The sequence below is a fragment of the Vigna unguiculata genome, chromosome 2 (assembly GCF_037176805.1).
Source record: "Vigna unguiculata cultivar grain cowpea cultivar isolate G323 ecotype 2 chromosome 2, ASM3717680v1, whole genome shotgun sequence".
NCBI lineage: Eukaryota > Viridiplantae > Streptophyta > Magnoliopsida > Fabales > Fabaceae > Vigna > Vigna unguiculata.
The window spans coordinates 20,448,000-20,501,895 of NC_140793.1; the positions used below are offsets into that span (position 1 = coordinate 20,448,000).

At 36.0% G+C, this 53,896-nt stretch overlaps 2 protein-coding genes and 1 pseudogene across 4 annotated transcripts; 2 read left to right on the plus strand and 1 right to left on the minus strand.

Annotated features, from left to right (window-relative positions):
- Positions 1–5,688: 5,688 nt before the first annotated feature.
- LOC114173945 (ethylene-responsive transcription factor ERF118-like) lies at positions 5,689–8,178 on the minus strand. Of its 3 annotated transcripts, none has more exons than XM_028058641.2 (3): positions 7,982–8,178; positions 7,439–7,650; positions 5,689–7,334 (listed from the first exon to the last, which is right to left on the minus strand). In XM_028058641.2, the coding sequence occupies exon 3, from the start codon at positions 7,121–7,123 to the stop codon at positions 6,032–6,034; it is 1,092 nt and encodes a 363-aa protein (XP_027914442.1). In that variant the 5' UTR covers positions 7,124–7,334; positions 7,439–7,650; positions 7,982–8,178; the 3' UTR covers positions 5,689–6,031. The 3 variants fall into 3 exon arrangements, with proteins under 3 accessions (XP_027914442.1, XP_027914443.1, XP_085524518.1); XM_028058642.2 differs by having other exon boundaries at positions 7,932–8,166; XM_085668392.1 differs by lacking the exon at positions 7,982–8,178 and having other exon boundaries at positions 7,439–7,860.
- Positions 8,179–25,778: 17,600 nt separating this feature from the next.
- LOC146888416 (uncharacterized) lies at positions 25,779–26,414 on the plus strand. The gene has a single exon (XM_085670094.1). The coding sequence runs from the start codon at positions 25,779–25,781 to the stop codon at positions 26,412–26,414; it is 636 nt and encodes a 211-aa protein (XP_085526220.1).
- A 1,938-nt stretch (positions 26,415–28,352) lies between these two features.
- Positions 28,353–30,084, plus strand: LOC146888417 (uncharacterized; annotated as a pseudogene).
- Positions 30,085–53,896: the final 23,812 nt, after the last annotated feature.

Sequence of the window (53,896 nt, forward strand, 5' to 3'; positions counted from 1 at the left end):
AACAAATAACATTAGTTTCTTGTTTTGGAGTGGATAGTTATACATGTTATAGGAAGGAAGATGTGATACAAGAATCTTTATTCAACTTCTCACAATTTAAAGCCTTGTTTATTTTAGGCTTAATTATCATTTTGGTCCCCTAATTTGTTGGGTTGGTTCATTTTGGTCCCCTTATTATTTTTAGGTTCAATTTGATCCTCTAATTCTTTAAAAGGTTCAATTTGGTGCCTACCGTTAAGTCAACTTTAACACCGTCTCCGTACATGCCACGTGTCATTTTGTGGAATTTTCAATTTTTTTTTATTTTTCTTTTTTATTTTTTTAAATTTTCTTTTTAAAAAAATTAAACTGCCACGTGTCACCTTATGGTTGTAACACGTGTAATCTTATGGTTGTGACACGTGGCAGGTCACGATTGTGCCACGTGTCAAACTAACATTGGTTGTTTTCAATTTAGTCCCTCTTTTTACAATTTTGATTCAATTTAGTCCCCCAATTTTTTAAAATGATTTAATTTTGTCCTCTCCAATTTGAGACCAAATTAATAATTAAGCTTAATTACAATTTATACATTCATGTTTAAATAATTTTTTACCATTTGTACATCAAATCACTCCCTAAATACTCATGTTATTTCATTTGTTATATTTTCCACTTGTAATTTTTTACACTTGAAAGTTTCTATACATGTAAAAAAAAATAATAATTTGAATAGTTAGATGGAGTAATTTAATCTATAAATATAATAAAAATTATTTTAATATGTATATATAAGTTGTAATTAAGCTTAATTACTAATTTGGTATCAAATTAGAGAGGACAAAATTGAATCATCTTAAAAAATTGGGGGACTAAATTGAATCAAAATTGTAAATAGAGGGACTAAATTGAAAACAACAAATGTTAGCTTGACACGTGGCACAATCGTGACCTGCCACGTGGCAGTACATTTTTTAAATAAAAAATCTCAAAGTAACACGTGTCACAACCATAAGATGACACGTGTCACAACCATAAGGTGACACGTGGCAGTTTAAATTTTTTTAAAAAAAAATTAAAAAATTAAAAATAAAATTAAAAATAAAAATAAAAAAAAAATTGAAAATTCCACAAAATGACACGTGGCATGTACGGAGACAGTGTTAAAGTTGACTTAACGGCAGGGACCAAATTGAACCTTTTAAAGAATTAGAGGACCAAATTGAACCTAAAAATAATAAGGGGACCAAAGTGAACCAACCCAATAAATTAGGGGACCAAAATGATAATTAAACCTTTATTTTATTATATGATTAGTGAAAGAGAAATGAGTTTTATGTTTAATACTACAACCCTTAGAGTCCATTATCTCAAATATTCTTACCACATGCACCCATACATAAAGTGTCACACTCATCAAGAGCAACATGCTATCACTACATAAGAATATATATTTTTATTAATCCATACATATACATGAGTCATATATATATATATATATATATATATATATATATATATATATATATATATATATATATATATATATATATATATATATATATATGGACGTGGATATAGATTAAAATATTCGTTTAGTCCTAATTTTTTTTAAAAGATTAAATTAAGTTTTTTTAATTAAATTTGTATAAACAGCGTTAAAGACGTGTCACATATTAGTTCACAGTATTTTTTAAAATTATTTTATTATTTTTTCTGTTTTTTTACTTTTTTGTTCACTAGTCAAGTCTGAGTCATGCCACGTGACAATGACAGGGTTACTTGAATCAACTTTTCTCGCTTAAGCAACCTTACTTCCTTCAATTGAGAAAAACTTCTTTAGTTGAGTGATATAATACCACTTAAATGGTATAACTCTAAAAAGCATAATTGGTTTTCTCTCTCTTGCTTAAACACCCGATTCACATTTGAACACTCATCCCTTGAGTATCCTTGTAATGCTTGAACGATTTGTATCACCAATAAGTTTCAAAAGTATAACTTATCCTACGTCTCCGATGTTTGAGAAACTATGTCATTGCTTGAGCGCAAATATGTAATGGCATACTACCACATGATTTGGAAACCCATGCACCATGATCATGGCTCATGCTTGAACATCATTTGATCCAAAGGAGTCATGAGTGAGCTTAATTTGTTTCCCACACACACACACCCCTTCCCAATTTTTATTTTGATATATATACATTAATACGTACATTATTTTATATATTTAGTACTTTCAAAATTTTAATATATCAATCTTGGTCCGTGCAAAATATTTCTTGAAGATTCATCACTACAAAGGAGAGGGAGTTTCATTAACTTTTTTGTTATTCAAGCTACGAGTTATTGTTTGAGCTACACTTTATCGTTTAGTGTTTATGTTATCATTCGAGTGATAATGAGGATATATGTAACTATTACACATTGTTTAGATATCACTTGAGTTGAATGTTATCGCTTGAATGATACCAATCTTAAATCACGGAAAATACAAGTTATAAATATCAATTATATTAGGATTAAATCACTCCAAAACTTCAACTAGATTGATAATAATATTCATAATAGTCTCCTACTTTTCTTTATCTAAAATTTAGAGACAAAGATATACAATTCTATTTCCACATGCTCGTTAATCCAACAACAACCATTTGCGCTAAAATGCTAACAAATAACTCTCTTTATATCATACTTTATTTTTTTCAGTTTCAAAAAATCCTATTCAACTATTGATATGTCTTTAAATATCAAATTTTGTGCCAACAATATTTCCCTTTACAAAATACCTAAAGAAAAAAAAAAAAGAAGATGAAATCCTTTACCATGAAGGATCTATTGACTTGGATCAAGAACTTGATTAACAAGATTTGATGTTTGCCGTGTTACCTCCTCAAATATGTAATCTGACAATACAAACGTATCTTAATTATTCCCTAAACTTAAAAAAAAAAAAGTTTAATAAACTATAATTCTTATAAAATAAAGAATCAGCATCCTGTTTATACACTTCTATTATTTTATTCAATAAAAAATTTTACACCAAAAATTAGCAAATTTGTTTTCTTCGGAAAGTAAATTTGTTCAAAATTATAAGATAATATTGTAACATTTTTTTCAGAAATATCTTTATTTATAGTTAGTTATTACAGCAATAAATCTTGCACAAAAGTTACGTTATTACAAATTTTAGAAGAAATTGTTGGATTTTTAAGGTATTTTATAATTTATAGAGTTTTATTTATTTTTTCTTTATTTACTTTATTACATAGTATGAGTATTCATATTTTGTATAAATGAATAATTAAAAATTGTTAATAATAAAACTTAATTTAATACATCGATAATTTAACTTTAAAATTCAACTAATTTATTTGTGGGTGTACAATAAATTAAAATAACTGCAGTTCTATAACGGACAAAATATCCCATTAGTAATACACTTTTCATTCATGAATAAATAGTCTAAAAGAAAAAAATAAAAATAAAATGTATCATTTTTATTATTTAGATATATCATTTATACCTACTAATATTAAGGTTTATTTAATTTTTAAGTTTATAATAAATTTTAGAATTTTTAATTGGATTTTTATTATTTTTTATTGATTTGTCAAAAAATTTATATTTTTTTATTAATCATTGTTGTTTAGTTTTTCATTTAATTGAGTGACATGTCTATTATCATATTTTGTCAATCTTGTTCATTTGTCTTTTGTGTTCAGAGACGTGAGGTTTAGTGGTTAATAAATATTATATTGTTATTCATGTAAAACGGTACATGATCTTTCTTGTTCTCAATAAAATTATATTAGATAATGACGTAGCCATGCTTTGTAAGGATGTATAATAAATTATTTAAGAGTAGAAGTGTATAACTAAAATGATCTAAAGTATTTTATTATTTAAGTATTAAACTTACAAATACAAAAATTAATTATTCAAATTTCATTTGAGAAAAACCATCGTCTCTCTAAAATATTTTATGTTTACATTTTTCTTTTCTCTTTAGATTTCTTGAGATGGTTTTGGAAAGTTTTGTATGCATGCGAGTTAGAGGTCTCAAATGAGGTCTTCAAAAAAAAAAATGAATTTTTATTATTCTAGGATTATAAGGACGTGTACAAATTATTGATTAGAGTCTTCTATATACAGGTTTAGTTTTCAATTAATTAAAAACATGAGAATTTTATGCAAAGATAAGATTGTGTGTTGTTTAAATATATCCAAATTATTTAAGTCTTTAAGTTTAATATTTTAGTAGTAAAATTCAATTAATTAAAAACATGAGAATTTTGGTTGTTGCATTAGTAAAGTTTTCTCTAAGCAACTAAAATTTGCTCGTCATATAAATTGTCTTTGGTCGTGGCTGAATGAGCATAATAGTGGTTGGGTGAATTATAATATGATTAATTTGCGAGGCAAGTCAAGTAAAAACGCATCGAAGAGTGTTTTCTATCCTTTGAAACAAAAAAACATGATTGGTAATGTTTTTTATTGTCAATTTTTTATTTTTTTATCTTTCACTATATTATTACATTTGATTTATATGTTATATTTAAATATTATTATAATATAATGGATAATTACTCGTAAAAAAATTAACTAGAATTTGTAATTTAGTCAATTGATTTACCAGAACAAAATATAAAAAAATAAACGTTTCTTTAACTGCAGTACTATTAAAAAAAAAAAAAACTCTTACCTGACTCGAACAGTCAAAATATACCTCATATTGTAGTCAACAGAACTTTACGGAAGAAGAGAAAAACTAAAAAAATTAAAAATTAAAAATATTATATAAGGAATTGTCAATATGTCTAAATATATGTTTCTCAAAATATGATTTTTAAATGATACAAAACTAACTTTCTGAAGTATTTTTTTTTGTTGATAATTTTGAATTGAGAAATGAATATATAAAACGTTAAAATAAATAAACTCCAATTTAGCTTCATTGATATAATAATAAATAAAAAAATTGATGAGTGGAAAAAACATCCACTTCTTTAAATTGAAAACTCAAAATTAAAACGAAAAGTTCTATTGAATCGGACATTTCACTGATTCGGACTTTCAATGAATTATAAATAATCAAATAATTATAAGCATTGGATGAAGAGTATAAGCATCGATATTAAGTGAATGTTTTAATGTGACTCAAGGATACTTTTTACGACAAAATTTACTAAGTGATTGTTTTAATGTGATGATACTTTTTACGAGAAAATTTACTTGAGATGATTTACAAGATTGCTGTGTATTTCGTACACGTGGATCCATCATAATTTGTGAAAAATAGCGAAGAAAAAAAATTAAATGTAAAATGAGGAAAAAAAAGAATAAATTTGAAATACTTATTCGGCAAACTTTTGATTTACTATATATCTAATATTTGAATTTTTAAAACAATTATATTTATTAGAATTTTCTTTAAGAAACAATTTATTTTTATTTTTGAACCAATTACTTTCAACAAAAACGCATATATTTTACAAAATTAAAAATATACATCTAAAAGCAGTTTTGACATTTCTCTGAACAAAAGGCATTTCAACCCTCACTCGTTCAATCAAATCAATCATACGCTATAAATAATTTTCTAATCAAATTTTACTTTTTATCCACTTTCTCTTCAAATGACTTCATCACAACCAAAGAAAGAATAAGATGGTGGGTATCCAGAGAAATTTAGTGGAATGAGTATGAACAGAAGATACCAAAACCTTTAAATTGTGAAGAAAGAGATAATAAATTTGTGAACAACGGAAAAGTCTTCTACACACTCATAGAACTCATGATTATAGTCTATGGAGAACACCCTTGGACGGCTCTAATAGCACAAGAAAACCCAAGGCAATTCTCCCTTTGCCTCTCTCATACATATTCTATCTCTCTAAACAAACAAATAAATTAAAACTCAACTAACAAAACAACTACCCGGGACCAGATTTAATCCTGAGATCTCACAAAAACTACAACATAGCACAAAACTTGAAATGTAGTACTACTCTATTCGACAGAGGTTGTTCCTCTATAGCTGCAAAACTTATACGCAAGGTATATTAAGGGGTTCTTCGATCCAACCAGCAAACTCATCAGCACAAATGTCATCAAAATCGTAATCAGGAAGCTCACTAGGCTCACCCTCATCAAACCCATAAATCTGAATGTCTTCCAAGCCAGCAAGATCATCATCAAATCCATGCTCCAAACTGTCTAATGCAAACCAATCAAATTCAAACTCAGATGGAGCAGCACCATTGCCAGCAACCACAGATTGGGGTGGCACACTCAGCATACTCAAATCAGGAATATCTAGCTCAGCAAATTCAGTTTCAACACCTTCAGCCTCCAAACCTTTAGTCTCAACAACTTCATTGCATGAAACTTTACCACTCACAGTCAAATCGGAAGCAGAGGTATCCAACTCAAGCACAGAATATGGTGATGTGTGTGACAGGATACTACTATCTGAGTAGTCGATAGTATTAGTAGCAGACTTGGAGTCTGTTGCAGATTCTGCTGCACCAGAAGAAACACTGTAGTTGGAGTTGTTCTTCTCTGAGGCAGCCACAGTTACAACAGATGCAACAACGTTGTTGTTGCTGTTGTTGTTGATGATGATGTTGTTGTTGCTGCTCCTCTCACCAGACAAAGCCTTGGCCATGGCTTCAAATTCAAGCCTTTTGGTCTCATAGGCCTGAGAAGCCTCTTCTGCAGTGTTGTAAGTGCCCAACCAGACACGCGCACCCTTGAAAGGATCGCGAATTTCTGCAGCCCATTTGCCCCATTTCCTCATCCGAACACCTTTGTATTTGCCGCAAGATTGCCTCCTCACAGAGGGAGTTTTGGCCAAAACCCTCTTCTTGTTCAGTTCCTCATTGTTGGAACTCTCGGTGCTGGTTTCAGCTGCAATGACAGAGTTAACTGGAAGTGATGGAAGAGCAATCTCCACCATAGTTCTCTTCACCTTCCTACCCTTCCGAAAATGCTCCTCTTCATCCGATGATGAATCGGTAGCATCAGGATCGTCACAAATGATGCGCAGTTTCCTCGTCATTTTGGAGTCATGAAATGGATTTCGCTTCTGCTTCAGTTTCTTCATCGTTTTAGCCGATTGATTAAGACCCTCCAGCATGGTGAAAATTTGGGTCAAAACCCCTAAAACCCCTCAAATACCCAGAAAATTGCTTACCGAAACAAAAACAAAATTTTAATTAAACAAAACAAAAAGAAAAGCCTCAAAATTTCACGAATATCAGGTGAGATCCACTCTCAGAAGGAGGAAGAAACTAGAGAACTTTTTTATCTGAAAGCCTTCATAACAAACTACAACTCCATGACATGTCCTGCAAAACAAAACAAACGAAAACACAACCACAAGAAAAACCTCAAACTCCAACACAACGTTAAATCCAAAGCATCAACAACAAAAAGCACAAACCCCACATACCGTTTTGGCCTCAAACTCATCGAAACAGCAGTGTTGAACACTAGCCAGAGTAGCATGCAGCAAACACAAGCATAACCAAACCCGAGCTGCAACAGAGCTCCAATCACTACTTCCAAATAAAACCAAGAAGACATATAAATCTCCTGCTCTTCCTCCTTCAGTGGATTCCTCACAGAAATCCCAGAAAAAAAAAAAAAACACCACTCTCCCCTCTGACCAAAAAGAGAGAAACTTTTAGCGATAGAGTTACACAGTATATATAGAAACAAAACACAGGACAGTATTATTAGATGAAAAGATTATAAATCTATGGCCAAGATTTTTTCTGCCCCAAAATACATTTTTTACAACCAATCTCTCACCTATGTCTGAGTTAACAGAAAAAACAAAAGAAAAAAAAGCGGCGACCTTGGCACACGGATTAAAACAGACACAGACGCGGATCTCTATAAAACATTAGACAACCCAGTTGCATATTAAAAAGTATCACTACCTTGTTTATGCCACGAGAATCTTTAAGACTTTTCTGAGGGTAAAATTTACCTGGTTTTGTTTGTAATTGTATGTTTGTGTGTATTATTCAGAATTCACTGTTGTGGTGGCTGGCACCCAACCCCTTTTTTCTCTGCCCTGTCGCTTTCTCCTTGAGGTTTCTCACTCTCTCTTCACTCTGCTTATTCTCTCTCCTCTGTTTTTTCTACTGTTTCATATACCACTCACACAGTCACCCTTTTCATTTTTTTTTTCGTCATTCCTTTGTGTGAATGATGAATGTGTGTTCTCTCTGAACCTCTTCTGTAGATTTTTATGTTAATGTTTTTTTGAAGACATATTTGCCAACTATTTATTACAAAATAAATATGTTCCTTTTCTAACTGTTATATTTCTAAAGACATGCGTGTATGGTATTGATTTTTCATTTAGCATTTTTGTCTCCTAAAATAATAAAATAAAGTAACTAACGGTTTATATTTCAACACATATTTGTCAATATTCACATTTCTTTTAAAGAAATTATTAAATGACAGCTGTGCAATTTACTTCTACTAAATATTTCACCATATAATACCTTTATACATAACATAATTTTAACTTACCCAACTCTTAAATTAAACATATAATATCTTAACTACTGAATTAAATTTTAAATTAGTAATAGTTTACATCATTCATATTTTAGTATATTCTCAAAATTATATAATTTGTAATTTATATATTCATACATACATATAATATGAAAAATAACTTTTAAATCTAATTATGAATTTTAAAAGATTTTTTTTAATTAAAATTTATTCAATAATGAAATAATTTTTGCGTAAGTTACATTTTTAATTCATTCTTCCTCACATTTTCTTTATTACGAGTAAAAATTTATTAAAAAAATGGTCAACGTTGAAGTTTTATTTCTTATTTAGCGATACTTTGATTTACGGGTAAGTATAAAAAAATTGTTATTTTTAATAAGTTGTAGTTATTAAGAAAGAAAACATGTGTTTGGAAGATAGCATTCCTAACATTTCTCTCAATAATCAATATTATTTGTTTTATTTTCTTAATGTAAATTAATTATTTTTAAGCATAATAATTTCGTTGAACGGGTTGCAATTCACCTTGATTTTTGTAAGATGTGTTAACAAAAACGCGTTTTAATTATTATTTTGTCTTGTAAAATGAGTAATTTGTTTTAATATGTTTGATTGAGCGTTATATGATAATGAAAATTGACGTTATTCTTGAAAAAGTTATACATTGTATTATGAGGAACGCACGCTATTTATTTCTTTACTGTGTATCCAAACACGCCCTTAAAGAAGAGATTTTGTTTTTCAAGAATGTACTTTTATTATTATTTTAAATGCACTTCTATATAATCAATTAGAGAAATAATTATACATAAGTTACTTAATTAACTTTCAAACGTTAATTTTTTTTTCTAACTAAATGTATGTTATCTTCAAACATTGATGGGATTGGTTTTGAAAATTGAATTTGATTTAGTAATCGTGATTACAAAATATTGTTAAATTAGTTTAACTATAAATGTATATATTGAAAAGTACTAGTTTATAATCCTATTTGCATTTAAACTTTAATTTGGAACCAATTTCATCATTTCAAAATAAAATATCTGTTAAACATATAAGAGGGATGATGTCAAATAAATTTTAATTTTTTTTTCTAAAATTGTAAATTAATCTTATAATAAATGTTTCAGAATGGTTTATGTTTTCACTTTATTTTCATTTTAATATCTTTTAAAATATTTTTTTTATTTTTTTTATTGAAAATAAGAAAGAGTGAAGATATTACACTAAAATTATTTTTAAAATATTATATTCATTGATTTTGTTAATAATTGTATAATATCTTTATGTTGCAGTCACCGTAAAACAGAGATGCTATATAAATTTTGTAAAGTGGATTAAGACTTCCTTTAATCAATAGGTTTGCAACAATATTAACTATAAAATGTACTAAACTTTTATAATAAACAATTATATGACAAAAATTTTATACTAAATTAGATTATTTATTGACTTCACCTAAATAAAACTTTATTCACGTACTCTTCTTTTATTATGTTCTTAATTAAGTTATTTAGTGACAACTAAAGTTACAATAATTTTTCCCTTAGATCATTTATGATCGCTGATCCCATTCAATATCTTTTTTTTTTTTTTTAATTTATGTCCTGAATAACTTTATTTACCACACACCCACACCCACACACACAGACACACAGACACATACACACACATATATATATATATATATATATATATATATATATATATATATATTTGTAGTTAGGTTGGCATAGTAAAGTTTATTTAATATATGTTATTATATGAAAAATATTTCAAAAAAAAAAACATGAGTATGGGAAACTAAACCAAACTCATGTAAAAGAAAAACAAAGAAAATTCCCTCCAAAAAAAATTACACCAAGCAAAATATTCGGTGTTTATACTTATTGTAAAAAACAATTCCAAATTGACAAAATTAGGAAACGAACTAAATCAATTAAACTAAAGCCTCGTATCATTAACATTAGTGAGTTGATAAACACATTCATTCCCTTTTATGGAAGATGTAAGATATTTTGAATTGCACATCTTCAAAACTTTTCTTGCATTTTCTTCATCTATCTTTGACACAATAAGGAATAATAATAGGAGAAGAAAAATCTTGACACAACAAAGAAAAAATCACATTCTAGCCAAACATACTTAGAACCAACCTTACAAGAAAGCTTAATGACCATAATGGCTTTCGTGATCTCAACATATAAGATTTGTGAACACCTAAAAAAGAAGTGTAGTTCCCAACATACTCAGTATAAAATACCTCTAAAGATACCATCACAAACTATATATATTTGACAACCTTTAGTAACACTATTAATGTTGACTTTAACCCAATTCACGTAAGGCATTTGCCAAATGACTTCAATTGTAAAAGAGCCTTTCCTAGGTCTAGTGGTAATCCAAAAGAACTTGAAAATATAACAATCCATTATATATGTGGTGATAGGCCCAATGCTGATTAGGTTAATAAGCCCAAAGCCGATTGGATCAAGATTGTTATATATTCTGATAGCCTTATGCTTTGAAAGGTTAAGGCTAGGGGAGCTATGTGGTGATAGACCTAATGTAGATTGGGTCCATCCAAGAAGTCATAGGGGTGACCCTTGGTAATATTTCTTACAAAGTCTACACCACCAAGTATTGGCATACTCTAAAAATCCTACCACTACTTGATCAACTTGTGCTTGATCCTTTACATGATTTTCATTAGAAATTTGTTCCACTTGAGCTTCCCAATCAAGGTAGATTTTGGATCACTTCCACCATAGAACTTAGTAATCTTTGGATTTTGCTTCTTTTGTGATGGATTGCAGCTAGAATGTTATCTTTTCCTAGCCTCCCTTTCTTGCTCTCTAGCACTAAGCCTTTGAATGAACTCTTAGAATCTTAGGTCACTCTCCTTCCTAGACAACTCCAAATCCTGAATCAATCTCATCAATTCATTATTTTTGTGTGGAGTAGGTGAATTTGATGAACTTGCCATGATTCCTACAACAAAACACTCAAAATCGAGACCAAAAGATGTTAGTGTCAAATGGTAACAAAACTCGAGACCAAGTATGGTCCAAATAATTCACCCAAGTGTTTAGATCACACTCCCAAAGCAACAAGGAAAGGCTACACTTAGATCCACCCAAAAGGGGTGAAAATACTTTTAACTTTGAAACCCTTTTTAAGAGAAAACTCAAATGTTTCGACCAACATAAAAGAATTTTAAGAAGAGAAAATTACTAAGACAAACAAAGATTACCTAAAGACAAATAAGAAAAGCACAAAAGCAAGGAAAGCTAAACTCTAAGGAAAGAAAATATATGTTACAAAACTTTTAAAAAGACTAAAACAAGAAAAACACATGTTTAAAGACTCCATGGAAAATACTTGAACATGCACTACCAAGTCTCAAATCATGCATACACCAAGAAAGATCATAACTAAGTTAGCATGGAACTAATTAGTCAATATCACCCAACACTCAAATATGAAAACTAGTAGTATAACACTTAGTGATTTTTTCGCTTGTGGTTCACCAAGGAGCTCTATTGCTCTCGACAATTTAGTAAAATGTAGCAAATATTTTCTTCTTTCACAAACTAGTTTCACAAGATGATAAAAATATATTTTTGGGTGGCTTGGACACTTAGTTCCCCAAATTTTAGGCCAAAATCAATTTCATGAAGCATACATCAAGCAAGACATAAAGTGAATACAATATTCAAATACTTGGAATAACTAGAACAAGAAAACTTCAAGTTACATATGACATATGACTCAAGCAAAAGTTAGACACGTTTAAAGACCTAACATGACATATACAAAGACACAAACATGTAGTTATGATGCATTTAAACTCATGGATTTGAAGCTCAATGACTAAGCATACAAAGACATATTATCCAACACCTTTAGGAGGAAAAAGAGGCACAAAATCGTAGCCAAAACTGCCACAACATAACCTGAAAATGTTGATTCAAGTATTCTGTAAGACCTAGGAAATTTAAATAAATAATAAATAATTAATTAGCAATAATTGTGGATTGTAAGTACCTTTAAGAGTATTAGTTTGTCAAGTCATAACAAGGAGTAATTGTAGCTCAAATGGTTGAGCGTGTTGGGTGGTGTTGAGAGGTCTTGGGTTATCGTTTGCTTTATTTTGAATATATGCTTGGTTGTGGGACATGAGTTATAATTACATGTGTGCATGGATTGTCATGAAACATATAATGGTTTGTTGGTTGTGCATATGTTTGGTGATTATATGGATGTGAGTTCGAACCTTGGCTAGCCATAAGTAGTTCCTTTTTCATGTTTTATTATTTTTCTAAGTGGTGCAAAGCTTAGAAACTAGAAGGGTGGAAGAGTGGTAGTTGAGGTGCAATTAACTTCAAGTAAATTGTACTTGAATGGCCATTAAACATTATTTTTACCAATTTTCATTTTTTTTATTTTGTTTATTTATTTTGGGTTGAAAGTGAGGGAGAAAGTAAACTAAGGGAGAAAACAAAGAGCCAATTGGGTGTGGCAGCAAGGAGAGCAATAAAGATCAGTAAAATTTGTGACCTAAAAGAGAGGAGTGAGTGCTGGAAAGGATTTTTGGTGTGAAGGCAAAGGTTGAGGCTTTTTGGGGGCAAAGAAGATCACTAGGATTATAATTGGAGCAAGGAATCTAGGTAAGGGGAGTTGTTCTTACGTGTTTTTAAATTAAACTATGTGTATTGTGATATATTGAAGTTGAATGCATGAATCCTTCTACATTTTTCGCTGTTTTTCGAAGTTTATAGGTTTCTGCCCAGAAACTGTGTGCCGACAATGAAGTCTCGCCAGGCGTCTCAAGTTGTTTAAACCCTAAATTCTGAGTTTTACGAAGAACCGCCTTGCAACAATTAAGGCCGCCAGGCGACACAAATTGGATTGGTTCGTTCTTCGCGTTTTATTGGATTCCATAGAATTTTGGGATCAATATGGGTTCTTGTAATCTCGATGAATGTTTTTAGACATGTGTATGGTGTGGAATGTCTTTGTGGGGACTTTAATTGAGTGAATTATTGCATGAGTTCTTATGAGGTTTCATGTGGGATTGGGGATTGTTTGTAGCATGATTTTTGGATTCGAAATTGTTATGATATTTTGTGCACTCGAGTTCCAATTGATTATGTGTGGAATTGAAAGCATGATTGACTCTTGGTATGTGAAATTGGACGAATGGAATGATTTTGATAAAATTAGGGTTCTCGCAGGTGCAGGAAAAATCTGGGTTCTGCCCGTAAATTTATACACCGCTTAGCGGTCCATGGTTGTCACGAGGCAATAACCAAGTGCACTTTGCATTTTAGTGGTGTTGGTTCCAAGTTGGGTTTTCTGTGGATTTTATCTAGACTTCTATATGTGGTAAGGAAATAGATTGGGCATAGGGTATTGGGAAGGGTCTAATGCATGGAATGTAATTGTATGTTGACGCTAAACTTGGTTGGGCATGTGATATTGGCATACATGTCTGTAATAGGTGTTGTTTGAGATAAGATGGAATTTTGCATGAGTAGTGGCAGTATGTGGTCTCTATTTTGGCAAGTTCTTTATGTACAATTTGTAATGTGTCGCAACCAAAATCGCGACAGGACGACAAACCGAAAAAGAAAACGGGTTTGAAAAAGATTTGGAGTCGCCACCATAGTTATTTCTAGAAAACTATGGAAAACCATAAAGATAAAGCAAGTATACGAAAAAACCAGATTTTTGGATCCGAGAGTCGGTTACGCGTAGGGAAGGTGTTAGCACCCTATTGCGCCCGCTCGAGTGTAGTACCTTTTATTAAACATGCAAGTTGATGTGGTTTTCAAAATGTTATTTTCCCCCAAACATAATAAGACAAATAATACTAAAAAGAAACAAAAATATTTTTTGGGTCCGACAAGGATTGACCTTGGTCCTTACATAGTTCCTTAAAAGAAGCTATTGTTTGAAAATGTATTTTTATATTTTGAAAATTTTATATATTTTTTTGGTATTTTAAGATTATTTGAAAATCAGTGTCACGCGACGCAAACGGTCGGATAAATACTAGAAGTGAAAGAAAATTATTCTTGGCACTTTTTGAATTTCCTATTTTAGTAAATTTTTTATGATTTTCAAACTTTTTTGGGTTTTTAGAAAATTTTGAAAAGGTGGAAAAGAAGGATAAAAGTGAAAAACAAAAACATGAGGATGCATAAGTAATGTGTGAGGTGCATGAAGTAAATGAAGTGTGTGTATTAAAAGGTGGGGTGCAACGAGTAAAATATAAAACAAGCCCAAAATAGAAGTAAAAGGTGTGTGCATGGGTCCGGGATTAGTAATTATGGAGGTACGCGAAGAAGTTTCTAAAGCAAATGAGGGTGTGAGAAATAAGTTAAAGGTGCTGGAAGTAAAGAAAAAAATAAGCCCAAAAATGACAATAAAACATGCAGAGGGAGTGGAGTCAGTAAAATAGGGTGTTGCACAAAGAAATTGGAAAACTGCCCAAATCAAACAAAACGTTGCCCGCAACACGTTTTCTAAAATGTTTTATATTGATTTATGGTTCAACGTGATTCCTTACACGTTTTAGTATGCATTGCTACCATCCATTAGTGTTTTAATGATGTCTTCCTGCCACATTATTATTCCAAATTCATGCTTCTTCACTGCCATAATGTTATTCACAGTTCATGCTTGCTTTGCTTCTCTTTCTATTCTTTCACGTTTCCTGTAACATTTACAATTATGATGGGAATCTTTCAGACCACTATTATTGAGGAAAAATGCAATGTGTGGTCAAGAGAACATGACATGTGGTGGCATGCATGCGGGATAGAGTAAAATAGCTACTCATGAGTGAGAGAACTTATGCTTTACTTGAGAGAAAGAGAGAAAATAAGAAAAAGGTACCCATGTGAATGAATAGTTGTTATAGTTGTTTAAATAGGCATGGTTGTTGCAGCACTGACTTTACATCAAAGAAGCCTTCCTATCTTTGCATTTGTATTTCAAAGTGCAGCACAACTACAAAAAATTCTCACCCGTCAATCTCAGAGGTTTGGTCAATTTTAGGAATTTATTTTTGTGTATGATTTCTTATTTATTAAGTTGAAATGATATGATGTTAATGGTTTCATCTTTTTTATGTTGTTCATTGTGGCTGAAATCAACAACCTTCCACCAAACATGTTAGTATTGCGTCATCAAGACGACTACATTACAAACGACATATGGCAAGGAAACGAGAGAGCACTCCGGCCAAGATGACATTCAATTTGGATTCTCAAACATATTGATCAAGTTGACCCTAGGGTCAGAATTTTAATTGATCAAGCTGGTTTTGGCCATGTTTTGAAGGTTGATAATATGGAGATTAACCACCTCATGGTAACAACACTTTGCGAAAGCTGGAGTTTTGAAACTCACACCTTCTACATGCCACTTGGTGAAACAACTATCACTTTGGAGGATGCTTCACTTCAAGTAGGGGTGCCTATAAATGGCAAACCCGTCATTGAATTTAGCGGTGGGAACATGATGGAACTATGCGCAAAATTATTGGGTGACATTCCATCCAAAAATATGTTCACGGGTAACCGCATAAAGTTGTCGTGGCTGAATACTAGATTCCAAGAATTACTAGCTGACGCCAACCTTGGAACCATTGCACAGTATGCACATGCACACATCTGCATACTAATTGGCAGTATGTTGATGTCGGATACATCATCTAGTCTCGTGCATTTTATGTATTTTCCATTGTTAAGAGACTTGGCTAATGTTTCAAACTTTAGTTGGGGATCAACAATATTGGCTTGTTTGTATCGTGCACTAAATCACGGTACTAAGTTCCAACAGGACAACATTGGGGGATGGATGTTACTGTTGTAGTGCTGGGGTGGAAGAGGTTCACATGTATCTTTCCTGAAATTGAACCAGTCACGGATGACGAGATTGAGGTTGGCCTTATGTTCCCCCTAAGCATAAGGTGGTTTTGACAAATGCGTTCAACCTTCCATGACCAAATAACTGTGTGAGTTTCAAAAAAGGTTTGATAAAATACAACCAAAACAGGTTTAATATCACGATTTCTACACCACATTTTTGTACATCTTAGTTGTGTATTTTCTTTTGTATAATTTTGAGCTTAATTGTTGCAACTCTGATGGACACCTTATCGACAACCAACGGTGAGTCGCTTAATCACCTTAAATGTTTCTCCCATAAGTCGGACGTTTGTTCCTGTAATCTATTTTGCGACTGTGGAATTTCACCAAGTTGACCGGGTGGTAAGACAATTTGGTTGGCGATAGAGCATCCCACCAAACCCGATTAACCTGGATGAGGTTCATAGAATTTATCTTCGAGGAAGGGCGAACATTAATTGGAAAGAATATCATCATCAATTTATAATATTGTGGAATAATCGTCACAATTCCCTTATTCGAGACGAACCATTCAGCAAGAGTGGCCATCTGCATAATAATTGTTTGTGCATGCAAAGGTACATCACTCACACCATCCGTTACATTTCGCCAGTTGCCTAATCATCCGATGATGAAGTGAGAATTTTATGTTTTTGGTATTTCATTATTTATATTTTGTATTATTGATCTTTATACATGTAATTAATTATTGTTTTTGTATCAGTATGACATGCTTGAATAATATCATGATCCACCTTCACATCACCAGCAACGTACAGATAGGCCCTTTTCTATATTCCCGCACTCACAAAATCCGACTCTTGGTTATGGAAATTGGGACCAAAGAATGCAACCTCCATCATCGTCTCATCAGGTTCCCACTTCGTATGGTTTTTTCCCACCGTCGTCTACCTTTCGTGTGTGTCCATCCCATTTTTATGGTGGTTCCTCTGGTCCACAATTTTCCAGCTATGGGGGTGCTCCACCACAAATGTTTGGGACATCAACAATGACTCCACCATCGGTATACTAGGGACCTTCATCTTCCTAACAATATTTAGACCGAAAATTCCATTTCATGCCTCCGATGAAGGTTCTCAATCCGTAGAAGTGGAAGAAACTAACAATGAAAGTGAGTCACCCCCTCCTCCCCCATAACCCGAAACACGACCCCGACGACCCAAACGAAGGCCAACATGTGGGACAGGCGGTCATCGCTGAAGAATGTAATTGTATTATAAAATTGTGTCATTGTGGGGCCTTCCTGTACTTTGATTTTATGTTATTTAAATTTTACCATTTCATATGTACGTTTGCACTTCATTATAAAAATATTTTTTTCTTAAGACTCAATAATTGTACCATTGTGGTTTGGTTATAAATAACAACCCCCTGCACTCAATCAATTGCCCATATTCAAGTCTCAAACACTACCATTCCTTGCCATCTCCTTCGCCTTTTTCCTTTTTAATTCAGAACCTATACATGGAAAATTTCTCCACCAAAATGTTTGGCATCACCGAATTTCAGGATTTCACCAATTCTTACATCGCGACCTTATTTGCAAACGGCAAAATGAAAATTTGTGATGATGGGGCCAGGCTCATATGTGATAATCATCAACTATTTTGCATCCCAAACAACTACACATACAATGTTCTAATACAAAAAGTCTGCGCACCCATTCCATGCCCATCAAACACATCCATAAATAACCTATACTTCAAACGACCTACCATGACTTCCGAAAGATGTACTATCTATGAGGCATTTGAATTGAAACCAGTGAAGATGTTTTTCAAATGTTGCAATGTAAGTGTTTTTTCCCATTAAACACAATCATTGAGTTGTACGTGACGTTTACAAGATCAGTTGAAGAAATTCTTTCTCTGTTAACTCCAAACATCGTATCTTCATCCTCCAACTCCATCCCAACTTCTCCAACAATTATTCATTATGGTGGACCTTTGAGAGGTGCTGGTATCACAGAGAGTCCTTATGGTTTTAGACTTAAGTTCAATTCGGATACCCAAAAAACCTTCTCCATCAGACATGATTGAACCTACAATCAGTTATTAGAAACCATAACTGAATTAGTGGAGTGTGGTGACCGTAAAATTGTCAACCGAGTTTGGACAAGGTTGGAGGCAGTTTTGTGTTGACAATAGGTTGAAGGAAGGAGACAGATTGGTGTTTGAAGTTGACCATCTTGAAAAACAACCTATAATAGAGGTTTACATTAATCGATGCTACTATGACATGGCAAAGTCAATAAATTTGGTGTGATCTTATGACATCAACACAGACGCTTCTACAACTTTCTTTGTTTTTATGTTTTCCTTAGTAATATTTAAATAAATAGTGCCATTTTATGTTTTGTAACTTGGGAGGGAGTCATTTATTTAATGAAGTTGTATTTCATGTTTGTATATGGAAATAGTGGTCAATTAATTCTTGTAATATGTTGGTCTACGTTTATATGCTTATTGATATTTCATTGCCAACAAATTATTCAATTAAGCTATACATTAGGTGCAACCTTATTTGGATGTCGGGAGTGAAGATTTGACAACAAAAAAAGGGTAACATCAATCCCAATATTTCAATTATAACTGAGGAGTAAAGAATAAGTTCCTAGGGAGTTCTAATGAGTATTTTGGTTTTCGTGACCCGGTTTTATGTTATGAATAAATCATCGTTGTCACCAAGATTTAATCACCACAATGTTAATTATGGGTATGCAATCATCGTTGGTTTTCCACCCCATCACATTCAATCATGGGTACGCAATGTTGGCCACAAAATTTTTTCCATAGAAAATAAACTCACAATTAGGTTCAAAAGTGGGGAGTGAAAGAAAATTAAGTGGGGAGTTCTATTGGATATTTTGGTTCACACACCTAGTTTTTTTAAGAAATGCAAATTTTAATGATCACCAAAACGACATCAAAGTCACTTTATAATGCTACAAATATTTTTCCATGAAAACATAATTTGCCGCTGGGTTATGTTTGTAAGACCCATGAAATTAATTAATTAAATAATTAATTAATTAATAAATTCAAGTAGAAAGAGCCTTTATGGCACTAATTATTGTTTAATGTGATGTGAAAAAGTGCTAGCTCATGTGGTTGAAAGTACTTTGGTTGTATGAAAGGACTTGGGTTTGAGTCCTGTGTATGCCATTTATGTGTTGTTGTTTTATTATTAATTTTAATAACATGTATGAGTATGAAATTGATATTGTAAGCTTATAATGATTGGAGTGTGTCACAAAACTTGACTTGGTTGGATTGGCTGTGCATTTGATATGATAATTGATGGGTTGTGGGTTCAAACTTGGTTAGGAATGAAATTGGAACTTTATTTTTTTTAGTGTAGTTTTGGAGGGAATATGAGAGGGCAAAAGAAAACCTAGAAGGGGAAGCTAAGAGGGGCTGGAAATCATCCTATAATGATAATTAAATGAGACTTAACCATACCATAAAGCCTAAATTCGTTTCAGCCCTTTAACCCAATCATAAGACACATATAAAAGGCAAAATTGAGGTGGAAATGAGGGTTTTTGCAATTACTTTCGTTTTGGCTTGAGAGGAGAGCGAAAATTGGAAAAGTGAGAGGCTGAATTGGGTGTGCAAGGGTTGAGTTGGAAGAGAAAGGTGGAAGCAAAGAATTTGGTGAACCAAGTAATCCCTATTCCCTTATTAGTTTCAATCAAGAATTCAGGTTAGGGGAGCTGAAATCCTATTCTTTTCGTACTGTTGTGATATGTATAAAATTCTGATGCGTTTATGCTATGAAATTTGAGTTATGTATGATGGAAATTAGGGGTTTGGGTGTTGTGACCATTGCTTTATAGATTTTTCAATTAAGTGTATGAATGTGGGTATTTTCTATACTGTACAGATGGTTTGTGGTTCAACTTGGGTTTTGGGAACCAAAAATTGTGCTCAAGTTATGTTTATATGATTATGCATAGTTTCTACATTGAATGGTATGAATTGTTGTGCGAATTGGGAAAGGTTGGGTGAATAGAGTGCGTGATCAGAGTTGAAACCCTGCAAGTCTCGCCCAAGCGAGTCCATCTCGCCTAAGCGAGAGTTGCAGAGTCTCATTTTCGGTTCTGGTTCATGTTTCTCGCCTAGACGACCTTGGACGGGGTTGAGTGACTTAGTCTCACGCTCAGGCGAGAGACACTCGCCCAAGCGAGGTCGTGAGGAAACGTGGATGTTTTGAGCGCGATTTCTCGCCCAGGCGAGAGGTTTTGGGGTTCTAAGCGACGAGTATGCTCGCTTAGGCGAGAATGGCTCGCCTAAGCGAGGTCACGATTAGAGTTGGTGATTTTGCTGATGGAATTCTCGTCCGTGCGAGAATCTTTGTGTGTTGGGCGACTTGAGGTCTCGCTCAGGAGAGAAAAGCTCGCCTAAGTGAGATGACGAGGTACAACCACTGTTACACGCTCGCTCGGGCGAGGTGGGCTAGCCTAAGCGAGACCGAGGCTTTAGCTTGGGCGAACTGACACGGTTTAAGCGAGAATGGCGCGGAGTCATGTGTTTGTGTACTATTTGTTTGTTATTTCCTAAAGGACAGGAATTATATGCTTGTGTTTGTGGTGTTTGGACTTGAAGGACTAAGTCCAATAGGGGTCTGGGATGTGCTTGATGGTTGGACACATGATGGGCATGGAACTGGCTGAGTTCCCGTCAGCTACTAATGGGCGAGGAGTCCTTAGTATGGTGATTACATGTATCGGGTGCACGATGGACAAGAACTGTTATGTTCCCGTCGGCTACTATTGGGCGAGGAGTCCATAGTATGGTGATTGCGTGCGTGCCAGGGTCCAAGTCGAGAAGGCTTGGATGATTTACTACAGACGAGGAGTCTATAGGGCAGAATTATGAGCGGGATAGGCTCATAGGGGGTTGGACCACAAATGGGTTAGTTTCGTGGAAGCACAATGAAGTCCCAAGACCTAGTTCATGTATATGACTCATGAAGGGATATGAGATCATGGTTGGGTAATTTGAAAACAATGGAATAATTATTCATGTTATTTTTGGGATGAATGATATATTTATTTCACGTATCTTTTATATATTGTGCATAACTCACCCTTTCTGTGTGTGTGTGACGATGATCGGATAACTCGTTATCTGGGAGCAGATGATTTGACAAGTGGGCCAGGAGATGCATAGACTCGGAGCGAGGAATAGCATGGGATTTTGTATATATGTTTATTATTTTGGTTTTGAGATAATTATGTAACCTTTTGGGAGCCATTTGAATATTATTTTAGTTTTATAAATTATGGACTCCAGTTTTTATTACATGTATATTAAAGTTTTGAAATTTCCCGTATTTTTGGAAAATGGTATTATATTAAATGAGGTATTTAATTTTCTTTCCTATTTTATTTATTAAAAATTCGTAATATTCCTTAGGGATGTTACAATTGGTATCAGAGCAAAAGTTTTGAAAATATTTTAAAAATATTTTGGGGCTTTTGGGGAGTGACCTTGCTGTTTGATTGTTTGTGTGATTAAATTAAATGTTGCAAGTGAGTGAGTAGTTTTGCTTAACTAGTGAATTGAATTCTTAACAGTTGAATGTGGCGTATTCAGGCTATAACTGCCAACAGGAGGAGAAGGAGTAGTGGTGCTGATGACATCGCTGAGGCGATTCACTGGATGATGGATGCGATGCAGGTACCTGTATCAGCGCAGCCCAGAACAGCTATTGCACCAGTCAGGGTGCCGACTGTGGAGGATTTCTTGCGCCACAAGCCAGTGAAGTTCACTGGTAAGGTCTCCCCTGATGAAGCGGATGCATGGCTCTGCAAATGTGAGAAGATCTTCAAGTTGATGAACTGCGAAGATGAACAGAAGTTGTTGTTTGCTACCTATCTACTGAATGAGGATGCTGAATATTTGTGGGCAGGCATGCAACAACAGATGGGGACTAGGGAAGAGCCGGTGACTTGGGCCAACTTCAGGACTCGTTTCGGGGAGAAATATTTTCCAGATACCGCTAGACAAGACAGGGAGGCTGAATTCCTTGCATCGCAGCAAGGGGATATGACCATGCAGGAGTATGTCAATACGTTTGAGCATCTAGCGAGGTACTACTCGCTGGACATCATCGAGGAGTGGAGGTGTCTGAAGTTTGAGCGAGGACTCAAACATGAGCTGAAGAAGGTGGTAACACCTCTGAAAGAGAGAAGGTTCCCAGTCTTGGTGGAACATGCCAAGAGTGCTGAACATTTGGAGAAAGGCCCTAACCTAGTTGTCTGACATCAGAGGAATGTCGTAGAGGCGAGGCAGATGAAGAAGTCGTACAGTCGACCACAGACGTCTCAGGGTCCCACTTGCTATCAGTGTGGCAGACCCTATCTGAAGAGGAATTATCCTTAGCTGGCAGGTGGAGTAGGAGGGTCAGGCGACCGTCGCAAGTGTTTTATATGCGACAAACCGGGACACTTCGCCAATAGTTGCCCAGAAAAGAAGAATTTAGGGGTGAAGAAGCCATCAGCATCGCCAGCAGAGAGAGCTAGAGCGGCTGGCAGGGTCTTTGCTTTAACCTCCACAAAGGCTATTAAATCAGGTAACCTTATCCTCGAGCAATGTTTATTGTTGGGTCAGTTAGTCTGGTGTTGTTCAATTCTGGAGCAACACATTCTTTCATTGCTAATGCGTGTGTGGGGAGATTGAATTTCGTGAAACACGATTTGGGTGTGAGTTGCTTGTTTCAACTCCCTCCTCAGGTCAAGTGGCTACCAGTTCAGTCTACGTTGGGTGTTCAATGGAAGTGGCAGGTCGCAGATTCAAGGTGAACTTGGTGTGCTTGCCTTTGGAGGGACTGGATGTAATCTTGGGACTGGACTGGCTGTCTAACAATCACACTATAATTGATTGTGGACGGCATAATTTGGTATTCCCAGAACATGAGGGATTGGAGCTAATTTCGGCTCAGAGAGTGATAAATGAAGTGGAAGTTGGAGCCATCTATTTTATGATAGTGGCTCATGCAGAGAAGAACAACACCGCCAAGAAGATCAGTGTGATTCCAGTAGTGGAGGAGTATGCGGATGTGTTTCCAGATGAAATACCAGAGTTGGCACCAAGTAGGGATGTAGATTTCACCATCGATCTTATCCCTGGAGCTGGCCTAGTATCCATGGTGCCCTATAGAATGGCACCAGCAGAGTTGGCTGAGTTGAAGAAGCAAATAGAAGACTTGCTTGAGAAGAAGTTCATCCGGCCGAGTGCATCACCTTGGGGAGCACTGATACTCTTAATAAAGAAAAAGGACGGTAGTTCGAGGTTATGTGTTGATTACCGGCAGTTGAATAAGTTGACCATAAAGAATAAGTATCCACTGCCGAGGATAGATGATCTACTGGATCAGTTGAAGGGAGTCGCAGTGTTCTCTAAGATTGACTTGAGGTCTGGATATCATAACATCTTAGTCAAACCAGAGGATGTGCAGAAGACGGCGTTCAGGTCACACTACGAGCATTACGAGTATGTAGTGATGCGGTTCGGGGTGACAAATGCTCCTGCTATTTTCATGGACTACATGAACAGAAGATTCCGACCGTACCTAGATCAATTTGTTGTCGTGTTTATTAATGACATACTGATATACTCTCAGAATCGGGATGAACACGAAGAGCATCTGAGAGTGGTGTTGGGAATTCTCAGAGAGCATAAACTATATGGAAAGCTGTCGAAGTGTGAGGTTTGGCTGGATGAGGTACAATTCTTAGGCCATGTAATCTCAGCCTAGGGAATAACAGTGGACCCAACGAAAATTGAAATGGTGGTGAAGTGGGAGAGACCGCAGACAGTTACTGAGGTGAGAAGCTTCTTGGGTCTGGCAGGTTATTACAGGCGGTTTGTGGAAGGGTTTTCAAAGATGGTGAGTCCATTGACTCAACTCACTGGAAAGGACCAACCTTTCTCTTGGACAGACGAGTGTGAAGTCTGTTTTGAGGATATGATGAAGAGATTGACCACTACACCAATACTAGCTATTCCTGACACAACCAAGACGTTTGAGGTGTACTGTGATGCTTCATACCAGGGCTTAGGTTGTATATTGATGTAGGAGAAACGGTCTATCACTTATGCCTCTTGCCAACTTAAGGTACATGAGAAAAACTATCCTACACATGACTTGGAATTAGCGGCGTTGGTTTTTGCTCTCAAAACATGGAGGCACTATTTGTATGGGGCACAGTTTCAAGTATTCAGCGATCACAAGAGTTTAAAATACTTGTTTGATCAGAAGGAGTTGAATATGAGGCAGAGGCGCTGGATGGAATACCTAAAGGATTATGACTTTGAGCTGTTATACCACCCTGGTAAGGCTAATGTCGTAGCAGACGCTTTGAGCAAGAAGAGAGCTCATGTGTCAGCCATGATGATTAAGGAGTTGGAGTTGATCGAGAAGCTGCGAGATATGAATATGGGATTAGATATGGAGGCAGGCCATATACGGTGCAGTATGTTGAGGATCACTAATGAGTTCCTGAATGAGATTCGGGTGGAACATGGTAAGGATAAGGAATTGCAGCATATTATTAGTGAGTTGGGCACAAAGAAGAGAAAGGACTTCAGGATGGGCAGAGATGGTATCCTGCGTTTCAGAGAGAGGGTGTGTGTGCCCAGCAGTCGGGTATTGAGAAAGATGCTCTTGGATAAAGGGCATAAGAGTCGTCTTAGCATACATCCAGGTATGACTAAGATGTACAAGGACTTGAAGGCGACTTTCTGGTGGACTGGCATGAAAACTGATGTGGCAGATTATATAGCATCTTGCTTAGTGTGCCAAAAAGCAAAGATCGAGCATCAGAGGCCAGGTGGTACGTTGGAGCCTCTTGAGATTCCTCAATGGAAATGGGACAATATTTCCATGGACTTTGTTACACACCTACCGAGGTCGGTGAGGGGGCATGATTCTATTTGGGTAATAGTGGATAGATTAACAAAATGCGCTGACTTCTTGCCAATCAATCAGAAGATGTCCCTAGATAAATTGGTGGAATTGTATGTCAGGGAGATAGTCAGGTTGCATGGTGTGCCTACGAGTATTATCTCAGATAGGGATCCGAGGTTCACCTCGAGATTCTGGCAGTCACTGTAGAACACCTTGGGCACTCAGTTGAGAATGAGTTTGGCACATCATCCTTAGATTGATGGCCAGTCTGAGAGAACCATACAGTTTTTGGAGGACTTACTGAGAACATGTGTTCTGGATCATCTTGGGACGTAGAGTGATGCGCTACCGCTGGTGGAATTCACTTATAATAATAGCTACCATTTCAGCATTGGGATGACACCTTACGAGGCCTTGTATGGCAGGAGATGTCAGACACCTTTGTGTTGGCAGCAGGATGGAGAGTCTGTGGTACTTAGTCCAGAATTCCTACAACAGACTACGGAGAAAGTAAGGGTAATACAAGATCGGATACGTGCAACTCAAAGTTGGCATAAATCCTACGCAGATAAGAGGAGAAGGCCTCCTGAGTTTGAGGCTAGTAACCACGTGTTTCTCAGAGTTACACCTACAACAGGTATTGAGAGGGCGTTGAAGTCGAGGAAGTTGACTCCTCGATTCATCGGTCCGTACCAGATTACGAGGCAAATCGGACCGGTGGCGTACGAGATTGCATTGCCACCTCACTTGGCTAACCTTGACAATGTCTTCCACGTATCACAACTGAGGAAGTACGTGGCGGATCCTACTCATGTGCTGGAGCAGGATAATGTCCAGGTGCGTGAGAATCTGACGTTGGGAGTTGGACTGGTGAGAATTCTAGATTCTCAAGTTAAACAACTTAGAGGGAAGGAGATTCGGACGGGGAAGGTTCTTTGGGATGAGGCAACCCAGGAGATGACTTGGGAGATGAAGGATCTCATGAGGAAGTCTTATCCTCACCTATTTGCTGGTAAGTCTTATTTTCGATGACGAAAACTTTTAAAGGTGGGGTAATGTAAGACCCGTGAAATTAATTAATTAAATAATTAATTAGTTAATAAATTCGAGTAGAAAGAGCCTTTATGGCATTAATTATTGTTTGATGTGACGTAGAAAAGTGCTAACTCATGTGGTTGAGAGTACTTTGGTTGTGTGAGAGGACTTGGGTTCGAGTCCTATGTATGCCATTTATGTGTTGTTGTTTTATTATTAATTTTAATAACATGTATGAGTATGAAATTGATATTGTAAGCTTATAATGATTGTTTTGCATCACAAAACTTGACTTGGTTGGATTGGTTGTGCATTTGATATCGACTTGGTTGGATTGGTTGTGCATTTGATATCATAATTGATGGGTTGTGGGTTTAAACTTGCACTACAAGAAAACTGTTTATTACCGACGGATAAATTTCGACGGATATAAATCTGTCAGTAATTTCTTTTTTCCGACGAAATTATCGATAGATATTCTTTGCGAACATTACCGACGGATTGATCCGTCGGTAATATGTTTTTGAAATTTTTTTATTTATTTACTGACGGATTGATCCGTCGGTAAGTTTTCCAGACACTGTGCACTAATTTACTGATAGAACTTACTCCTTTACCGATGGATTATTTCCTTCGGTAATTTCCTCGCTGAAATTAAAATCGAATTTCGCCCTTCCCCCAATTCAGTTTCCCTGAAAATGCGAAAAAGAGGGTGCAGAGCAAAGAAGGTGCAGAGCAGCGTGGTGGCGCGAGCGGTTCCGTCCAACCCTTTTCCGATTCAAGGTTTTTCCCTGTGTCGGCGTGACATTGCGACAGTGAGTGTGCCCTGGCCTTGCCGTGACGTTCGTGGGTGCGGCGCAGTCAACAACAGGGAGCTCCATTTGCGTTCTCTGTCGAGGTCATCGGCGTAGTGGAGTGGTGTAGTGCAAAGCAACCCCTTTTCCAATTCGATTGTGCCGGCGCGACGCTGCCACCCTGAGCATGCCCTGAGCCGTCCGTGACTTTGTGGGTGCGATGAAATTGAATTCACGATCTCCGTCAGCGTTCTCCGTCGAACTCACCGGCGTAGTGGTAATTGACACTCTTCCTTTGATTTCTTTATCTCTCTGCATATTCTCACTCTCGTTTTGTAATTGGTAAGGATTTTTTGGGGGACCAACGTCGTTAAAACTTTGGATTGGGGGAGGCAGCAACTATCAATTTTTTGGGGTGCTTAAGCGCGAGTCTGAGCCATTGCAGGTATGAGCTTTTTCTCTTTCTCTCTGGAGCGATAATTGATTGATGTTATTTTTTTTTGTATGTTAATTTGATTATGTGTTTGAGCTGGTAGGCAGAGATGTGGTGGGGAGAAGAGTGTAAAGTGTGTGTTGATTGATTGAAATGGATAATTAAAGTGAAAGGTTAAATGTGCGTTTGGATTTTGAAATTTGGTTTAGAGTGCCCCCTCCTTATGTAATTGTTTTTGTTTTGCAACATCTTGCAAGTAGGCTTTGGCCTCATGAGTGTAGTATATTTGGTGCTGCTTTACTAAAAATTCCCCTTCATCACTTTATGCTGGTTTTGTTACTGATTTATTATGTTGGTTTCTCTTGATTACACTTCAATCATTCACTCACCTTTCCTTTACTTGAAAGGCATGAAGTAAAAAATGTATTAAATAATACATGAAATTTTAAGTGCAGTTCTATACAAACAGTTGTAATCATAGTTTGACTAGGTTCTTTCGATTACGACAATGATGAGTTTCATAACTCTTGAAATATCTTACCCAATAAGTGAGATATATATTCCCACAATATGATACTTGTGGGAACATCTCACTGTTTTACATGGCCTTCCATGTTGGACTTAAGTATTAATAAGTTTATTACATAATTCCCATGTTCTTTCACTATCACAAATGTAACACTGTCTATCTTTGCCTTGTCACAGAACATGAGCGAAGTTCCCAGCCACCGTCATTGGGTGTATGATCGTTGTTACAGTGGTAGGAGAGGCTGAAGGAATCTTTTGTGATAGTAGTTGAAGAGTTTATCCAGACGACTCGTCAATATAAATATTATGTTCTTGAGGGAGGGATTCGATGTCCATGCATCAAGTGTGAATGTACTCGTATTTTGAAAGACGAAGAAGTTAAAGTTCATGTATACAAAAAAGGATTCATGCCAGATTACTGGATTTGGACATTTCACGATGAAGAGGTGCCATCTGTTTATTTGGGTGAACATGAAAGATGTCTTCCTAGTTCAAGTACGGTTGTACCTACCTTTGAGATGAATCAAGCAATGTATATGCAAGAGATGTTGAATAATGCTCTTGGCCAACGTGATTCATTTGAACAAGTTAACGATAATTGTTTAGAAGAATCTCCAAATGAACTCACTCAGAGGTTTTACAATTTATTGGGAGAGGCAAATGAACTTGTCTTTGAAGGGGTAAGGGAGTCAAAGTTGTCCGTATGCATTAGACTTTTGGCCTTCAAATCGAACTGGAACGTTCCCAACCAAGCATTGGACCAAATTGCAAAACTAATTTTAGATCTAACACCACCAAATAATCCTTTGCCGAACAATTATTATGAAGCAAAGAAATTAGTTTCAAAGTTGGGATTGGAATCTAAGAAGATTGATTGTTGTGTGAATGACTGTATGTTTTTTTACGACAATGATAATGGAAAAAATGATGCATCGTTGCTCAATGCAAATATTGTGGGCAACCACGATACCACACAAAACATCCAGAATAGAGGCAAAAAAAACCAATTCCATTGAAGTCCATGTTTTACTTGCCTATAATTCCAAGACTGCAAAGAATGTTTGCTTCAATGCAAACAACACAACATATGACATGGCATTATGAGAACAAAATAGAAGGCATGCTACGACATCCATCTGATGGGGAAGCTTGGAAGCACTTTGATCGAAAGCATCCATCTTTCGCCAGTGATCCCCATAACGTGCGACTTGGTCTATGTACAAATGGCTTTAATCCCTACATTCAGGCATTGTCATCCCCTTATTCTTGGTTGCCAGTGATTGCTACTCTATATAATCTTCCACCTGAGATGTGTATGACTAAGCCTTATATGTTTTTAACATGTCTTATAACAGGTCCATCTAATCCAAAGGCATCTATAGATGTTTATCTAGAGCCCTTGATTGATGATTTGAATAAGTTGTGGAATGGTATTTGGACGTATGATGTTTCAAGGAAACAAAATTTTCTAATGCGGGCAGCTTTGATGTTGACTATTAATGATTTCCCTGCATATGGGATGATATCCGGTTGGAGCACACACGGTAGATTATCTTGTCCGCATTATATGGAGCACACTGAGTCATTCACATTAACTTATGGTCGGAAAAGTTGTTGGTTTGATTGTCATCGTCGATTCTTGCCCATAGAGCATCCGTTTAGGAGGAACAATAAGGCATTTCGGAAAGGAGAAGTTGAAAAGGATGGGCCACCTCCAATTTTGACCCCATCACAAGTATGCCGAAGAGTCAAAGATTTTCCAAAAGTAACTAAAAGTGGTGTGACAAGGATGGATGGGTATGGAGAATGGCATAATTGGACTAAAAGAAGCATCTTTTGGGATCTTCCATATTGGAAAGATAACTCGCTAAGACATAATCTTGATGTGATACACATCGAATTTTTTTTTTGACAACATCAACACGGTGATGAATGTAAGTGACAAGACAAAAGATAATGACAAGGCAAGAAGAGATATAGTTTTGTATTATCGGCGGAGAGACTTGGAGTTGCAGTCACAGACTAATGGGAAGTTGCTGAAGCCAAAAGCAAATTACACCTTAACAAAAGATGAAGCTAAAATAGTTTGTCATTGGATCAAAGAGCTTAGAATGCCAGATGGTTATTCTTGTAACTTGGCAAGATGTGCAGATACTGAAAAAGGTAGTATTCATGGTATGAAAAGTCATGATTGTCATGTCTTTATGGAGACATTACTTCCTATTGCGTTTAGCTCATTACCAATGCATGTGCTAAATCCTGTAATAGAAATTAGTCACTTTTTTAAAGATTTGTGCTCAACGATATTAATGGGGGACTCAATAAAAAGATTGGAGGAAAATATTCCACTTATTCTTTGTAAATTGGAAAGAATATTTCCTCTAGGATTCTTCGATTCAATGGAGCATCTACCTATTATATTCCATACGAAGCATGGCTTAGCGAACCAGTGCAATATAGGTGGATGTATCCGTTTGAAAGGTGATATGATTACTATATTTTGTATATCTTGTTCATGTCCTTCCCTAATGTATTCGTTTTCTTCATATAGATTTATGGGGAATCAAAACGTTCTGTAAAAAATAAAGCTAGAGTAGAAGGATCAATTTGTGCAGCTTACTTGCATTGTGAGACCACGTATTTTTGTTCTCATTATTTTAAAAACTTCATGTTGTTACCAAGCAATCATAGGAATGATACACAATGGCAAAGTCAAACATCTGAGTCAACATTATCAGTGTTTCAACAAGTTGGTCGTCACGCAGGCAAACAATATTGTTGAACTTCAAATAAGTTCAAGATACCAACCATTTGATCCATTCATTCTTGCAAACAATGTTAGACAAGTGTATTATGTGCCATATCCAGCATTTTGCATTGATAAACGTGGGTGGTGTGTTGTAATACAAACCAAACCTTGGTGTCGCATTGATTCAAATGAGGTAGAAGAGGATATCGCCTACCAAGTTGATCAAATGTCACATGCCAATGAAATAATTTAAGTAGAAGGTGTGTTTGGATTGCATGACTTTGATGGTGATCCTGAACAATTGGAAAGACCTACACAAGAAGATGAACACGAATATGATAATGAAGAAGAAGAAGAAGAAGAAGAAGAAGAAGAAGAAGAAGAAGAAGAAGAAGAAGAAGAAGAAGAAGAAGAAGAAGAAGAAGAAGAAGAAGAAGAAGAAGAAGAAGAAGAAGAAGAAGAAGAAGAAGAAGAAGAAGAAGAAGAAGAAGAAGAAGAAGAAGAGGAAGAAGAAGATGAAGAAGATGATGATGAAAATTATGATGAGGATGATGATTAAAGAAGTGTTTGAAGCCATTTACATTGAAAGTAGAGTTGTATTATGACTTAATTGAATGATCACCTATTAGTTAAATCTTTATGATGCTTTTCATTTTCTTGCAAATTTTAGATTATAATTTTATTGATACATGATTAAGCTTTCCACTTCTTTACCATATTCTCATAGTTTAAATTTCACTTAGTTTTCAATGACATCCGGAGGTTCATCTAATCCTGATAAAGGGAAGGAGATAGTAAAATGTAAAGAAAAGAGGGCGCCAAAAAACGCCCGCTATGTTCTGAGGATTCCTGGCATTGTAGCATCCACATCCATTCCACCCCCTGCCACTGGCACACATAGTGCACCCATACAGTCCCCCTCTTCAGCTGTTGTACCATCACCATCCCCATCCACCCCTCTAGTGGTACCCACACCACCCCCTCCTGTGGTACCCACACCACCCCCCCTCTTTCATCTACAACAACCTTCTCCCTCATTGTCTGGTGCTTTGCACAATATTGCTATACCTTCCCCATCATCAGTCCCTTCTCCTGTGGTACCCACACCACCCCCCTCTTTCATCTACAACAACCTTCTCCCTCATTGTCTGGTGCTTTGCACAATATTGCTATACCTTCCCCATCATCAGTCCCTTCTCCTAATATTGTTGGCACCTCAGATACTACTGATGCAATTGATGTTGACCCTCCTTGTAAGATCCGGGAAAATTAATTAATTAAATAATTAATTAATTAATAAATGCGGGTAGAAGGCGCCTTTATGGGATTAATTGTTCTTTAATGTGATGTGGAAAAGTACTAGCTCAAGTGGTTGAGAGTACTTTGGTTGTGTGAGAGGACTTGGGTTCGAGTCCTAAGTATGTCAATTATGTGTGATTATTTTTGTTATTGATTTTTTTAAGGATATGTATGAGTATGTGATTAGTGTTGAAAAAATATTGTTGATTTGTGAGTATCACCAAATGGGATTTGGCATAGTGGTTGTGCTTTGGCCTTATGAGTGGAAGGTCATGGGAATTGGCCTTTGAGAGGAGCACGGGTTTGGGAGAGTGAATTGAGTTTTGAGGTGCAAGGGTTGAAGCCAGAAAGGTTTTGGAATCAAAGGGGGTTCTGTCTTCGCAATTATTGAGCACTCAATCCAGGTTAGGGGAGCTTTCGTTATGCGATTAAGTTGCTTCACATGTGTTATAGTTTTTGGGTCTATGTTGTTCAATATATTACTGGTTGGCACGAAATTCATGTATGATATTGGGAATTGTATGTGTAATTGATTGATGTTGTGCCAATAATTTCGTAAAGCATAATATGGTGGGTAACGAGGGTTTTGGTATTGAATGGAGGGGAATAATTGGGTTTTGTATTTTGTGTGGATTGAATGAGTATAAAACATGCTTCTGGAGTTGTTGCACCATTGGATTGTGTCGATCGTGTATCTGAATCGTTTTGGTATTGGTTTTGGTGAATTGAGAGCGTGTACAGAGGCAAAATCCTGCAAGTCTCGCCCAAGCGAGTCCATCTCGCCTAAGCGAGAATTGTTGTAGAGCTACGTTTCTGGTTTAGAGGACTTGTAGCTCGTCTAGGCGAGCTGTTTTAATGTTGAGCGAGTGATACCTCGCTTAGGCGAGAATGGCTCGCCTAAGCGAGATGGTGACGAGATCAGGTGTGTTGAGCGCGATATTCCGCCCAGGCGAGGGGGTTTAAAGGTTTGAGCGAACCTGAGTCTCGCCAAGGCGAGATGACCTCGCCTAAGCGAGATGTCTTGGTCCTGTGTGGTGTTGTGCTTGTATTTTAGCCCAGGCGAGATGGGAATGGATGTTTGGGCGAACGTGTGGCTCGCCCAGGTGAGAGGATCTCGCCTAAGCGAGATGGGGTGTTTTGGTTGTTGAGTTAAACTCGCTCAGGCGAGGTGGGCTAGCCTAAGCGAGATTGAGGGTCTAGCTTGGGCGAGGGGTCCCTAGCCTAAGCGAGTTTATGTGAACTATTGTGTTTCTATGTGCTTGTGAGTGTGTTTGGGTTGTTTATCATAAGGATCGATTGTATATGCATGTGGTGTGATGTTTGGGCTTGAAGGGCTAAGTCCATTAGAGGTCTGGGATGTGCTCGGTGGTTGGACACATGATGGGCATGGAACTGGTTGAGTTTCCATCGGCTACTAATGGGCGAGGAGTCCTTTGTATGGTGATTGCATGTGTCAGGCGCACGATGGGCAAGGAACTGTGATGTTCCCGTCGGCTACTATTGGGCGAGGAGTCATAGTATGGTGATTGCGTGCGTGTCAGGGTCCAAGTGTGAGACTTGGATGTTTTTACTACAGACGAGGAGTCTGTAGGGCAGGACTATGAGCGGGATAGGCTCATAGGGTTGGACCACGAATGAGTCAGTTTCGTGGGAGCACAAGGAAGTCCCAAGACCTAGTTCATGCATATGACTCATGAAGGACTATGAGGTCATGGTTGGGTGTTTTGGAAATTATGAGTTTTGTACTTATATTGTTTTGGGTGGGGAAGCATATTTACTTCATATATATCTGTTTATGTTTTATTGTGCATAGCTCACCCTATCTGTGTGTGTGTGGCGATGATCGGATAACTTGTTATTCGGGAGCAGATGATGTGACAGGTGGGCCAGGAGATGCGTAGACTCGGAGCGGGGGCTATCTTGGGATATTTTGTAGATACATATGTATATGTTTACTGTTTTGTTTTTTAGAATATTATGTAAATCCGGCTAGAGCCGTTGACTTTTATTCTAGTTTTTATGAATCATGGATTCCTGGATTTTCGGATTTTAATTGTCAAAGTTTTAAAATTTCCCGTGTTTTTGGGAAATAGTTCATAATCAATGTGGAATTTAATGAAATTCGAATTTTAATTATTTTATATCAGTAATATTTCTTAGGGATGTTACACTCCTTTTCATGAGTGACCCATGATTGAACCGTTTAATCGAGGGTAATACTTTCTATCAAGTTAAAAATTTATTTCATTACAACTTGTGTTCTTTCGTATGAATATGCCGATTTCTTCCTTCTAGGGTTGCTTCCCAGGCCGTCACACAGTCTATTAAGCAACAATTTATGACAGCTTGGCCGTCGTGGGGAGCAATACCTCCAGAAGACAAAGAACATTTCTGGCAACGTTTTAAGGTAACATGTCATCACACTTATTCTCTTATCATTCCTTCTATAGGTTAACACTGAACTGTATTTTCACTATTATTGTTGATTTGCACTTTATTCATTGTCATAGAGGAAGGTGCAGTGGAAACCTGAGCATGAAGCAGAAATTCATAAAAATTATTACAGCAAAGCATCTCATAGACTATCTGAGATGTTTAGAGAGGCTCGGAATGCAGGCCAACGACCTTACTGGCTAGGGGATGATGTTTGGAATAATTTGCTAGCACATTGGAATTCTCTTGTGTACAAAAATAAGTGTGTTATAGCGCAAAGGAACCGAGGTTCTGAAAAGGGTGGAAGCCTACACACTTGGGGTTCCATTACCACCCATGAACATGCCATTCGTATGGTAAACAAACCTCCATTCTTAATTAAGTTATTGAAATTGTATCATTTTTAGAATTTCCGTATATGTATTTCTTTTCTTACAGGCAAAGGAGCTAGGACGAGCTGCTCATATTGATGAGGTGTTTCAACAAACTCATATGCACAAAGGAACTGACCAGTTTGTTGATGAAAGATCTCGGAGGACATATGTAAGCAAACACTTTAAATTTATTATAAGAAAACTTGAATTTTATCTTATTTAAGTAATTTCTCATTATTTTATTTAGTATAGGAACAATTTGAGAATAACTTTAACAGGTCAGATCTGAACAAGGCTAATGTGCTGGTGGATCACAAGATATCATTGATGATCCTGCTGCAGATGATACGATTAGGACAAAGTGTTGGGTTGAGGTTGTCGAGGGTAAGAATAAAGGAAGAATATATGGGACAGGACAACTTGCAGGTGGAAGCAGTGGCATAAAGCCCCAATCTACTGCATCCACCTCCAGTGCTGAAGAAGTTACCTTCCTCAAACAACGACTGCAAGAAACTGATGAAAAACTAAAAGCAACTGATCAACAATTGCAAGAAAATGATCAGGCTTATGCAAAATTGAAAGGTCAATTTCAGTCGTTGATGAACATACTCTTGACACTTTTGCCTCCTGACCAACAAGTCCTTCGACAGGCTGTATCCAACCTAACACAGTCTCAGCAACAGTCTGCACCTGCCCAGCCTACAACAGTCCAACCAAGCACTGAGCAGCCCGACCAAGTGCAGCCCAACCTAATTCCAAACCCTGAACACCCTGTTGATTCTGATGATGACTATGTAGATTATTAGAGTTTATGACTTATGACATTTATGTTTAAACTTAGTGTACATTTGACATTGTCTTTGTACCACAACTTATGTTTGATTGTTTATATTGAATTTGGAAGTTTCTTATTAGATATCTTGTATGAATTAGTCTATATGAGTTGATTGTAAATATGCAGGTCTGTACTGAATTGGCAGGTCTGCTTGTGTTGAATTGGCATGTCTGATTATGTTAAATTGGTGTGGTAAATTATATAGTACAAGTGATTCTGCAGTCCTGTGTTATTTTATCGAAGGATTTACTAATAGATATATCCGTTGGTAATGTGCACAAGACAACTTTTTTATGATATCATTTTCGAAGGATTTACCGACGGAATCTTCCTTCGGTAACCCTTATCGACGGATGGCCGTCAGTAATTACCGACGGACGTCATCCGTCGGTAAATATTACAAACTGGCCTTTTATCGACGAAATTTTGCCTGTCGCATTTCCGTCAGTAAAACTACATTACCGACGGATTTTTGGCTTTACGGACGGAATATGACCGTCGGTAATTACTATTTTTTTTGTAGTGTTGGTTGGGAATGAAATTGGACCTTTATTGTTTTTAGTGTAGTTTTGGAGGGAATATGAGAGGGCAAAAGAAAACCTAGAAGGGGAAGCTAAGAGGGGCTGGAAATCATCCTATAATGATAATTAAATGAGACTTAACCATACCATAAAGCCTAAATTCGTTTCAGCCCTTTAACCCAATCATAAGACACATATAAAAGGCAAAATTGAGGTGGAAAGGAGGGTTTATGCAATTATTTTCGTTTTGGAAGAGTGAGAGGCTGAATTGGGTGTGCAAGGGTTGAGTTGGAAGAGAGAGGTGGAAGCAAAGAATTTGGTGAACCAAGGAATCCCTATTCCCTTCTCAGTTTCAATCAAGTATTAGGTTAGGGGAGCTGAAATCCTATTCTTTTCGTATTGTTGTGATATGTATAAAATTCTGATGGGTTTATGCCATGAAATTTGAGTTATGTATGATGGAAATTAGGGGTTTGGGTGCTGTGACCATTGCTTTACAGATTTTTCAATTAAGTGTATGAATGTGGGTATTTTCTATACTATACAGATGGTTTGTGGTTCAACTTGGGTTTTGGAAACAAAACTTTTGCTCAAGTTATGTTTATATGATTATGCATAGTTTCTACATTGAATGGTATGAATTGTTGTGCGAATTGGGCAACGTTGGGTGAATAGAGTGCGTGATCAGAGTTGAAACCCTGCAAGTCTCACCCAAGTGAGTCCATCTCGCCTAAGCGAGAGTTGTAGAGTCCCGTTTTTGGTTCTGGTTCACGTTTCTCGCCTAGGCGACCTTGGACGGGGTTGAGCGACTTAGTCTCCCGCTCAGGCGAGAGACACTTGCCCAAGCGAGGTCGCGAGGAAACCTGGATGTTTTGAGCGCGACTTTTCGCCCAGGGGAGAGGTTTTAGGGTTCTAAGCGACGAGTATGCTCGCTTAGGCGAGAATGGCTCGCCTAAGCGAGGTCACGATGAGACTTGGTGATTTTGCTTATGGAATTCTCGTCCAGGTGAGGATCTTTGTGTGTTGGGCGACTTGAGGTCTCGCTCAGGCGAGAAGAGCTCGCCTAAGCGAGATGACGAGGTACAACCACTGTTACATGCTCGCTCGGGCGAGTTGGGCTAGCCTAAGCGAGGTCGAGGCTTTAGCTTGAGCGAACTGACACGGCTTAAGCGAGATTGGTGTAGAGTCATGTGTTTGTGTACTGTTTGTTTTTTATTTCCTAAAGGACAGGAATTATATGCTTGTGTTTGTGGTGTTTGGGCTTGAAGGACTAAGTCCAATAGGGGTCTGGGATGTGCTTGATGGTTGGACACATGATGGGCATGGAACTGGTTGAGTTCCCATCGGCTACTAGTGGGCGAGGAGTCCTTAGTATGGTAATTACATGTGTGTCGGGCGCACGTTGGGCAAGAAACTGTTATGTTCCCATCGGCTACTATTGGGCGAGGAGTCCATAGTATCGTGATTGCGTGCATGCTAGAGTCCAAGTCGAGAAGGCTTGGATGATTTACTATAAATGAGGAGTCTGTAGGACAGGACTATGAGTGGGATAGGCTCATAGGGTTGGACCACGAATGGGTTAGTTTCGTGGAAGCACAGTGAAGTCCCAAGACCTAGTTCATGTATATGACTCATGAAGGGATATGAGATCATGGTTGGGTAATTTGAAAACAATGGAATAATTATTCATGTTATTTTTGGGACGAATGATATATTTATTTCACGTATCTTTTATATATTGTGCATAGCTCACCCTTTCTGTATGTGTGGCGATGATCGGATAACTCGTTATCTAGGAGCAGATGATTTGACAGGTGGGCTAGGAGATGCTTAGACTCGGAGCGAGGGATAGCATGGGATTTTGTATATATGTTTATTATTTTGGTTTTGAGATAATTATGTAACCTTTTGGGAGCCATTTGAATATTATTTCAGTTTTATAAATTATGGACTCCTGTTTTTATTACATGTATATTAAAGTTTTGAAATTTCCCGTGTTTTTGGGAAATGGTATTATATTAAATGAGGTATTTAATTTTCTTTCCTATTTTATTTATTAAAAATTCGTAATATTCCTTAGGGATATTACAATGTTGACGATGACCCTATATGAAAATGGAAAAAATACGAATATTATTGGTAAGTGGAGAGTAAAGAAGTCCTACATGAGGAGTTGTCATGAGTATTTTGGTCTTCATCACCCAATTTTAATAAAAAAATCAATCTTCATTGCTAATTACATTTCCTCACAACAACCTTAACATAATACAATTATATTTCCATCACCATCACATTCTATGATGGGTAGACAATGTTGGCCATGGATTTTTGACAAAAAAAATTAAATCACAAATGGGTCAAAAGTGGGGAGTGAAGAACAATTAGGTGGGAAGTTATGTTGAATATTTTGGTTCACAGACCCAAGATTTTTAACCAATGACAAAGTTTATGGCCACCACAAATCTAACCTTTTCTTCTAAACAATGGGTTATCAAAACCATCAACGATGAACAACCATAATCTTTGTAATACAATAGAGGATACTTACAAAATAACGGTTTGTTCCCGTTGTCTCATTGTTGTGTGGAGGAGGTGTTCCCGTTGAAGATTTCTGCAAGCCCTAATCTCCAAAACCCTTGACTCAATGCTTCTTTGATTCTCTCTGCAAACACTTCCAAACACACCTTTCACTTGAAACCCAAAACTGGTGGAATCGTCGTTGTGGATGACTTCTACTGGTCGTTGTGTCCTCTAACCCACCGTCAAGTGCTTCTTTGCTTCTCTATATCAAGCACTACTTCTTTGCTTCTCTCTACTTTCTCTCTTTCTGTCTCTCTGTCTCTACATCCTCATCCTTTGCTTTTCCCAAAAAGAAATTTCTAACTACCGCACGTGCAGTGGTTTCTTTTCGTTAAACGAAAATTAATGTAAATAAAAAATGTCATGCCACGTTAGCCATGTCAAATTTGAGTTCAAAACCAATGTCCATATAATTTTCGTAGTGTTAGTGGTGTATGTGGTGAGAGAATGAGTGTTGTGAGGTGTGAGTCAGTGCAGTGAGTGCGTGAGGGAGTGAGGTGTAGTGAGAGGATTTTGTGTGCAATGAGCGTGCACGTGAGTTGAGAGGTGCAAGAGAGGGATTATAGGTTAGCGTTGTGAGCAGGTTTGGTGAGGTTAGTGTGTCGTGGATTGATGTGGGTGCAGGGAAGTAAGGTGCATAGATGGTTAGTGTTGAGTGGGTTAATGGTGAGAGAGAGTCTATTGTGTTGTGAGAGAAAAGAGTGAAGAGAGGTGAGTTACGTGAATGAGAAAAAAAATGTGGGATGTGGGTCCCACATGTGTATGTGTGAGAGAGAAGAAAAGTGATTGGGGTGTGGGTCCCACGAGTGTGTGTGAGAGAGAAAAAGAGAGTGGGATGTGGGTCCCACGGGTGTGTGTGAGAGAGAGGAAAAAAAAAGAGGGGGGTGTGGATAGAAATAGGGAGTGGGGTCTTCTTGGCCTCTTTGCCATGCCCTTGCACCTTCTCCTTCTTTCACTTTTTCAACATTTGTATTTGGTTTTCATTGACTTCCTTGCATGAAAGAGGTAATAGTGTAATCTTCTTACCTTGGAAGTTAAAAGAGAATATGTTGGTATGGCTATCATGGACATTTTCGTATTTTCATAGAATTAGTGTTTGTAGATTGTTTTTAAACATCACTTGAGTGTGATTGCATCATATTTTGAGTCATAGGGTCTTAGGTTAGCCAAACCTAGTGTTAAGAGTCAAATTTTACTCATTTAACCTTTAAATCGTGACATAGTTGATTTTAGAGTTGACTTTTTGAAATTCTTCCAAATTGAGTGATTTGACCTTGTGGAATCATTATAAATGCCTAATTACACTTGTTGGAAGTGGTCAAATACCAAAATTTGAGGTTTAGGGCCAATTGAGCAAATGTCTTAGTTTTCATGTTTTTTGTCATTTTAGCTTAGTTGTACACGTAGTGTCTAGGTAAAGCTAATCCTTCCACTTGAGCTTTTGAGTGCATGTCCTCTATCCTTAGGCAAGGTTTAATTAAAGATTTGAAGGCCTAGAAGTTCATATAGTAGCAAGGTCAAGTTGGTGGTAAAGCATGAAGTGTGCAAAAGTGACAAGTTTGACCTTAGAGTTAACTTTTGCCATTTGGTCCTCAAATCAAGAGCCAACCATTTGAAGCACTTTGGGACACTAAATGTAACTGGTTTGGGCATTTTTATTGCCAAAAATCTGAGAAGGGGTTGTACATTCGCAAAGCATGAAGTGTGCAAAAGTAGCATGTTTGACCTTAGAGTTGACTTTTGCCATTTGGACCCCAAATCAAGAGCCAATCATTTATAGCACTTTAGGACACTAAATGTTTCTAGTTTGGGCCTTGGGATTGCCAAAAATCTAATAGGGGGCTGCACTTTGAAGTTTGGGCTCATTTGGTGAGAGGTGGCTTAGTGTATTGTAGGTTTTAAGGTAGATTTGGTTTGGTGGCATGGGGAGACGACCCAGCAACCTCCTAGGGAGGTTGCAGGTTTCTTGGACCATTCTTAGACTGTTTTTTAACAACAACACAACACCTCATGTAGTGGACTCGAAATCCCCCTTAAAATCACTCATTTTCACTCCATATTTGCCTTTGGAAGCTTGAATAGCTCAAGCCTTGGTGAGAGGAATGTTGGGGCAATTCCTTGTACTCATTTTTGGTATTGTAATCTGGATTTGAGCTTCAATGAATGAAAATTTTAGTACTGTTCATTTGGCCTATGATTTCATAATGTTCATCATCATTTTCCACTAAACCACCACCTTGGCTACCAGTTTTTGAGATTGAACTCCACCCTACCTTAACAAATCTAGGTTTTGGAACCAGGCCTATGAATTGGTGTGTCCAAAAGACCTCTATACATCATTGTTTCGGAGTAAACAAGATGAATGGGTTGGATTCAAGACCAATGGTAGTAGTCAAGCTCATTTCACTCATATTTCTCCACTTCATTGCACTGTTGCTACAATTTCGAGTTTCTTTTTATTCCACCACTTCACGTTTACACACACCTTAGTTATTATTCCATTGAAATTTTCACTCATTTCTCAATCATTTTAAGTTCTGTAAATTCGTGCACACTCCTGGGATGATTCTGAAGCTATTCGAACCATCACACACCCATTTCCACCACCATTTCATCAATTCGTGTTTTCTGCATAATTTCATACTATGTTAATGTTCAATTCGAATTTAGCATTATTTTTGTGTTTTGATTCAACTTGTGGCTTCGTTTAGCTCCTCCTTCTGCTCCACAAGCTATTAGCATAAACAATTTCATGATTCCATGCACAAATCACCAAGTTCGAATCACACTTCACTTCCCAGTTTTTGTTTCTGCATAATTTTGTGGTTGCATGATTTGGGCGATTGTTGATGTAAATTGATATAAGGGTTTCATTCATAGCATCATGATGAAGCTTTCAGCACTTTTAATTGCATTTTTGTTGTATGAGTTGGTTGAATCAGTCAAAATCATGTTTCTGCTCAAATTTAGGAATTAGGGTTCTTGAAATTGGGAACTTTGTGTGTAGTGCACCAAATCGAGTGATTCTAGTTTCTACATGCAATTGAGATCATTTATAACCATTTTGCATCATTACATTTTCAATTGCATCATCAAAAGATCTCAATATGAGGTTACCATGCACTTGGCTCATGAACATGTTCTTGATTTTGGGCAGATTTCGAATTTGATGAATTTGGACCAATTTAACCATTGGATTAGCCTAGTTTTGATCATTAAACACGTTTTGAGCATTTAGGATCAACTAATTCATCATTCCCTACCATTTTATGCATTGCATGTCATGCATTCATGCATAGTTCATAACATTTCTTGAATTTGATGATTTTGAGTTTTATGTTTTCAAGTGTTGATTTGAATAAATTTCCCCACCACAATTCAAGCATAAATTTTGCATTTCACTTTAGCCATGTCCACGGATTGATTCCCAAGGTTCTCCTTATACTGCATTTTTAAGGGGAAGTTGGTTTTGACTGAGTCTTTCAGGAGACAAAAAGGCTTTATCATAACCATTGGCACTAAGTCACATATAACCTCATCTTTGTAATTCGAAATGGAGAAATTGATGAAAATTTGTTTATCAACCTTGATCTCTCCTTCCTCACTAAGCCAAGATAGCTTGTAAGGCTTGGCATGAAGGATGGTTTTCAAGCCAAACTTGTCCACAACCCTTGAGCTAGCCACATTTACACAACTTCCACTACCAATTATGAGGGAGCAAAGTTTATTGTTGATTAGGCACCTTGAGTGAAAAATGTTTTCTTTTTGAGATTCTAGTTTTTTGGGGACTTCAAGAAGAGGAATAAGTGTGTGAGGAAGTGCTTTTGGAGGATGAGGGGAAAGAATGTTCACTTTCAACCTCTCTTTTAGGGTTCAAGATAATATTCATTTTTGTTGGGCAATTTGAAGCAATCTGACTATATCCTAAACACTTAAAACATTTGATGGAACTAGTTCTTGAACCTTGAGAAAAGTTTGGATTATCATGGGGAACTCTAGTCGAATTAGTCTAAAGTGGGCGGTTTTGGAGATTTTTGGAGGGTGTTCTTTCATCTTTTCTTTCTTTACCCTTCCAAATTTTGTAGTAGTATTCATTATGAGGAGCATTCCTCTTGGCCTCTTGTTTCTTTTTCAGTTGGCTTTCAACTTTTAAGGCCAAGTGTAAATTTTTATCAAGTGTGGAATGCAAATATAATTCAACTACATCTTGAATTTCTCTTTTGAGACCACTCACAAATTTACCTACCTTGTCTTCTTCACTTTCAAATTGGAGTCCTATTTTTAGAAGCATGGACTCCATTAGCTTGTAATATTCATCCACACACATAGATCCTTGTTGAAGCCTTTGGAGCTTCAAAGGAGTCTCCCTCCTATAGTAAGAGGGAACAAATCTAACACACATTGGATATTTAATGTTTCTCCAAGAAGCCGTGAGTGGTCTTGGTTAATATATTGTCCATACAAATTTGATGCCACCAAGTCATGGCATAAGCCTCAAATTCTAAGACTACCAAATCTACTTGTTCTTAGTCACTAACTACATGAATGTTAAATATTTGGTCTATCTTTTGTTCCCATTCAATGTAGATGTTAGGGCCATTCTCTCATTTGATGGGTGGTGGTTACCTTTGAGGTAGAGAGTTATGCATCCTTCCTCCATCACCAAACTCGTGTTTGTTTCTTCTCCTATCACCATCATAAAACCTTTCGGATGAAGATCCCCTTCTTTTCCCTTTCATCTTCTCTATTTTCAAGTCTTTGAATGTGTTCTTAGAGCATAATCTCACTTGTCTTCTATTTATCCTCAATTGGTCAAACGTTTCTCTCCTACTAATCTCCATTTTTAGGAAGATGTTAGCAAGGGTGGTTTGATCATCTTATTGTTCCACGAAAGTCACCATTGGAGGAGACTATGTTGAATCTGACTCCTCTTATTCTTCTTCCACAATTGGATCCAAGTTCATCTTCCCTACAAAAAAACTCAATAAATCGAGAACAAAAGAGGTTGTTAGTGTCAGGAAGAAGCAAAACTTAAGACCAAATAAATTCAAAACAACAACCTAAGTGTTTAGATCACACTCCCAAATAACAAGGCAAGGCTATCACTCAAAATCCACCAAAGGAGTGAAGAAAACACTTCAAAAATTTGTTCAAAACCTTTTGAATGCAAGATAAGTGGCTCAGCCACAACACTCCAAGAATTTCAAGAAAATAAAACTACTAAGACAAAACAAAGAGCACCTAATGACAAGTAAGAAAAGCACAAAACAAAGAAAGTTAAACTTTAAGAGAGAGAAATTGAGACAAAACTTTCAACAAGACTAAAACAAGAAAAACACATTTTAAGGAATCTATGGAAAATACTTAAACATGTATTACCAAGTCCCAAATCATGCATACACCAAGAAAGATAATAATCAAGTCAAGGAATGGAACTAATGGCCAATATAACGCAACACTTAAATACGAAAACTCGTAGCATAACACCTAGCGATTTTTGCAATTTTGGTTCACCAAGGAGCATTATTACTCTTGCCCAAATGAGAAAAATGCAGCAAATATTTTCTTCTTTCACAAACTAGTTCCATAAGATGATGATAAGGTGTTTTTAGGTGGTTTGGACACTTAGTTCCTCAAGTTTAGGCCAAAATCAATTTCATGGAGTATACATCAAACAAAACATATAGTTCATGCAAGATTCAAATACTTGGAAGACAATAATAAGGAAACTTCAAGTAGGCATATGACAAAGGACTCAAAAACAAGGCTAAGAACATTTAAAGACACTTTTAAGCATGTGAAGAAAATTTTGGCATGGTAACAATGCTCATAGCTCTCGGCCAAACATAATATAAGCACCAAAATTCATGTTCTCACTTCACCAAGCAACATATATCAAGGAGATTTGGTTTTAAATACTTTAACCTCATGTGAAGTGGGAATATTTTATGCACATCAACTTGAACACCACAAGGTCGAGAGTCCACTAAGAGCAAAACCACAAGAATATCACGATTAACATATAACAAGCACCATATTCAAAGATAACCTAGGCTCTAGATACCAAATGAAGAAGGATTAAGTTGGTCATTTTTAGCTTTTCGAATATGGTGATATGTTGTCTTAAGAAAACCTAGAGAAGATCCCTATTGGACATTAAGATAGCAAGCTATCTAAATGTGAAGGTTCACTTTTAGAGGTTCTAGAGAAGGAGAGTGATGGATTGAGTTACAAATCAAAGCAAAAGCGGAAACAAATCATGTAAATGGAATAGAAGTATAAGCAAACAAAGCTACTCATAGAGGGGACATATTGCCAACCAACTCTATAGATGAGTGATAAGGGCCGCCATTTGCATAACAAGATAAGGCTAGTGAAATCTCCATTCCTATGGAGGAAACTCATGGAAATAGATACAAGAGAGTATGTTTTTACTTCAAAATGTTCAACACTTTTACACGTAGTAGAGCACCCCTTATATAGAAGGGTTTAAGGGTCTCTGAGTAAATAGACAAAAGTTCTTAAAGGATTACATAGCAAAAAGGAAACCCTACATTCTAGAAGGTAGGTTAAATGGTGCAAAGAAAAGAGTGTAATGACCCTCCTAAGGAGGATTCTCAGCTAAAAGATGGTGCTTCCATGTGGTCCAAGTGTACCACCAAAGTACACTTGCTTTTAAGTCTTAATTAACCTATAAAAATAAGTAAACATGGATTAGCATGTTGACTTAAGTCAAGTCAACTTTGGTCAACAAGTTAACCTAGTCAAAGGTCAATAAGTCAACTAGGGTTAGTCACCTAAGTCAACTTTAGAGAAATTAAACTAAGGAAATGCAAAACAAGGATAAAGATTGAGAAGCCTCCCCTCTAGACATGCTCCTTATGATTCTTCTTGGGAGGGCTTCCATGGTGCTTGGTGTGGTCAAGCATTCCTCAATGCTTGGAGTCTAGGCCCACATCTGATGCATGAGGGTTTGTTCTTGTTGGACTCGCAAGTTGCATTATTGGCTTGTTTGTAGAGAGGTTGGGCTTCTTGAAGATATATTTGTTGAAGTGGGATGCACATTAAAAGGCCCAAAGATTAAGTTGACAGTAACATAAAGACAATAATGGCCCAAAAGTTCAAGGCCCAAAACAAATATTTATTTATTTAAAAACAAGATAAAGAAAATGGGCCTAGCCATTGGCCCAAGCTATAAGGCCTTAGGGTGATTTCCATCAGTTTTAGTTTCTCTCCCGCCTTGGACCAACTATGGGCAAGGTTGTAACGACAATGATTTCCTACTGAATGAGAGCACATTAGAACACCCAATTGAATTGCGAAGACAATCGACGAATGTCCATTTACTAGTTTTCAAGAGAGAAAAAATGTTTATAATTTTTCATTTTTCGTATTTGGGATTTTTCATATAATCTCTTCTTTTATTCCTACATTTTCCAATCATGCTGAAAATTTTGTTAGCATTGCAAGGGTCATGCTTATTATGCAAGATCACCAAGGAATATCCAATATGGCACCTGTAGATGTACCACTGCATTTGCTACCACTTCCTAATGCAAGTGGGATCCTGAGAATGATGAAAACAGTAATGCAATGATTCTTGGAAGTTTGCGGTAATCAAATAAAGGTGTAAATTCTTTGATATGGGACATTGTGAAGGAGAAACCAAAAATCTTGGAACAACAAACTTCGTCAAAAAATGGTTTTGTTCATCTCATCAATATTGCCAAAGATGCCACTACTTAGCTATGGCATACCACAAGGTTTGTCCATATCGATCAATTAAAAGGAATATGATAAAATATATACATGCCTATGCATAATATTGCACTAGTATTATTTAAATTTCTTTAATAAGAAATCCCTATAAAAACTTAGATGTTAGAGTTATGCATTATTTACCTAGTATATACCTGCATCTTTGTGTAAGAAAATATTAGTAAACATTTTCATGTGGCTAAAGCATGGGAAGGTAAAACAATTTATAGGAAAATATGAATACTTGGAATGAAAAATTAGTATTGGTAGTCGAATAGTTAAAGTCAAAAGTTATTACTTCCCCAATGTCTTAAGTCTACTAATTGCCTGAATTGCTATCCGTAAAAAGTAAATATGGATGCCAATGACTTGTTATGGTTTTATGTTATTATGGATAAAATTATATTTTTATGCTCCATTCCTTCTCCATTAACTAAAGCTTTGACAAACATGCTTCATCTTGAATATTCATTGTGCTATAGGCTTTATGATTCTAATAAAATTTTCAAAATATGAATTGGTGTTCTTCAAAAGACCTAGCAGGGTCACATGATTTAGTTAGAATATGCGCTCTATTATTGTTCTATAGTAGGAAGGAATAAATCTAGCACGCATAATATGCTTAATGTCCATCCAAGAGGTCATAGGTGGATCTTGGTTAATATTGTCCATACATAATTGATGCCACCAAGTCATGGCATAATCCTCAAATTCTAAGACTACCTAATTTACTTGCTCTTTATCACTAACTACATGAATGGTAAAAATTTGATCCACTTTTTGTTCCCACTCAATGTAGATGTTTGGGTCGCTTTCTCCTTTGAACTTTAGAATTTTGATGGGTGGTGGTTGCCTTTTTGCTTGAGTATTATGCCTCCCTCCACCATCATTTATGTGCCTTCTTATCCTTCGTTCACCATCATAGGAGCTCTCAGATGAGGACCTCCTTTTTATCCTTTCCTCCTCTCGAAATTCAAGCATTTGAATATGTTCTTGGAGCATAATCTCACTTTGTCTTCTATCCTCCCTGATCGAGGTCGTACCCAACCAAATAAAACACATAAATGTAATACTCATGAGTTAACCCAAGGTCGTCTCCTAGTGACCAAACCTTTCATTCAAAGCTTTCCAGATACAATTCAACATAGGGGGCTTGGAAGATTCAAATTCCATAATTAGGAAAAACGGTTTTTGAAAATTTTAATAAAGCAAATTAAAAGGAGTATTGACTTCCTTGAATTCAAATGCAATTTCATTTATCTTGGGTCATGAAATTAGGGTTCTGGTCTCACCCAATCCACTTGTTCAAAACCCACTAAGTGAAGGTCAAAAACGTGTTTCAATACACAATTAAGCAATGCATACATCTATTCATATGTGGCAGGCAACCTAATTCATTAAGCATGAACAAAATCAACCAAGAACACATCACTCAATCTGTAAATTAAGCATTAACAAAGTAACATTATCCATTCATCACAAAATAAAGATTAAGAGAGAGCAAAACACAGATGCAAAACAGAACCTTAAAGCTTAATTGTATCTCCTTCAAGTAGTCAATACACTAGATCAGAAAGCCATGGAATTGAAATTACAAAGCAAAGGTAAATAAAAATACATCACCACTATGAAGAAAACAAATTGAAATAGTGTGCAAATGCTTGAAAACGCTCCAAAACATGTGGAAAATGAGAGCAAAATGAAAACCCCAAGTGGGTGCTCCCTAAAAACGTGAAAATGAATAGGGAAGAAGATGGATGTCTAAGAACACTAAACCCTACTCAAACTCGTGGTCACATCACCATAAATCCACATATTTACAAAAATGTCATTCTAGTAAGCAAAATTACAAAAATGCCACTATGGGCTGAAAATGTTGGCCCAATGAATTAAATGACGTGGAAATGACATAGACAGATGTGGCAATGATGTGGCAACTATCTCTTCATCTTAAGACTAGTGTCCAAGCTCCAAAATTGCTTCACAAAATACCTAAAATAATTAGAAACAAAAATAAGACTAATTAATGCCAAATTAATCAAAATTCAAAATAATAAGCCCAATGGATGAAAATGCATTAAAAATAGACAATTAAGCACCAAACATCCATCAAGATGAACACAAAAAGGCAATGGAATAAAAGGAAAATAATGACTCATCACGCCTTCAATTGATTAAATGTCTCTCTTATACTAGTCTCAATCTCCCTAACAATTTGTGCAAGGGTATGTTGTTCATTTGGTTGCATGAGAGGCGTCACAATTGGAGGTGAGTATGGTGTATGTGACTCCACCTCTTCCTCCTCCTCCTCCACTATGTAGTCCAAATTCATCTTCCTTACAAAACAAGCTCAAAATGAGACACAAAGAAGCAATTAGTTGGTTAAAAATGTTATACACCTGAGACCAAGTATGGTCCAAAAACAGCCCCCAAGTGTTTGATTCACACCCCCAAAACAAATAAGGCAAGACTAACACTCAAGTCCTTCAAAAGGAGTGAAAAAGCACTTAAAATTTTTGGAAACCTTTCACAAGCAGGGCAAGTGGCTCAACCATAACACTCAAGGATAGTCAAGAAAAGAAAACTTCTATGACAAAACAAAAAACACCTAATGACAAGCAAGAAAACCACCAAAATAAGGAAAGCTAAACTCTAAAGAAGAAAAGTTTGAGACAAAACTTTTAACAAGACTAAAACAAGCAAAACACATTTTAAAGACTCTATGGGAAGCACTTGAACAAGCATTTTCAAGTCTTAAATCATGTATACACCAAAGAAAGATAATAACCAAGTTAAAGAATGGAACTAATTTGCCAATATCACCTAACACTCAAATATAAGAATTAGTAGCATAACACCTAGTGATTTTTTCAATTTTTGGTTCACCAATAAGCATGAATGCTCTCGGTCAAATGAGAAAAGTGTAGCAAAAAATTTCTTCTTTTCAAAAATAGTTTCATAAGATGATGAGAAAGGTGTTTTTAGGTGTCTTGAACACTTAGTTCCTAAAGTTTTTGGCCAAAATCAATTTCATGGAGTATACATCAAACAAGACATAAATTTCTGCAATATTTCAAGCACTTTGGAAGACAAGAATAAGAAAACTTAAAGCTCACATATGACATATGACTCAAGAAAAAGTTAGGTACATTTAAAGACTCAACATGACATACACAAAGACACAAACATGTAGCTATCATGCATTTAAACTAATGGAGTTGAAGCTCAATGATTAAGCATCCAACGACATGTTATCCAACCACATTTAGGAGCTTAAAGAGATGCAAAAACCGTAGCCAAACTGCCAAAACAAAACCTGAAAATGTTGATTCACGTATTATGAGCAACTCTGACCTTTACTCACTAATTTGACCATAACTCTCTCCAAAGAACTCCAAATGCCTTGGTTCTTTTTTTGTTGGAAAGTAGACTCAAAGAGCTTTCTTTTAACACCAAGAATGTAACTTTTTGTTAAAATCTTCACGTTTTCTTCCAGCACTATTTTTGTGTGTAATGGAAGTGGATTTGAACCATATCAAGATAACAACAAGACAAGGATTTGAACCTAACCTTATCATATAGAAACTAGGTCAATTAAGGTTAAAAAAATGAGAGACAAAAGAGCTAAGTATGATGTGTGCAAGGCTAATTTCGTTCTAGCACAAAAAGAGATCAAGAAGGTGTCTCATATGTCTCCAAAAAGTGGTCAAAATGTACTAAAAACAAAGGAGACCAAAAGTACAAAGGTACATTTGCTTTATGTTTTTTACTTTATGTTTTTTTTTCCTTTCTCTCTCCTCCACCTATGCTCCATATCATATCCATTTCTCCACTAGGGTTGCGCCTCATCACTCACTATAATTAACCTTACTTAAACCTACAAAAAACATAAACTATGATTAGCATGTTGGGTTAAGTCAAGTCAACTCTAGTCAACAAGTCAAACCTAGTCAAAGGTCAACAAGTCAACTAAGATTGAGTCAACTAAGTCAACTTACTGAATTTCAAACATAATGAAAACAATGAACATGGATGAGAGATTAGTGAACTTCCTTTCTAAATATGCTTAGTCTTCTTAAGCATTAGCCTCCATCCTTGGCTGGGGTCAATCATTTGTCATTATTTCTCCATAGAAATTGAGTTACAAAATAATAAAACGAAAATCATCTTGAAACAAAGAAAAGAGAAAAGAAAAGAAATATGAACCAGAACTGGAAACGTGAAATTTGTAGAGAAATGCAAAAACCCTATTTGGGTGGTGGTTGTTCAAGTACAGAATGTAAAACCCTAAGTGGATTTTTTCAAAACGTAAAAATTAAAGTTTGTGTGCAGATAATGTTCTCCATAATTATACTAGTTGTCTATGTTTTTAAAAAAATGTAAAAACCATGCGTAACCCTCCTTAGTCATGTGGTCACATCAAAATCATCAACAACAAAAAATCGTAGTTGTCCTAGGAATAGGCCCAAATCTGGCCCACAAGTATAACACGTTTGAAAGTCAAAAAATGACTCCTCTTCACTAGAGTTGATGTGGAGAAAGAGTCCAAGTTATTGCTTGACGTAGAAAAAGGTGTTGACATGACACATATGACGTGGTCAAAAAATTGCTTCATTACAAAACCTGAAAATAATAAATAAACAAAAATTAGAACAAGAAAATTCAAATTAATTAAATTCTGAGTTACTAGCTCAATAAAGCTCAATTAGTGAAAACGCACTAACAATAGAGAAATATGAACAATTAAGATTGATTCAAAAAGCTAAGAAAATAGGATAAAATAATGGCTCATTAGTTCGTCAATTTAGGTTAGTTCAAATTAGGATTTGGGATTTAGTTCATTCTTTGTTTAATTCAACATCTTAAACTTCAATTAGAATGTGATAGACTAAGTTTTAAGGTCAAAATATTATTCAAACTACATTCATAGTTATGCATTCATGCACAATCTCTTTTTGTCCTATTTCATGTAGTAGCTTTATGATTTCTAATTTTACTTATGATTTTGTGATTCTGCTGTTAGAAATCAATCATATACACATACTTTATTTGATATTAGTATTTAAGTCATGTCCATTATATTTGTATTCATGATTCATTGGAACATTTTAACAAACATTTGTAGCATTCTAGGTTTTCATGTGGACATTTTGACAATTAGTTTGCATATGAATAATTTGCACCATTTCAATTTGTTTTAGCGCTTAAAACAAGTTTTATATAATCCATTCACACTTAGTAAGCATTCATATTTCAATTCTAATCACTGTGATTCACTTTGACATGCTAAATCATAGTTTTTTTTGCAATTTTCTATACTAGCTTTGCATATATAGACTTAGAATTAGTTTCATTCATCATTTAGTTGCATGTTAGGATTACATTGCATGGCAAGAAAAAATAATACATTAATAATAATAATTATTATTATTATAATTTATTTTATATTAATTTTAATATAAATTTATAATCTAATAATTTTATCTATTACATTAATCGTATATCATACTATTCACAAATTTTAAAAATTTTCCTTTTAAATTTTTTCACTTCTATTACTTATTATTAAAATAATAATTGTACTTTGTCACGTGTTAAACATTCAATCTATTAACATTTCTTTTTTTGAACAAAACCATTTTTTCCCGCTAAGTCACATTTTTTTCCTGCTCCATCTTTGTGCACCTCTTCTTTTCTCTTTACATTACCCTTTCTTCTTCCTTCTTAGTTTGGCTAATCCCTTTCTCTTCCATTCAAGTAAATCACATGAGTAATTTTGGCAACACAAGCTCAGTATCACAATGGCAATCAACAACAGGAGGCACAAAAGATGATGTTACCCTTAATCAAAATGTGTCTACTACAATTCAAGATAATGATGGTAAGACAACAAAAACCTATTTACATATCCATATAAATAGTATGCACCTATAATTATATGTTATGTAAATTTAATCATTTGATGATGATATATTTCCTAACTAATTTTTTAATGTGGATTGAATGACAAATGGTGAATCATTATATGAGCAAGGTTATATAAGGGGTATTGATCCTGTTTATGCTAATGTGAATGATGTTTGTTTGAATCGCTAACACAAAATAGACAATTAACATATGCAATTTTATGCTTGACGTAGAGGAATCAGACACTAAAAATGACTGATTGCAAACTTCTAAATAAGTGATAAATTTTTTATGTCTAGCGACCTAAAGTCAGACGGAAATATCGCAGTTTACGTCTGACTGCATAAGGTTGCATGTAAATTTATGTCTAATGCCCTATGGTCAGTCGTAAATTTTTGACTAGGTGAAGTCAGACGTAAGTCAGACGAAAATTTAAATATGACCATAGGGCACCAAACGTAAACGTTAAAATTTATATTTCTGGTATTCTTCTCCTGTGGGCGGCGTCATCAAGCGATTTCAAATGTTTGTTTTTGCTTTGATTCCATTTTTGTGTGCCTCAATTTATATGGCTCTCCATTTTTGTTTCTCGAAACGTTGAAACCTACCCATTTTGTGCAGAGGCGGTGGAGGACGGTGTTATGCGACGACGAAAATGGTGTTTGCTCCAACTTTAGTGGCGACGCAATAGTGGTTCTCCTTCTAAGAGGAGCGACGACGAAGGTGTTTTTACCTAACTACAGCGACATCGCAAACCACAGTGGTGTTTCTCCATACCAAAAGTTTTGTTTTTGCATTTTTCTTTCGTGTTTTCTCTCATATTTGGTTTATATTAGATGTGTTATGTTTGTGTCATTTTACAATATAATGTGAAAAAGAAGAAGAAAGAGAGAAATAAGAAGAAGAAAAAAAAAGAAATAGGAGAACAGGAAGAAGGAGAAAAAGCATAATGTGAAGGAGGAGAAGACGAAGAGATTTGCTGCAGATCTGAAAAAAAATAAAAAACAATGTATGTATGTTACTTTTACATATGTAAATTTACGTATGTTATAAATGTAACCTACGTAAATTTATGTTAGTCGATGTTATGTTTGACCTACCACAGACGTAAAAAACCTTTTTTATGTTAATGAATTCAACTGTTACAACATGTATTATTGTACTATTACAACAATTATTATTGTATAGAAGCCCAATAATGTAATATATAACAAATTTATATTGTAGGATTATTTATGATATTTAATTTATGTAGAATATTATGACAT

Excerpts from the sequence above, each read along its gene's own strand:
- LOC114173945 (XM_028058641.2), bottom strand. The coding sequence starts at position 7,123 with ATGCTGGAGGGTCTTAATCAATCGGCTAAAACGATGAAGAAACTGAAG.
- LOC146888416 (XM_085670094.1), top strand. The coding sequence starts at position 25,779 with ATGACACCTTACGAGGCCTTGTATGGCAGGAGATGTCAGACACCTTTG.